At 32.0% G+C, this 72,089-nt stretch overlaps 3 protein-coding genes and 3 long non-coding RNA genes across 6 annotated transcripts; 4 read left to right on the top strand and 2 right to left on the bottom strand.

Moving 5' to 3' along the window:
- Positions 1-2,230: 2,230 nt before the first annotated feature.
- LOC132735546 (uncharacterized) lies at positions 2,231-5,605 on the top strand. The gene is made up of 4 exons (XR_009626467.1): positions 2,231-2,451; positions 2,957-3,076; positions 3,714-4,598; positions 4,866-5,605. It is a non-coding gene; the product is annotated as an uncharacterized LOC132735546 (long non-coding RNA).
- Positions 5,606-20,087: 14,482 nt separating this feature from the next.
- LOC132735545 (uncharacterized) lies at positions 20,088-22,391 on the top strand. Its single transcript, XR_009626466.1, has 3 exons — positions 20,088-20,269; positions 21,190-21,315; positions 21,903-22,391. It is a non-coding gene; the product is annotated as an uncharacterized LOC132735545 (long non-coding RNA).
- Positions 22,392-31,684: 9,293 nt separating this feature from the next.
- LOC132735536 (uncharacterized) lies at positions 31,685-41,119 on the bottom strand. The gene is made up of 3 exons (XR_009626465.1): positions 41,001-41,119; positions 32,581-32,697; positions 31,685-32,274 (listed from the first exon to the last, which is right to left on the bottom strand). It is a non-coding gene; the product is annotated as an uncharacterized LOC132735536 (long non-coding RNA).
- A 5,512-nt stretch (positions 41,120-46,631) lies between these two features.
- LOC132735540 (uncharacterized) lies at positions 46,632-51,155 on the top strand. The gene is made up of 5 exons (XM_060722496.1): positions 46,632-47,098; positions 47,303-47,345; positions 47,653-47,844; positions 48,924-49,071; positions 50,520-51,155. Exons 1-5 carry the CDS (start codon positions 46,748-46,750, stop codon positions 50,737-50,739), a joined length of 954 nt encoding a protein of 317 aa, XP_060578479.1. The 5' UTR covers positions 46,632-46,747; the 3' UTR covers positions 50,740-51,155.
- Positions 51,156-58,459: 7,304 nt separating this feature from the next.
- Positions 58,460-59,202, top strand: LOC132735543 (uncharacterized). The gene is made up of 2 exons (XM_060722499.1): positions 58,460-58,767; positions 59,026-59,202. Exons 1-2 carry the CDS (start codon positions 58,486-58,488, stop codon positions 59,071-59,073), a joined length of 330 nt encoding a protein of 109 aa, XP_060578482.1. The 5' UTR covers positions 58,460-58,485; the 3' UTR covers positions 59,074-59,202.
- A 5,475-nt stretch (positions 59,203-64,677) lies between these two features.
- On the bottom strand, positions 64,678-67,445 carry LOC132735547 (uncharacterized). The gene is made up of 3 exons (XM_060722501.1): positions 67,072-67,445; positions 66,406-66,504; positions 64,678-65,078 (listed from the first exon to the last, which is right to left on the bottom strand). Exons 1-3 carry the CDS (start codon positions 67,124-67,126, stop codon positions 64,906-64,908), a joined length of 327 nt encoding a protein of 108 aa, XP_060578484.1. The 5' UTR covers positions 67,127-67,445; the 3' UTR covers positions 64,678-64,905.
- Positions 67,446-72,089: the final 4,644 nt, after the last annotated feature.

Below are 72,089 nucleotides of genomic sequence, written 5' to 3'. Positions count from 1 at the left end.
GTTGCTTTGTACTGGTATCTTTCCCCCTGGGCAGGGAACCGCTACGTAGGATGTTCATTACAAGACTTAAAGTACTGTCATTGTACTGCTCATTAAACCAATCAATCTTTGCTATTGAATCAGCTACCTCAGCCTCTTCAGTGGCCATCTGATGGGCTGCTGTACCTGAAGTACAGTTGATGATAGGAGCAGAAATAATTACAGCTTGGTAGATAGCCTTTAGCTCATCCTGAAAAATATGTCGCCTGGATAGGCCATCAGCATCCATGTTATGCTTACCACTACGATATTCCATAGTAAAGTTGTAGTTGGTTAAGTCTGCAAGCCATTTGTGTTGTGTGGATTCTGGCATGGAGTAATCAGCATAACCTAATATTGGTGGGGATACTAACTTTTCATTGATAAACTCAAAGGCCTTTTGTTGTGCTCCACCCCAGACCCACTTAACTGGTGTTTTAGCCTTTTTCTTAGACCCTTTTGATCGTTTCTTGTCACCATGACCTTTTAAAAGTTCGTTCAAGGGTTTTACTATTTGGACATAGTTTGGGACATATTTACAATAGCATCCTGTAAATCCAAGGAACTGTCTAAGTGTTTTTATATTTATAGGGACAGGTCAATCTTGTACAGCTGAAAGCTTGTTTGGGTCTGTGGCAATACCATTGGCAGAAACAACATGCCCTCAAAATGTAATTGAAGGCTTAAAAAAATTCACACTTTGAAGGCATGACATGCAAATTATTATCACTGAGTCGTTGAAAGACAGACTCTAACCTGGAAATATGTTCCTCGAAAGTGGAAGAAAATATTAAAATGTCATCTAAAACATTCCTTGAGATGCATATCACCCATTCATTTTTCCATGCAACGCTGAAAGGTAGCGGGGGCATTTGTTAAACCAAATCCCATTTTATTCCACTCATAGAAACCTAAATCTCCTACAGAGAAACAGTCTTAGGCTTATCACACTGTTAAACCAATTTGCCAGTATGCAGAATGAAGGTCTATTTTAGAAAAAATACTTTAGACATCAATAGTGTCGTCAAAGCGTGGTAACATGTATGCATCTTTGCGTGTTCTGTTGTTTAACTTACGCCAGTCAACACAAAATCTAAGGGCACCAGTAGGTTTTTGCGCAAGGACAACATTTAAGGAAAACTGCGAGTTTGATTCCCTTATAATATTGGCATCGAACATTTCTCTGATGTGCTGCCTAACCACCTCATATAAAGCTGGAGGAATTCTGCGATACGGTTCTTTGAAAGGAGTTTCATCTTCCAATTAATTCTATATGATGTTCAATTAAATCAGTGGTTTGGATTTCTTTAGTAGATGTACAAAAATGCCCTTCCATTTACCAAGAACCTGATAAAATCTTAAAGTTTGTTCTGGTGTTAGATTGGAAGTATTCACTGAAATGCTCTTGATTGGAGGTTCTGAAGGAACATTAGGAGATATATCAGAAGAAATATCATCTATAACAGATTTCTGACTTGGGTTTGATAGCCAATAGTTAAGCAGTCATGTTACAAACCGATATTTTTGCAGAAACAGCATTATTTGTTTTGATGACACGTTGACAAACTGTATACCCTTTAAAGATCTCAGGACTTTCAGTAACGACAGAAGATATAGACTGATCAAGATTTCTAGCAATGCCATTAAGTGAGATACTCTGAAATGGGGGTATTTTTACACTTTTCTTACCACACACCTTCACATGGTAAGTATGAGAGTCAATACTATCCATAGCAATCCATATTTCTAAGTTATAGACTGTCTTTTAACAACTCAGTAGTCATAATTTCCGTGTCAAGCCTTCCAGGTGTAAATTTTTCAAGTCTTCAGTTACATATTTAGGGCATGTTGTTTCTGCCAATGGTATTGCCACATTCAACGTTGATTTGCGACAAAAGTTTCATGCTAGAATGTACATTCTTGCTACTATAGCGATAAAAATATACAGAAGGGCGGCACAAGACAAAATTAATCTTCCATACGTTAGAAGACATCTTTTGAGTAGCTCTTCTGAGGGATTTAGTCGTATAACATTTAAAATAAACCTCTACAATTTTATGCCCTCCTTCCAAAACTCAAGCATTCATAAACCCCCATGCTTTATAGCAGTGCTATGATTTAAATCGATAAAACATAGGGGTCGAAAAGATTAATGGTGATTTGTAGTCACGTACCAAATGTTACTCTGTGCCCTTTGCCGACAAAGGTCGTTGTAGCTTGCAAGAATGACCCACCACTCACGAAACAACTTTACAATGTAAAGAAAATAATAATTGTTACCTATTATCTGCCTATTATATGCCTTACATAGTGCGTAAAAAGTCCAAATATAATTGTTGAATAAAACAAGAAACAAGGTGTCTTGCTGGGAATATATTTAAAAGATGAAGTCACTTGTGTTTTGTTTAATAGCTACACTTTTTATCCAGAATTGTGAGTATTTGATAAATTATTTGATCATACAGTTTTAAAGTTTTAAATGCAGCTATTACTTTAAAACCTTTTAAGATTTTTTTTCATCAAAATTATCATAAGTGTGATAATGATATTGTATTTTAAAAAAAAACCATTTTGTTAAATGAAAGTGTTTCTTATATTATTTGTTTTTTGTTTGTTTGTATGTCTTAAATCGTTTTGAAACTTGTACACTTGAAACGTGTTAAGTTTGTTTCATCTAATATAGTAACATCAACAACAAGCTATAACGATTTAGCTGTGAAAAAAATTGCTCGCTATAGAAGGTCTTTTACACACGAAAAGTATGTCAATGTATCACAAAAATGTATATTCGATTTTCGATTTAATAATTCACTTTTTGTTGCAATTTTGCTCCTCAAGTTTATTTGCTTTTCTCATAATGTTAAAATGAAATCGAAGGAAGCAATATAAAAAGAAATGAATACAGAGAAAATAAAATAATTTTAAAATATTGTGACAGATGCAGGAGCGTCAACTTTAAGATGTTACAGCTGTGAATCATGCGGTGATCCTTTTAATAAAACTGCCGTATTGAATGTGACATGTTCTGGCTCTTGTCTTAAATCAAACTACGATGGATGTAAGTATGTTTATGGAACACTGTTTTTATAACGTTAAAAAGAATAAATATATATAAGTAATATACGTAATTAAAGTAGTAAGAAAGTAACTAGGTTATATTATATATTGACACACATATATTCGGTACCAATACGGAAAGCATAGGTAATATATTATATATTGACACACATATATTCGGTACCATCACGGAAAGCAATGTATTCCTTGTAGAAATTTCAAATTAGTATCCGTCTAATCACAAATGTGTTTAATTTTTTATTTGTGTTTGTATTTACAGCTATCTCATAATTGCGTTTTAATACTAAAAATGATGCTTCCGTCCTATTGTAAACATAGTGCCTAAGTTCATTTCAGTGTTGTTTAGTTTGCTCGACCTCTGTTATCTTTGTTTTAGATGGTTTTAGTGTGCAAAGCTAATAAAGTATGAGAGAACATTAGGAAAATCTATTTAAAATGTTTTTTCATTTGTTTCTTATACACAGATTTAATGTTAGTGAATCTGAGATATTCATTTAATATTCATTTTGTTTTCAGTGCCCCCTAAGGATAATAGTAGGAAATTATTAAGAACGTTGTGAAGCTGGGTTTTACTGATATTTATAGAATATAACAAATCTAAATTAATCTCTTTTCAGGGATTACAAGAGGCTGTTCAAATATTTCTCTAGTACCAGGATGTACCCGAAATAAAGAACTTCTGGTATGTGTATGTGACACGTATCTTTGTAACAAGACGCAAGGAAAACACACATGTTTGGTTGGACCATATATCATCTGCATCATCTATTTCCTTTTACAAACTCTCGATAAACATTTTAATTGACATAATTCATATTTGTCATTGTTTTCAGTTACCTTAATCTTTAGAGACACATTATTACGAAACGCTCGTTTGAACTTTACATTACAAGTTTCAGATGACTTTAATTGCATAGCAAACAGCTAAAGACAAAGACTACAGTTCCAGTTTCTAAATGAGATTATTGTAAATGACTATCTTTTGACAAATATGGATGATATCCATTTTATAGTTTAGTTGATGAGTAATACCCTAATCATAAATAATTATACAAAATGTACATATTGTTTTTGATTTTGTCTTTACATTGCTTTGCTCTGTTTGTCTTTATTAAAGCAAGTTAACGTATTATTTGTATTGTATTTCCATTCAAATGGCCAAATGTTTATTTGTTGTTACAAAAGTTAAAATGATATACATTGTAGTTTTATACATAGTATTCTTTATTAAAAGGAATAAAACTATATCTAAGAAACGTTTGTTAAAACTTTAAAAAAACAGTTTATTATGATTTGTCCATAATGTTATTATTCATTTTCGAAAGTTTTGTACAGTAATAGAGAACGATTCTTTGATAATACACACATGAATTTATACTGTATATAAACAGAATAAAATGTTTCGGAACAAAATACTTAAATAGGATTTAACAATTTAAGAATATTTTTGTGAATGTGCTATTGGCTCATATGGTATAATACCAACATTGTCTTTCATACAGGTAATTTGAATTTATTTAAAAAAAATCAAACAAATCTTCTGTATATTGCAGGCAGCAGAGATAAAGTTACATATATGCATATAAAACATAGATAAAAGGGCAATAGAAACAAAATATACATATTCTTAAAAGGAAAAAAATGTACACGGTTTTACATTATTATTGTGATTTTGTATGAAAAAAAGAATTGTCAATGATACACATCTAGACAAATTAACACATAACGGAACTGTATAAAGTAATACAGTTTTGTTTTTGTTATTGTAGATTGTCAGATTGAAAAATTATAGCTATGCACGCAAGAGTATGACGGCAAGAACAAAGACATTGATCATTTAGCTTGAATACACTTTCATACAAACATAAGGCGGTAGATAGGGGTATATTTAGTGGAGAACAAGAAGAAAGCAATTTTTCTTCTTATTGTATTTTGCTAAACAATGCAAAATGGTATAATGAAAAAATGATTTTCTGCTATAAAGCAAACTGCATAAATAATTACTTAAAGTAATTTCAACACATACGACGATCCAGAATGACATTGATTGGCTTAGAATAACGACTTAATTGCTTTAGCCTGTACAACCATTTAGTACATTCAGATAGAATTGCTAAGTTTAGCCATTACTACAATTTCATCTTTTAAACTTTATAAAGCACGTTAATGGATTGATGTGAATATTTATAAACAATGCTTTATTTGATTGTAAACATAAATACTTTTATCTGTTCAGTGTTATATATTGCATGTATTTTCTATCCTTCATATGACTTTTCATGTTCAAATTCTTATTCATTTGCGGATCAGAAGCATGCCATTTAAGCTATACTTAGAATCAAATAAAAAGACACTAGCAATGTACCACACCATGCGCCATGAAAAAGACCCTTGAGAATTCACAAGTTTGTTTCGTGAGAACGCTTATTATGATTTGTCTTCAAGAAGAATCGATCACTTTCAAAAGAGTTGCTGGCAAATTTCGTGTCTATTAATTATGAACACTCGAATGACAAAATATATTAAAGTCCTTCAAGAACGCTATAATATTAGATGTAGAGCAAATTTGAGATGAAAAGTTGGAAATTTGTATCACTATGTTGTTGCCATTGTTCTCTAGTGAGAGTGTAAAAGGCCAACATAGATATAAGAAGAGTATTTGTCGTAAGAGTAGCAAAATATCAACAAAGTAGAAGTTTGACTTTTAGACACTGATTTTGAAATCACTTGAACCGTACTAATTACTAAAAGGCAACAGAAGCAAACGACGTGTAAACATATTGGCCATTGAATTACTATTTGGAACTGAAAAAAAAATCTTGAACATTTAAAAAAAGTTTTAAGAAACAAAGATGAAGTCATTTCTGGTGCATGATGAATGTGTATAGAACAAAACTGTACAAAATTCAGGGGCGTACCTCGGCTTATTTTGAGTGTACGACGAGTGCAGATCTTTGGTCGCAGCGTCGCCATAGATATATATAAAATATAGCTATATGTGCTAAAATAAGAGATTTAGGGGACATCTAAGCTAATTGTACTTCTATTGTCTTTATCTATAGTTATGAAAATAACATCAAGTACATGCATTAAAAGTAAGAGAAATTTCACGAAGTCTAACATTGACAATGTTTTAAAAAGTTCAAAAGTTATTTACGACTAGAAAAACAAAACATAGCCAGGTGTCACTCTATTGTAATAGAAATGTTAAACAAGTTTTTTCTTTGTTATTCTTCTTTTGTTTCATCATAACTTAACATGAGATACAATCAAGTAGGAAAAATTTGCTTTAAAATGATCTGAATGACTTTAATACAAACACAACAGCTTTAATGTTTTAGAGTAACAAAATGTTATCGTATTAATCAGCTAAGATGTAGTATCGCACGATCATTTAGGTCTCTTAAAATATTTTTAAATGCGTATTATGTCAATGTTAAAGACAACAAATATTGTCTTTAACAGTTTTTATTCTCAACTCTACTCTTTCAGTTTCCATTCCAAATATTTAAGATATTTCATCAGGAAGTTAAATGCCTCACGCACATAAAAGGATGCTCGCCAACTCGTTATCTAAAGTTGTTGAAAATAAAAGAATTGGGACGTACATGACGTGTCTTATATGGCTATACATTGTTTTCGTTGTATATTTGTCTATGTTTTAAATATGTATAGATGAGACTATGTATAATAAAGAATATATATATGTCATTGTTTGCAGAAGTATGCAACTTATTTCTATACACAATAAAATAATACAGTAGAAACATCTTTCTGTAGTGATATATTTTGTAAATACATGTATTCATTTTTACGGTTAAATCGGTTTGTAACGATAGATGCTGGCAAAGATCTGATTCATAGGGCCCAAACTATTCTACACAATTTGAAATGAATATAAGATGAACGAATGTTACTAAATTAACAAATAATATACTGACTTATAGCTACAAGGTAAATTCCATACAGCTAACTCCGCAAACTCCAAGTTGCAGACAAGATCTTAATTTTGCATATAGATCTAGATGTAAAACATAAAATAAATGTTTAGTTTTCACTGATTTTGATTCTTCTGAAAAAATGATTGCAATTTATTGGACAATTTTTTTTCATTATTTTGATTTTGGCGATGTTTATTAGCATTATAACATTGATTCTTTAAAGCTTAATTCAATCTGAAAAAAAGAGAAAATTCCAAAGAAATTTTTTATATCATAGTTTTACATTGTGTACGTCACTCCAAGTTTCTGTTGACCAAGTTTCTGTTGAAAGGCCGAATATTTTGTTTTCTGAGTTTCAAAGTCTCATCTTTCGCATAGGGTGGTATAAACTGAAATTTTAAAGATAATTCAAACCATACCCCCTTATAAACACTGATTTCTCGGATGCGAGACTAACACAACAATAGAATAATTCTCTCTAACATGGCTTCCCGTTGATATACACAAGCAATTGTTTTATTTTAATTTGCTCATATGTGCTTTCTCCCTTTTCTTATAATTGATTTCTTGATTGTTAACGCATATTCGAATAAGGTAACACCCTAAATATACCTATAGAATCAATTAGCAGCTACGAATATGTTGATCGATCTACACCTAAATTATTGATTTCATTTTTGATATCTTACTTTTGCGAAACTCTTTTCTTTTTATACGACCGTGCGTATTGGCGTATCGGTAGGTATGCCCCTGAAATTACCATGATACCTTTATATCATTGTAATTGAACCTGAAGAAAAAAAAAGAATTGTTTCAAGAAGAATCAGCTGATCTTTTAAGTTTGCAAAATAATTATATAACTTAGTTAATTGTCTGGTCCTAAACTAATACATACGTTAATGCAAGACCATTTAGCTAGAAAGTCAACTGTTTGGTTAATAAGTTCACAGTGTCTTTGATAATTCGATCATTTGGTTAATAAATAGAAAATGTGACTAAAGAAACACGTTTGGCCAAAGATTCGGTAAGCAGATAATTCTTACAATTTTAAAACTCGTCAGCTATTTCTATAATGATCAATAAAGAAATCACCGATAGTTTGTGTAATTAACATGTAAACTACCCTTTTTAAACTTATACTGATATTCTACACATGAGCAAAAAAATCAAAATAGATTTATAAGACTTAGTCCTTTAAGTAAATAGTTAAGTACAGAATAGTCCAATTATAGTTATAGTTATCAGACTGACCTTTGAACAAGTTCTTGAAACTACTGAAAATATGAATGAACCCAAGTTAAGCAAGTAAGACACAAAGTATCGTTTAACATGCTTACCTTGAAGCTATAACATTTTGTTTCATAATAAGCTTACATGAATAATCAGTTTTATATCTTTTTCTTCCAATTAAGTTTTTGAAAAATTCTTTGGAAAACAATATGCTTTATATCATTTTGTTTGTATCTTATCTAGTAGACTGAATATAACCATGTCTGCAAAATGAACATTTTGTACTTTTAAAGGATTTTGTGTATAAATAAGGAATATATATTCCGAAAGTGATTTTTTAAATGAATCATAATTTTTAAGTAAAATTCAGGTTAGCTTATTGTTATAGATTTCAAATTTACCACAGAAGCCGGGACAAATTTCTTATCTCGGATCAGATAAATAGCATGGTTGACAATCTTTACATTTCTCTGATGACGATCCTAAAATTAGGAATTTCAAATAAAATAAAAATGTAAAATAAAAACTCTATTAATTAGAAAAAAGACGTTTCTTGCTTCCTTAACAAAACAAACTTCTGAAAATGCTCGTAAATGTAAACAAATGCAATTATATATTCTTGCATACCAGACATGATTTATAGCCTAGTATCCACCGAAAATATCTTCTGTCGAGCTGGATAGTACAGTCTTTATTGGTTTTTGGTGTATGATTCTCTTACATGTCCATATAACTCGCAAAATCGCAGAAGCTTATTCCCAATTCAAAGATGGGGAATGGCAATTGTTATAACGACCAAAGAATAATCATATGTGATCTTATTAGATAAGATACAATGCGGTGATATCGTATAAAACTCTTTGTGACTGTTAAGAAAATATAACCCATTCATCCAGTAAACACGTACATTTTACTTATCATTACAACCTACATTCATTACTTTGGAAGAAGGAAAACATGATATTATAAAAATTACTCAACATTATGCAAGTTTGAATATAATGTATTACGAAGACATTGGTCGTAATAGTTATAAACCAATTAATAAGTTACTTTCAAATAAACATACAAGAGTTAGTGTTGATATAGTGAATTTATATTTCTTACTGGAATACCTTACCTTTGAATAACTGCATTTCATTTTGTAGATTCAAATGTATATAAAACTTAAACTATTCATTATTTTTGACACACATATTAATCAAAATAGTTAATAAGTTTGATACAAATTTATTATCAATAATTGCCTATTTAAGTGCAAAGGATAATTATGGAAAGCATGGTCTAACAAAAAACTAAAATCACAAATCCTTATATAGTTTGAGACAATATCCATACACCCCTGTAAAATATTGCTTATATCCAACAATTAGCTCTTTTTTATGGAACGCCATAGCTGCCTTATATTCACTCTTATCAAGTCGTGGTGTCCTTTGGATAAATGGTGATGTCGTTTTATAGATGGTGCTATGGTTTTGATAAATGGTGATGTTATTTTCATATATGGTGATGTGGTTCAGATAGATGGTCATGTAATTTACATATATGGTGCAGTCATGTTATAAACGGTGCAGTGGTTTTGATATATAGTTGATGTCATTTTAATAAATGGTGCTGTGATTTCAATACTTGGTTAAGTCTATTTAAAATATTGTGCTGTAGCACTGATCGATGGTGTTGTCGTTTTTACATATGGTGATGTCGTTTTGATAAATGGCGAAGTCGAATTGATAGATGATGCTGTAGTTTTGTTAAACGGTGTTGTGAGTTTTAAAGATGTTGCTGTAATTTTGATACCTGGTGATGTCGTTTCAATAGACGGTGCTGTGAATTGGATAAATGGTTATCTCGTTTTGTAAGATGGGGCTGTGGTTGTTATAGATGGTGCTGTAATTTTGATAAATGGTTATGTCGTTTTGTTAGATGGTGCTGTGGTTTTTATAGATGGTGCTGTTATTTTGATAAATGGTTATGTCGTTTTGTTAGATGGTGCTGTGGTTTTTATAGATGGTGCTGTTATTTTGATAAATGGTTATGTCGTTTTGTTAGATGGTGCTGTGGTTGTTGTAGATAGTGCTGTAATTTTGATAAATGGTTATGTCGTTTTGTTAGATGGTGCTGTGCTATTTATAGATGGTGCTGTAATTTTGATAAATGGTTATATCGTTTTGTTAGATGGTGCTGTAATTTTATAAATGGTTATGTCGTTTTGTTAGATGGTGCTGTAATTTTGATAAATGGTTATGTCGTTTCAATAGACTTTACCTCATATAGACGTGATTTGACGGCTTGTCGACCCCCCCCCCCCCTATGAGGCCTCAGACAGTACAAAATGCCCTATTTAAGCCCTAGACACTGTTTTTCGTTTGAGAAATGTTGTTAAAAAGTGACCATATTTTCGGCGCCGCCCCCATCAAAATGGTACATCAAGGGGTTGTCAGAAAGGGGATGTGCCCCCTTCTGTTTGGGAGGAGGGTGTTGAAGGAGGCGGCAGTCCCCCTCATCACCAAGAAAATTTTGGACATGTGACAGGCTAAAATGGCCTCAGGTCGATCGTAAGGTAACGTGTTACCAACACTGAAAAGCCTCTTCTCAATCCATTGAGAAGTTGCAGCACTTTGAAATCAGTTTTGATGGAAAAAAAAATGCAAAATAGTGATTTTGGGCAATTTTGAGACGTTCCCCCTTTGCCAAATTTACAGGAAATTTAAGATTGAGCACGCTATTACATGTACAGAGGCTATTGTCAAGTCAACATTTGTGCCAATTTTCATCAGTATCGAAGCATTTTTCATAGTTCCATAGCAATTTGAACTTTTAACAGGAGGCTCTCCAATGAAAACGGCCATTTTTGACAATTTGCTCATCAAGGAAAGGGTTAAATGTTTTTCTCTGAAATTAATATATTAAAATTGAAGTTGAAATGTTTAACTGGTGGAAAACAAGGGAATCAAGTTTGAAAACCCTTGGAATGGGTAACTTGTGGACAATGTTTGAAAATGAAAAGATCACGCCTGATTTTGTCTGCAAATTATCTATGCAGGAAATGAAATACTTGGGGATAATTAACAGTCAAGATGTGATGAAGCTCAGATAAGAGTGTATAGAATTTGGCGAAAAAACGTCTCCATTTTTTAAAATAACCAATCAAAATGTTCCGGTAAACAAACAGGTCATCTATAAATAGTTCATCATCATCGTAATGAAAAATCACATTACCATACATCAAAATAGTATCACCATGTATAAAAAGAACATCACCACATAGCAAAATAGTATAACCATTTATAAAAAGAACATAATCATGCAGCAAAATAGTATAACCATTTATAAAAACAACATAACCATATAGCAAAATTACAGCACCATTTATAAAAACAACAGCTCCATATATAAAATGACACCACCAGGTACCAAAGTGACACCACCATATATCAAAACGAGCTCACCATTTATCATAACTGCAGCACCATGTATCAAAACAACAGCACCATATATATAATTACATCACCAATAATCAAAATGACAAAACCAGCTAACAAAACCACAGCACCATCTGTCAAAACGACATCACCATTTATCAAAACCACAGCACCATTTATGAAATCCACAGCACCATTTATTTAAACTACAGCACCATCTGTCAAAACGACATCACCATATATCAAAACCACAGCACCATTTATTAAATCCACAGCACCATTTATTTAAACTACAACACCATCTGTCAAAACGACATCACCATTTGTAAAAACCACAGCACCATTTACTTAAACTACAGGACCATCTATCACAACTACATCACCATTTACTAAAACCACATAACCATTTATCAGAACCACAGCACTATCTGTCAAAAGGACATGACCACTTTAGAAGTGTTTATATAAGGCAGCTATGGCGTTCCATAATTTTTGCTACTAACACGCTTCCAATCCATACATATAAACGAAAGACCGGTGAGTACATTTCAGCTTCATGAAGTCAACTTTGTGAATTCATGTTTTAAACATACGGAATTGGCAAATTCACGATTTTAACTTCATGCATTCGCGATATAAAGTTCACGAATTCGTGGTTTAAACTGTATGAATTCACGATTTCAGCTTCACGAATTCAATTTTAATTTCTTATATTATAGATTAAGTTGGAACTTGAAATAACAAGAAAATCTAAAGATAACTAAAAGATACACATTATTGAATCGAAAATCATATCATATTAATTGATGTTTTGAACTTCACGATTTCAACTTAACGAATTCAGCATAAAATTTTACTTTCTTAATAGATTTAGTGAGGAAGTAATAGTATAAATGTAACGTTTATTTGCACAGGTAGTTGTAGATTTTTGCCTGACAAAACAATGGAATGTTTCAATCCTATACATTTGTTTTTAATGCGTGTAATTTCATGATCTTTTCAATGTACATATTTACCTGAGACATTTGAATAGCATTTTAGGATAATTATCGAATACCGAAGTAAATCTTACAGGTACACATGGTTTACGTATGAATTAATATATTAACAAAACACCTAAGCAGCCTCAGTGACAGGGGTTTAAGATTTTCAGTTTCAATTTGGATGTTGTAGGTTCGAATCTTAATGAAATATTATTTTTTATATTTCCTTTTTATACACTATATAATTTGCGAACGTTGGCTATATTTTGTGCATGTAAATCACCTAGTGTACGACTTTACATATAAAAAGTAATGAAGTAATTTAACAAATGATTCTGCAATTAATGCCTCTATATAATATTTTGTATTCGGACTAGAAAAATATAATATCATTAAATCGTTATAAATAACGGATAATCTCCCGGTAGTTAATCAGTCTCAGGCCAATGTTGCCTAACAGTATGCCCTGTAATGATTTTATGTTCTCTTATAAGTCGTTACCGAAGTTAAATCCCGGTAACTTTTCCAATCTTCGTCTGAATCAACTGAACATTTGTTATAACAAAGTCAATGCCTTTAAACATTATGATATTAAGAGTTTCAGCATCTTTCAACAAACTGGAATTGGCCATCCAATTTAACTGAATAAAGTCTAAAGTTGCGCTACAAAGTTCGCTAAAACTTTCTGTCGGTTTCTATGGTATCCTGTTATATCGCCTGTTAATATTTAAGATTTGACTAATTGTCAAAACTATGTGTTTAAGCTCGACTGTTCGAAAAAAACGGAGTGCCAGGCGTCGGTGTCGGCGTCACACCTTGGTAAATATATGCGTGCAGGTTGAAATCTCCAAACTCTTGAGGAGAATGACTAAAACTTCACATACTTATTTGAGAGAATAATGGAAGGTTACCATCGAATGCCAACAAAACTAATGTGGAGTCCGATAGAACTATGGCCCTTTCTGAACTCAGAAAATTTTACATAATCCAGGCTCTTGTTTTACTATCAAGCACTGAAATAGTCGAGCGCACTGGCTCTTGTAAATAAATAAGTAGTGTGAGTTAACATTTTCGTTCCAAGAACTTTTGCTTTAGTCACTGGTACTGTAAATAAGCTACAGTTCTCGAAGAAAACATGCGACAGTTAAGGTCAATAATCTCGAATATTGTTACATTTTGATTATCACGAGAATTAGATTTAAGCATGCGACAAATTCATCGTTGAAGGGCACCAAAGATTTCATACGAGAATGTTAAATCTTGCTACTTTGTCGATAAAAATATACAGAAGGGCGGCACAATACTTTGAGGAAAAAATCTTCCAGACGTAAGAAGACATTTTTGATTAGCTCAGCTAAGGGATATTGTCGTATAGCATTTAAAATAAATCTTTACTGTTACAATTGTTAAGCACTCGTTCCAAAACTTCTGCATTCATAAACCCACATACTTTGTAGCCACAATTTAAACTCGATAAACAAAGGGGTCAGAAAGATTTAACGTCATATTAACTGATACTTTATATTCACGTAACAATTGTAACAATAAATATAAAGATCTGAGCCCTTTGCCTGCTAAGGTCTTTGTAGCTTGCATGAATGAGCGAGCTACCACTCGTGAATCAGCTTTACACTACAAAGTAAATGATAAGTGTTGCATATTATCGGCCTATCATCTACCTATTATATACTTATATAATGCTTTTAAGAGTCCAAAGATAATTGTTGATAAAACAAGAAACAAAGCGTCGTGCTGGAAATATATATTAAAAGATGAAGCCACTCGTGTTTGTTTAAATTGTTAAACTATTTAATTATTCAAAATTGTGAGTATTGATATTAAAGTATTTAATAAATAAAATCAGATTGATTTAAATGCAGCTATTGCTTAATTACGTTTATATAGAAATGACGGTTTTTACTATACCAAGTGTTAGAATGACATTATATTTAATAAACATGTAATTTATTGAAAGTGATATGTATATTATAGTTATTGCTTGTTTGTACTCATGACTTAATATCGTTTTGAAACTTGTGCACTTTACACGTTTCAAAGCTTTATACGTATCCTATTTAGTAACAATTTAAAGGTAAACAATCTGTAAAGATTTAGCTGTGAAAATTGCTCGCAAAATATCTTGCGTTCTTGGCATGGAAGTAAGAAGACAGGTAAAACATACCGAATTTGTGAAAATATATCACAAATCTTTCTCCGATTTTCAAAAAAATTCATTATATTACATTGTATTTCATTTTTTTTGTTGTTTTTGTGTCTCAGTTTGTTTGCTTTTCTTATGATGCTAAAATAAAATCGAAGCAAAATAATAATAAAAAGAACAAATGGAGAGAAAAGAAATTAATTTCAAAATATCGTGGCAGTTACAGAAGCGTCAACTTTAAGATGTTACAGCTGTGAGTCATGCGGCGACCCTTTTCTAGGATCTAACAAATTAAATGTGACTTGTTCTGGCCCTTGCGTTAATCAAACATAGATGGATGAAAGTTTGTATATGGAATACTTAAATAATGGTTTTTATATTGATACAAATTAATGAAAATGTAAGTAATTAAATTAATAAACAAGTAAATAGCTTATAATGATTATACTGATATAACATATATTAGGTTTCATCACTGAATACAATACATTTTTTGTAGAAATTTCAACTGAAAATAAGTCTTACCGCGAATGTGTTTTTGTTTCATTCGTGTTTTGTTTTTAATTTGATATTTATCTGGAAATTCTATTTCGCAAGTAAGCGTATTGTTTCCTATAGGAAACATAATGCCCAAAGGAACTGGTTTGCTGAGAAGCAAATCTAAAATGTTATTGTGGTCATTTGTTTTATTGGCTCGGCCTTAGTAATTATTGTTTTAGATAGTTTTAGTATTGAAAGTGAATATATTGTAAGGAGATTATTAAAATAATGGTAAAATGTGCTTCTATTTGGTTGGGTTTTAACAATATCTATTTCTTCATCAATATTTACAGACAATAATACAATATATAAATTGCATTCAGGATTGAGAAGAAAGCTTAGAGATTATATGAAACTCTCGACTGTCTTTAATTTCATACCAAACAGCTATAGACAAACAGTACATGTACCAGTTTCTTAATAAGAATTATTGTTAATGATTATCTTGGGATTAATATGGATAATTTCCCTTGTATAGTTTACATTTTTCGAACAACACTTTTATATATTGCAAGCATCAGAGATAAGTTTCATCTATACATATACATACATGTACCTGCATATAAAACATACCGGTAGGCAAATAAAAGGACAATAGAAACAAAATATACCCTTTCTTAATAGAATAAATAAGTATACAATATTTTACAAATAATTGTGGTGGTATGTATGAAACAAGAATTCCCATGACACACCACTACAGCAATTAACTTATTTAATTTTGGGAACTGATCAATGTCAAGATTTTGAGATTGGGTAATTATAGTAATGCAATTAAGAGTATGACAAGAATAAAGACATTGATCATTTAGATTGAATACACATGCATGTCAAAATACTAACACTAAGCGGTAGGTGGGGGCATATTTTGTGGAGAACAAAGAGAAAAAATGCAATATTACGTCGTAGTTAATCATGCGTATTGTGCACATCATTGCAAAATTATATTATAAAATAAGAAACAAACATAACTTTTTATTTACGAATCACTCGAATAAAACGTTTTATTGGAAGGAAATAAAGTTTATGAAATTAGAACGTTATGAACAAACAGAATGCTGTCATGGAGAATAAGATAATCATGTAAAACATAATTCTATTACTTAATTGAAATGTCTTGTTTCAAGAAATGCGACTCAATAAAACACGTTTGACTCAAGATTCGTAATTATTACACTTTGATAAAACTTCTGCCATTTCTATAATGATCAATAAAGAAATCACCGCTAGTTTGTAATTATACTGCCCGTTGAAAACTTAAGCTGAAATTCTACACATGAGCAAATAATTCAAACCAGTCTTATAACTCTTATAAGTAAATAGTAAATAAAAGTACAGAATAGTCCAACTACGAGTATAGGTGTCTGCTTCTCAGAAGATTTGTTACACAAATGTGAATCACACGCACACACTGTTAGATTGCCTTGTCGCTCACATCTTGGTATCAATTTGACCTCTGAACAAGCTCTTGAAACTACTAGATATATAAATGAACATAAAAAAAAATCAATTGTCACAGCAAGCAAGCAACCGGAAATATCGGCTAGCATGCTTAACGAGAAGTTAATGAATTTTGTTTATTGATCAGCTATAATTATTTACTAGTTTTCAATATTTTTCTTCGAGTTAAGTTTTTGAAATATTCTTTAGAAAACAATAATTTTTAACTTATTATGTTTGTATCTTGGCTGAATATAACCACGACAGGAATTTTCTAATGAAAATTATTTTGTATTATTTTTGGAAGATCTTGTAACATTTATTTCGAAATAAAATTAAGGTTAACTTACTGTTATCGATTTCAGATTTAACACAGGAACCCGCACAGGTGTCTTGCTTTTCAGTTCTCGGATCAGATCGAAAGCATGGTTGACAATCGTAACATCTATATGATGATGATCCTGAAACTAGGAATTTTATATGAAATAGAAATGTAAAACAAAAATCCTCAAACATTTAATTAATTAGAAAAAGCGTTTCTTATTTCCCTAAATCAACAAACGTCTGAAAATGCTGTTAAATGTAAATAAATCTAATAAAATAAATCTAAATTTAGTTTTCGCCGAAAACAAATTCTTCGAGCTAGATATTACTGTCTGTAACGTCGTTTGGTGTATTATTCTCTTATATGACCGTACAAAACCAAATCCAACATTTAGTTTTTCTGAAGAACTTAATATAGCACATTTCCATTTATTTGTATCAAATTTCACCACTATTCAATAAAGAGTGTATACTCTACTGACAGCATGAACCAACTTTTCAACTTATGGTGAACAATGTTTCGTGTCGTGGTGGCTTCTCCTTCCGATTGACATGCGCAAAACAATTACACATATGCTGACTGGAAGTAATCATTGTGTGAATATAGCTAATTTGCAAAATATTCTTTTCGCCTACTAAATGAGAATTCATTTTCATAATTATGACAAAGATTGTTTATTTTCTTTTTATAAATAAATCGATAATACCGTTATTTGGCCTCAAAGGTCGAAGGCGAAGACTCGATAAGACTTTAGTGATCATAGTAGTGTGTCTTCGTGCCTTCGACATCGATTTCACGAAGTTACGAGACAGCAAAAATTAGCCACCATACAAACAAAGTAAGATTTCATACTGAAATTAAAGAAACTCCACTGAGGTCAAAAAGACTTACATCATGAATTTCTATTAAATATTTAGCGGGGAACTTAAAATAGACAGAAGAACGAAAGATAACGAAACAATATATTGATTTTTAAATTGACAATCGTACATTTTGAAGTTCTTAGTCTGATTTTAGTTACAAGCGTATAATTGCTTTTCGTTTTACATCATTTGACAATTTGAAATTATTCTAGAGAAACGTTTTTCAGCGAAAAACAAAATATTTGCAAGCTACACGGAGGTAGTACTGTAAATTAAATAATCGATTTAGAATAATCCATGTGAAATATATAAAAATATGAAGCAAAATACTCACAATGATGAAGAAATATAATTAAAACCAAACAAAATACAATAGGTTTCATTATAACATAAATAATAAGTTTTCACAAACTCCTTAATCGAATGAACATATAACAAAATCTTAAAGATAAGAATTCAATTTATATTTAATATAAATAAGCGGGTGACAGAAGAAAAGTGTAGCAATAAGATAATTATGTTTACAAAAGATAAATATTTTGGTAAGAGCCCGTCTACACCTATCCAAGTCTTGAATGCAAGTATCATATTCTCTTGTATTGGATAGTGTAGACACCTTACTTGAATGAGTTTTAAAGAGAAATTATGTGACATCCAAGAAGATAATTTCTTGCAAGAAAGTTAGAACACGTTCTATTTTTCTACAAGTTTTTGGCTGTCAAGACACTGATAACACCGGTTTGACACAAAACATGTGCCCCGAAGGTTTGATAGTGCTGTAATTTTTATTATTTTCTGACTTTTTGTTACTGATTCAGTGTACATGCCCTTTGAATTTCAGTAAATGATAACAATGTCTTGGTCAAAGGAACAAATCAATACGCTGATACACAGAAGAGCAAAAAAAAAATTAAATAAAAATAAATACATTGTAAAAAAACTAAAAAAGAGCTCTTTTTCAAGTAGAGTCAAAATGGATTTAAAATGATCTTGTTCATTTAGTGAATAACTTTCATCAAATAAAGAATTTGCATCAAAATAAATTTTTGTCACATTTTTTCAATTTTAAAAAAGAATGAACGCATTTCATTTACTCCATTCTGTTTTAGCTAATTGCATCATTTTCCCGCTCTTTTCACATATTTTTCAGAAACATGATAGTCTTGCAAAGACAAAGGTATAAATCCTGGGCTATCTTAATGAGACATTTCAGTAAAAATTGTGCCTGAAAAAATGTTGAAAGGGCCATTTATTTAGCTTATCTAAATGTGACATGTAAGAAACTTGAATAGGTGTAGACACGGCCTAAGAGGTATTTTATCTCAAATTTCATGATAGTGTGACACGCAAGTGTTTTAAGATTAAAGAGCAAGGGAGGCAAATGATGATGGATGTTTCTTAAGAAATGACTAGGTTATAGTGCTTTTTATATTTTTAAAATTCAAGTTTATATTAACAGACACAAACAATTTTATAAAGAGAAAATCAATAGAGATCAAGGTAAACAAATTTAAATGAGAGAAAATAGCAGTCATGTCAAAAGAGTTTTATGCATGCATGACAGACAACGGAAAGTGCCATTATCTTTCATCCTCAAGTTTAATGTGTTGAACGAATTAAATGACATCATTATATTTTATGCAAATATTTTTCTTATTAATTTGGAAGAAATATGACATACTTATTAAGATATTATCATTTATCAGACATGGGATTTTTGGCCGATATTCAGTCGATAAGAGGTGTGTTAAATACAGATATTTCATTGGTTGCCTCACGATTTCATGGGCGACTAAAACCAACCAAAACGCTCGTTATATGCGAAGTCCAGTACTTCATATACAATTGCTGCAACCAGTTTTATTCAGTTGTGAAAAGTTCAATATTAAAAATTGAACGATTTTCAAAAAAAAATCTTGTTACAGATAAATTTTATATTCGCCGTTGAAGAATGTAATTTTTTTCAACGCGATTTCATTGGTCGATATTTATGCACATTTTTCTGTTAATCGACGCAAATCGATTAATGTTACCCACGGCATGATTATATAATAATCAACTGTTGGTGTCCGCTTTCACAGTGCTTCAAATATTCCAATAATTAATTTTGACTTAAGCTAACCACTGGCAGATTTTATGTAAAACTACGTTATATACATTCATATATACATGAATTTTAAACAAGCGACAGAGCATAGTACTGGGAATATATTTAAAAGATGAAACCACTTATGTGTTGTTTAGTTGTTACATTATTTATTCATAATTGTAAGTATTAATATTGAAGTATTTACTACATAAAATTATATGCTTTTAAATGCAGCTATACCATTATCGCAAAAACATACAAAACAAACTTTTTTATTGTATTGGCGTTTTGATTTTTCATAATATCTTAAGTGTATTGAATAAACATGTAATCTATTCAAAGCGCTGTGTATCGAATTTATTTTGTTTGTTTGAAGGACTGAAAGTCATTTTGAATATGTCTAAAGACTTTATATCCCATTTACTGACATTTAAAAGGTATAAGTGTTTTTAATTATGTTTGTCCAATAGGATTTCAGTATTTCCATTTACTTTAGTAACTCTGCATTAAAAGTTCCAAACTTTTAATCAGTTAATAAATACCGACTGTTTTGCACAGACGAAGACGTTGTTAGGAGGCGTGACTTTACACACGTATAGAAATATAGAGAGATATTTTAAGGGCGGACACAAATCTCCCTCCAAAAATACTTAACAAATACATTGTGAATCGTTTTATTATTAATTACAGAATAAACGTAACATATATGACACACAGCTAGGAAACCAACATATGAAATGAAAACTCCTATACAAATAAGTCTATAATTAGATAAGTTTAGTATACAGAGAAAATATAAATGCTTGTTGAACAACAACAACAACAATAATCTGTGAAGATAGAGCTCTGAAAAATTTCGCACTAAATGGCTTGCGTTGTTGGCATGAAAGTAGAAGGCAAGTGGCACACGCCAAATTTGTGAAAATGTATCACAAAACTTTCTGTGAGGTTTTCGATTCGATTATTCAGTTTGTCTTTAGTTTGTTGCTGTTCTAGTTTATTTGCTGTTTATTTAATGTTTAAATGAAATCGAAGCTTAACATATTAAAAGAAACGAATTGAAAGAAACGAAAATAATATTATTACCATATTGTGACAGATGCAGGAGCGTCAACTATAAGATGTTACAGCTGTGAGTCATGCGATGATCCTTTTAATAAAACTGCAGTTAATGTATCGAATGTGACTTGTTCTGGTTCTTGCTATAAGTCAAACAAAGAAGGTTGTAAGTATTTTTATATAGTACTTTAATAATGATTTGTATATTGTTAAAATGAATAAATATATAAGTTATTAAACTAGCCAACGTGCAAATAGCTTAGAATATACAGACATAAAATACAAAGTCATGTTTATTGGGTATCATCACTGAATACAATATATTTCCAATTAAAATTTCAACTCAATACATATCTTACCACGAATGTGTTTTATTTTTATACATTTATAGTTATGTGTTCATATTTATCTAATAATTGTGTTTCGCATTTAAACGTATTTCTACATCAGGAAGCTTAGTGCCCAAAGCAACAGGTTTGCTGGGTAGCAGATCTAAAATTGTGTTAAGTTCATTAAAATGTTGTTTTGTTGGCTCTACCTCAGTAATTATTCCTAAAGATGGTTTAGTGTTAAAGTGAATATCGTTGACATTAAGAAAAGCATGATGCTTTCGGTTGTTTCTTATACACATATCTTATTTAATCTGATATATTCAGTGCTCTCAAAAGATCATATTAAGGAAATTTTTCGAACGTTGTGAAGTTGGCTGACACTGACACATTTCAAAATAAATGTACTTTTCTAACTTTACAGGGATTTCAAGAGGTTGTTCAACTATTACTCTAGTATCAGTATGTCCACATGATGAACAACTTGAAGTATGTGCATGCAACACGTGTCTATGTAACACGTCTCAAGGAAAACACACATTTTTTGTTGGACTTTATATTGCGAGCATTATCTGTTTCCTTTCACAAACTTTCGATAGATATCATAATTGACGTTTTTCATATTGATTATCGTTTGCTTTTAACAGGTCTTTAGATATACATTATGACGAAAGGTTATTTTAAACATTCGCCATTACCAGCGAAAAGTACTTCCAAATGTTTTTAATTGTTCACCATACAGTTATAGACAAACACGTGTACAAAATTCTAAATGAGATTATTGTTCATGACTATCTTGGGATAAAAATGGCTGATTTCCCTTGTGCAGTTTAGCTTGCTAGTAAAACTTATATTCTAAATAATAAACAAAACAAAAACATAATATTAATTTTGAATGTGCACGTGTCTATGTCTTGCTCCCTTTCTCTATTATTTGTATTGTATGATAAAATGTTCATTTGAGTTACACGAGTTGAAATAGAGTCTGATGAAATTTTGTATAGAATTTAAAAACAGTTTATATGACTTTTTCATAGCTTTATAGCCGATTATCGAAATTGTACAAGTGAAAATTTGATAAAAGAACGATTGTTTGACTCTACACAACTAAATTAATACCGTATGTAAACATAATAAAATCTTTAGGGGCAAAATATTAAAATAAGATTTTAACCGTCTAACAATGATTTTGTGCATGTGCCAAAATATTTCTTTTCATACAGGTTTTTGAATTTATTCTTTTTTTTTCAAAATTCAAACAAACCTTGTGTATAGTACAGGCAGAAGAGATAAGGTTCCATCTACACATGCACATACTTTCATATAAAACATAGATAAAAAACAGTAAAAATATATCAACTCTGAAAAGAATTTTCAATGATAAACCTCTACCTCTGATCAAAGTATGACACTTTTGTTATTGGAGATTGTGAGATTGAATAATTATGCATGCAGGAGTATTTCATCGAGAATAAAGATATTGATCATTGAGATTGAATTAACGTCCGTATCAAAATACTAACATTAGGCGGAAGGTGAGAGATCAAGGAGAAAGCATTTTTCCTCTTAGTGTATTTTGCTAAAATATGATAATCAAGATCAACAATGATAGGCGGCGTTCGATGATCGTAAACCTTGCAAAGTGATATAATAAAAAAAGATTAATTATAGGTATAGAATTACATAAATAGAAGTTTTATTAAAGAATACCTTGAATCAATGACTTTATTGCAAAGACACATATTTTCGGCATGATATTTGATTGAACAATTAAAAAATGCCATCTTTTAAAGGCGGTAAATTATTTTCTACATTATTAAGTTTTTATTTAAGAATAGACGTATCATTTTATTGCAAAAGATACATCTTGTAAAATGTTTTTGTTTATAAATATTATTAAATGTTTAATTTCGATATTTTGTTTGTTATTTTTCCGGCGTTTCAACGTATAGACCATATGTCACCGAAACATGGAAGTTGTTTATTGTTATCTTTGAGCTTTAAAAACGCAAATGCAACACTAAGACACTACGAGTTTAAACCAGCATACCTACTGGAACTAAGAGATGCATTGTCTCCAAATGTTGCAAACCTATTAAATAGTCATATCATTTTCGATAATGAGAGACATAAATGGTTGTTTGAACCCTTCAGACAGGCACCCTATAGTCACGAAAGGGTTTAATGTGTCATAATGATATTTCTACCATAAAACAAATTGCATTATATAATACATGTATTTGAATTTTATAGATAGATATTATTTAATGTTTCATTTCGATTGTCTGTTTGGTTGTTTTTTACGGCGTTTTAACGTATAGGTTATATGACACCAAAACAAGGAAGTGGGTTTAAAGGAGAGCGAATAGAAATCAATATTACGCCATAGTGAATGTATATCTTTATACTTCAAATGATTGTTGGTGGAAACATGTCTGTTATGTCATACTTCCGTATAAATATAAAAATACACGCAATGAACCAATTCATGCACTAGAATTGATAAGTTTGATCATAAAAATTTTTCTTTTGAAGAAACGATCGCGTTCAAATCAGTTGATAACAACATTCCTAGGCAAACATTTGAAATACGCAGTTTTCATTTCCATATCTATTAATTATTACATGTAGCACTTGACAGGTAAACTATTTCGAAACCCTTAAAGAAAACAATAATATTAAATGTACAGCTTTGAGCAAACAGTCTAAAATTGATATTATTATGGTGTAGCAATTGTTTTCGAGTGAAACTTTAAAAAGCAATAAAAAATGATCATTAAAGATAATAATTGAACGGACATCGTGTCTCAGAAAATCTTTTCCCTTTTTATAAAGGTAAAGCGTAAGTTAAAAAAAAAATAATTTTCAAACTTATTAGATGCTTTTCACCTACAGAAAGTAGCACTGAATGTCAGAGTATTTGTCATAAGAGAAGCAGAATTTAACCACAGTGGTATTTTGACTTTTATACAAACTACTTAATCACTTTAACTTTCTAATACTAATTACTAAAAGACAACCGAGACGAACGATGGTTGACTTGATTTGCCATTGAATTACTTTTCGAAACTTAAAATTCTGAAAAATTGTTTGAGAAAAAAAAGTAAAAAATTATATAGTGCATAATGGGCCTGTTCAGAACAAAACTGTACACATTTGCCATGGTAATTTTATATCATGGAATCCTTAGATGTCAAGTTGAATAAGTTGATCATTTGATAAATAGTTCTATAACTTAAATGTCTGATTTCAAAACAAGTTCTTATCATATAATAAGTAAACGCATTCCTGCAAGTTCATCAGCAGACAATTTAGCCATGAAGTCAAGTGTTTGGTTTATAAATTCACAATTCATTGATAATTCGATCATTTGATTTATAAGTAGAAAAAGCGACTGAAGGCACACGTTTGGCTCAAGTTTCAGTAAGTAGGTAATTCATACTCTCTCTTTTATAATACGTCTGCTGCATTTTATAATGATCAAAAAAGAAATCACCGCTAGTTAGTAATTTACATGTAAACTACCCGTTGGAAATTTAAGAATCGCACGCATTCACTGTTAAACCGTCTTGTCTTTCACATTTTGGTATCAGGCTGACCTTTAAACAAGTTCTTGAAACTACTGAAAATATGAATGAACACATAGTTAAAATCCAATGTCAGCAAGGAAGCAAACAAGAAAATATCGTCCTTCATGCAAAAGTTACTAAATTTTGCTTCCTTATTAGCCATCATTACTTACTAGTTTTTTTTCTTCGAGTTAGTTTTTGAAATATTCTTTGAAAAACAATGATTTTTATCTTATGTTTGTATCTTGACTGAATAGAACCATGTCTGTAATATCACTGAACATTGTTTTGTAATACTTTCGAAAGATCAGTAGATTTTTATTTCAAAATAAAATTAATGTTATCGATTTCAGATTTAACACATGTATCTTGTTTTTCATATCTCGGATCTAAGTAATAGCATGGTTGACAACTCACAAAATAAAACAACAAAAAAAAAAACGACAACAAAAAACACTAAACACTTAGATCAACACCTCACAGCAATTAACAATATTTTTGCCTCCTTAAGGTTTCTGCTATACAAAGTTAGTAATTTAAATAAAAGAAAAGAACATGAATAATCCATGTGAAACATATATATAAAAAACATAATCCAAAATACTCACAACTATAAAGAAAAATAATTTAACTAAACCAAACAAAATAAAATGGGTTTCATTATGACATACGTTTTCACAAATTTCCTTAATCGAATGGAATATAAATTTTAAGTAACAAAATCTAAAAGATAAGAATACATTTTATATTAATATAAATGAGCGGATGACAGTATAAAAGTGCAGCAACCCGTCATTCCTCACCTAATAGTATGATAAGTAAGCCTGAAGCGAGTTGGTACCAGTGCGTTAGTTCCCGTTCAATTCATTTAGATGCAACTGTGGCAAAAAAATCTGTACGTTAATTTATTCGATAAACTCTATTTGAACTTGTGAAAAATCATGACATTAAAGAAGGAAATGTTCGACAGTAAAATATACATTGCAATTTATCTAATTTTAAAAAATAAGAATATGTAATGGAAGTATGTCCAATTCTACATCATTTTCGGATACCCACGGCCTAACTATTAACATTTAACAGCCGTGGGATATTTGGCCAATATCCAGTCGATAAGAGGAGTGTCAAATACTGATATTTCATAAGTTGCCACACTCATTGGTCGATATTTTACGCACCTTTTTGCTATTTATCTACGCAAATCGAATCATGTTACCCACGACATGATTATATAATAATCAACTGTTTGTATCAGCTTTCATAGTGCTTTAAATATTCATACGATTTATTTTTTTACAAAAACTAACTACTGACAGATTTTGTGTAAAACTATGTTATACGTATGAATTTTAAACAAGAAACTTGTTATTGTACTGGGAAAATACTCAAAGATGAAACCACTTGTGTGTTGTTTAGTTGTTACACTATTTATCCAAAATTGTAAGTATTCATATTAAAATATTTAATATATTAAATCATATGCTTTAAGAGGCAGCTATTTTTTTTATAAAAAAATAAAAATAATAAAAAAATAAACAACATAAAAAAACATAAAAAATGAGTTGTGTATTGTGATTGTGTTATTTGTTTGAACGATTTAAGTCATTCTGAATCTGAGTAAAGACTTTATATCCCATTTAGTAACATTGAAAAGGTATTATCCCATTTAGTAACATTGAAAAGGTATAAGTGCTTGTAATTATTTTTGTACACATTAACCTTAGTAATTAAAAGCTCCACACTTTTAATCAGTTAGTAAATACCGACTGTTTTACAAAATCATTTTTGCAGGCGAATGCCTTGTTGAGAGGCGTGAGTTTCGTATTTTAGATTACACACGTATAGAAACATAGAGATATTTTAATGCTGATCAGAAATTTCCCTCCACCCTAAGAAAATAAACAACAACCGCAACAGCAAAAACAACAACAACAATCTGTGAAGAAAGAGCTCTGAAAAATTTCTCACTAAATGGCTTGAAAGTAGAAGGCATGTTGCACACGCGAAATTAGTGAAAATGTATCGCAAAATTGTACGTGAGATTTTCGATTCAACAGTTCTTTGCTGTTCCAGTTTACTCCTGTTTATTTAATGTTGAAATGAAATCGAAAATAATCATATAAAAAGAAACGAATTGAAAGAAACAAAAATATTATTACCTTATTTTGGCAGATGCAGGAGCGTCAACTTTTAGATGTTACAGCTGTGAGTCATGCGGTGATCCTTTTGATAAGTCTAACATATTGAATGTGACTTGTTCTGGCTCTTGTGTTAAATCAAACAAAGATGGCTGTAAGTATGTTTATTGAATACTTAAATAATGATTTGTATAAAAATTTGTTAAAAATGAATAAATATATATGTTCGTGAAGTTGGCAGCCTAGCAGCCCAGCAGCCTAAAGCTGGCAGCTTAACAGCCTAGCAGGCTGGCAGCTTAACAGCCTGGCAGCCTAGCAGCCTAAAGAAAACTAAGAATAGTACAAACATGAAAACCGTCGGAAATACACTAGTAGCACTTCTTAAGATCATCCCACGCCTTTTTCAATATCGTGATCTTTATTTTTTAAGATGTTGAACTTTATCGTAACATATTTTTTTCATTCTGACGCTTTGAAATTTGTGAAGTTAGCAGCCTAGCAGGATAGTACAAACATGAAAATAGTCGGAAATGAATCGGTAGGAAATACTTAGAACATTCCACGTCTTATTTTAGTATCGCGTACTTTAGTTTTTTAAATAATTAACTTTTTCTTTATTTTTACACTTCGAAATTTGTGACGTTAGCAGCCTAACAGCCTATCAGCCTGGCAGCCTAGCAGCCTAGCAGCCTAAAGAAAACAAAGGATAATACAAACATGAAAACCGTCGGAAATGAGTAGGTACCACATATTTAGACTATTCCACGTCTCTTTTCAGTATCGCGAACTTTATTTTTTTAAATATTGAACTTTGTTGGGTTTTTTTTTTTTTTTTTTTTGTGACACTTCGAAATTTGTGAAGTAGCAGCCTAGCAGCTTAGCAGCCTAGCAGCCTCAAGAAACAAAGGATAATACAACATGAAAACCGTCGGAAATGAGTCGGGCTGCTAGGCTGCTAACTTCATAAATTTCGAAGTGTCACAAAAAAAAAAAAAAAAAAAAAAAAAACAACAAAGTTCAATATTTAAAACAATAAAGTTCGCGATACTGAAAAAAAGACCTGGAATAGTCTAAGTATGTGCTTCCGACTCATTTCCAACGGTTTTCATGTTTGTATTATCCTTAGTTTTCTTTAGGCTGCCAGGCTGCTAGGCTGCAAACTTCAGGCTGCTAGGCTGCCAACTTCACGAACATTAAAATATAGGTTATTTAACTAGTCAAAGTCCAAATAGCTCAGAATATGTAGACATAACATTCATGTATTTTGGGTATCATCATTGAGTACAATACATTACCAATTGAAATTTCAACTCAGTATATATCTTATCGCAAAGGTGTTTTACTTTCTGCATTATTTATGGTTTGTGTTTACATTTATTCATTTATGGTGTTCGCATTTAAACATAATCTACCAAAGGAAACTTAATGACCCAAGGAGATCTAAAATTTGTAAAGTTTATTGGAATATTCTTTTGTTGGCTCGACCTAATTAATTATTGTTAAAGACGGTTTTAGTGTCGAAAGTGAATTTCGTTGACATTAGGAAAAACACGAAAAATGTGCTTTCGGTTGTTACTTATACACAGATTTTCTTTAAGTGAATCTGATATTTTCATTTAATACTTTTTAGTGCTCTCAAAAGATCATATTTAGAAATTATTTCGAATGTTGTGAAATTAGCTGACATCGACACATTTCAATATTAATACATTTATATCTTCACAGGTATTTCAAGAGGCTGTTCAAATATTACTCTAGTATCAGATTGTACACATGATGAACAACTTGAAGTATGTGCATGTGACACGTATCTATGTAACAAGACGCAAGGAAAACACAAATATTTGGTTGGACTTTATATCGCCAGCATCATCTTTTTTCTTTTACACACTCTCGATAGATATCATAATTGACGCGTTTCATATTGAGGATCGTTTGCTGATAACAAGTCTTTAGATATACATTATGACGAAACGCTATTTTGAACATTCGCCATTACCTGTGAAAAGTACCAGTTTTAAAATGAGATTATTGTTCATGACTATCTTGGGATTAATATGGATGATTCCCCTGGTGCAGTATAGCTTGTTAGTATGTGTCTATGCTTAGCTTTGCTCCCTTTCTCTTTATTATACGTATTCTTTGTATTATAATTTATTTCAAATGGCAAAATGTCCATTTGTGTTATACGAGTTACAATGCTAAGGTTTGATACTTATATTTCTTAAAGGGTTTATAGCTATCTCTAATTAATATTACGACTTTTCCATAACTTTAAAGTCGATTATCGAAATTGTAAAAATGATAATTTGATAAAATAGAAAAGGATTTTGTGATTTTAACCGTCTAACAATGATTTTGTGCATGTGCCAAAATATTTCTTTCATATAGATAATTTTAATTTATTCTTTTTGTCAAAATTCAAAACAAACCTTTTTATACTGCAGGCAGCAGGGATAAAGTTTCATTTACACATGTAAATACATGCATAGAAAACACAGATAAGATGACAACATAAACAAAATATACCAACTCTTAAATGAATATATAATAAGTACAACGTTTTGTAAGAAGTTTCAATGATACACCTCTACACATTAATCATTTAATTTGTGACACTTTTGTTATGAGAAAATGTGAGATTGAATAATTATAGCTACTGTATGCATGCAGGAGTATTACGGCGAGAACAAAGACATTGATCATTTAGATTAAATAAACGTCCATATAAAATGCTAACACTAGGCGGGAGGTGGGTATTTTTAATGAAGAGCAAATAGAAATCAAAATTACGTCATATTGTATGTATATCTTTATACTTCACGTGACTTTGTCTGTTCAAATGCTTATGAAGGTGAATTTGGAAACATGTCTTTTATGATATACTTAGGTTTAAATAGAAAGTCACACGCAATATACGATATCATGCACCAGAATTCATAAGTTTGTATCGTGCACACGCTTATTTAAATTTGTCTTTTGAAGGATTAATCACTTTCAAATAAGTTGCTAGTAACATTCTAAGACAACATTTAAAAAACCCAGTTTTCGTTTCCGTATCTATTAATTATTAGCACTTGACAGGCTAACCATTTCGAAACCCTTAAAGAAAACAATAATATTAAATGTACAGCAAATTTGAGAAAAAGGTCTGAAATATGTACTATTATGTTGTAGTAATTGTTCTCGAGTGAAACTTGAAAAAGCAATAAAGACAATTTATACTTTGACAATTAAAAGATATCTAAGGGACATAATGCCTCAGAAAATATTGTTTCCATTTTTATAAAGGTAAAACATAAGTTTAATAAATGATTTTGAAACTTAAATAAGATGCTTATGACCTGGAGAATGGAGCGCTGAATGTCAGAGTATTTGTCATAGTAGCAAATTATAAACAAAGTGGTATTTTGACTTAAATACAAAATTCTCAATCACTTTAACGTACTAATTACCAAAAGACAACAGAGCCAAAACGATGGTTAAGGTTATTTGCCATTGAATTATTTTTCGAAACTTTAAATTCCTAAACAGACTATCAAAAATGTGTTTGAGAAAAAAAGTTAAAAACATTTCTGGTGCATGATGGACCTGTAAAGAATCAAAGGGCTGCAAGCTCTGTGGTATTTTCTGATCTTTGCAATCTAAATCATACTGACTATCTGTATGTATTTTCCTATATAAGTTTATTTTTATATACTATAATTCATCTTACGCAGCGACTGCGTTAAGATTTTTTTCTATAACAGTTTGAGATTGATACATATGGAATTTTGCATGTCTAGAGTTGCATCAAAAATCATTTTTATGACAGCCACACTTTATCCTTGCATATCGTGGCTACTTCCTTAAAAAAGACACTTAAAAAAAAGTTGCCTCGACTAGGATTTGAACCTTAGGCCTCTCACACACTAAACGAGCGCGATACAAGCGCAATACCCCTGCACCACGGTGAAGTAATACGTAATATGTAGCCTGAATAAAAACAAATACATTGTAATTCTAAATTGAGAATTTCCATTTCGTGTTTGTAATCCTTATCAATTTCGAGGTATTTTGTTCACGATAAACCTGTTTAACACTGATAAAAATAATTTAGCGAAAATCTTCTCGCCAAAACAGTCCAACATGTATATATTCCACTACTCGGCAGTCAGATTTATTTGTGTACTACGCCCTGGAGTATTCAGTAATCGGCATAGCTAAAAATAGCATTTTCATTGATTAAAATGATATTCATCCGCGAAATTTGTGATTGTAACCTCATATTTCTATTGACTAATCTGAACTTTCAATGAACTGTAATTCGTTAAATGCCTACATTAAAAATTATTCTGTCTTTTAAATTGCTGGTTATTAAGCAGTTTTGAGTGAGAACTACTTTGCGTTGTTAGGTCTGTTAGGAAATTTTGTGTTAGACCGTGGATGTTAGCTATGTATTTACTGATCTTGCGATCAGAAAATACAACAAAACTGTACAAATTCGTAATGATACTTTTAAATCATAGTAAGGGAAATTGGAATCTTAATAAATAGAATGCTGTCAAGAAGAATAAGTTGACCATTTGAAAAAAAATCTATACCTTATTTTTAATGTCTGATTTCAAAACAAGTGCTTAATTTAATATATATCCTGCAAGTTCATCAGCAGTCAATTAAGCTAGGAAGTTAAGTGTTTGGTTGATAAATTCACAGTTTCTTTGCTAATTCGATAATTTGATTGATAAGTAGAAAATGCTACTGAAGAAACACATTTTCTTTAGATTCGGTAAGTAGGTAATTCTTACACTTTTGAAATACGTCTGCCATTCTAAAATGATCAATAAAGAAAGCACGGCTTGTTTGTAGTTTACATGTAAACTACCCGTTGAAAACCTAAAATGATATTCTACACACGAGCACAAAATTCAAACAAGATTTATTACTCTTATCAATAAAAAGTTAATACAAGTATAGAATAGTCCAACTATAGGTATTTGTTTCTCAGAAGATCTGTTACAGTAGTCTGAATCGCACGCACACACTGTTAGACCGTCTTGACTTTCACATTTTGGTATCAGGCTGACCTTTGAACAAGTTCTTGAAACTACTGAAAATATGAATAAATACATAATTGAAATCAGTTTTCAGCAAGCAAGCACCCTAGCAACATGTATGTATATCAAAAAGTTACTACATAGTGTTTCGTAATAAACTTCCATTACTAACTAGTTTTTTAATCTTTTTCTTCGAGTTAAGTTTTTGAAATATTCATTCGAAAACATTTTTTTTATCTTATTTTGTTTGTATCTTGACTGAATAGAACTATGTCTGTAATTTCACTGAACATTGTTTTTGTATTTCTTTCGAAAGATCAGGTAATATTTATTTCAAAATAAAATTAATGTAAACTTACTGTTATCAATTTCAGATTTAACACAGGAGCCCGCACATGTATCTTGTTTTTCATTTCTCGGATCAGAGTTAGAGCATGGTTGACAATCGTAACATCTATATGATGATGATCCTGAAACTAGGAATTTTATATGAAATAGAAATAAAAAAAATCCTATTGTATTGTTATGAAAGAAATGTTCCTAACTCCCATAATTAAAATAACAACCGTCTAAAAATGCTCTTAAATGTAAAGACATGCAATAAAATTAAAGATCATTTAAGACATTTTTTATGGTTTTATATAAAAAATATGATGCTCAAATTAAGATTTATCAATATTGTAAGTTCCAAAATGCAATATTTATAAAGATATTATCAAATTTAATATTTCATGTAAATAAAGAGAGGTAATTAGAAATTTGTTTTCTATAAATTTCAAGTCAAATTTTCCAATAAGAAATGAATGCATATAATTTAATGATTACATATAATGTGTACAAATATTTGCAGTACATATTTTACATAGTCCTCGATGTTTAAAAATTTGTGTATTAGCATAATTATATACATATATAATTTCACGTAAGAGTGGTATACAACCTCAATTACAAAACATACAGAATACTTAATCTTAATTTGATTTAAACATTTTTACATACAAGACAAGATTTATAACTACAAAAACACCAAGATTAAAAATATTGGTATTCGATTAAATACAATACGGAAGAACAAGACGGGAATAAATAGCTTACGGAGGAACTCGGTATAGCCTAGTTTCCGCCGGAAACAATTTCTTTCGAGCTAGATATTACAGCCTGTTAATATGCAAAGACAGCAGAAGCTCAATCTCAATACAGAGAAGACGAGACATGGTAATATGAAAGAATCATGTGATTCTATTCTAATAATTATTATGTTTTGTTTAAGTTTAACCGACCAACACAGCACAGGTCATTTGGCGATTTTCCAGCTTTACATGGGGGAAGACCTCAGGTGCCCTTTGTGCATAACCTGTGAAGAAACATTAACGTTCTCTAGCTGGATGGATAGCTTTCTCACATGAAAAAAATCGAAGAGACTGGCGCGGCTTGACACCGAAGCGATGAGAGCCAAGTGGTTTTAAGTCAACAGTTCAGTTCAGTTTATTCAGCAAATCGGCATAATAACATGCCTTTGGCCTATTTAACATTTGCAAAGTGAAGAATATGGCCAAGACAACATAAACATATAAAACAGTACTTAATACAGTGCTAGTACATAATAAATATACATATAACCTACACAAATTGTCACAAATATACAGTATAGTGAAGTGTATTTATATAATGCTAATTAAGAAGCAGCTTCTACATCGACAAATCTTTTCCTTATTTGAAATGCTTTATACAAATATTTGGCAGTTTTATATAACTTATTCTTACTCTTACAGGACATAATGTTTGAAAATTTTTGCCTACTAGGCCATGAACAATTACCTAAATATTTTGTTCTTATTTCAGAATATATAGGGCACGTTAACAAAAAGTGATATTCCGATTCAACTAAATTTGTATTACAAGCTTTACAGATTCGTTCATTTCTATGCATACCTTGATATCTACCAACCTCAATTTCTAAACTATGAGAACTTAATTTAAAGCCTGTCATGCATTTTCTAAATTTATCTATATTAATACATTCCAAATATTTTTCAAAACCAAAACATTGTTTATACATTCTATAATATTCCAATTTGGACATGTCTTCTATACATTTATGCCATTTTTGTGCATATTGATCTCGTAACCTCTGCTTTAAAATAGGTGCAAAGTTGTTATTGACCCAGGAAGTTAAATAAATATAACTACATCCTAAATCATCTACTAATGTTTTAATCTTAGATGCCCATGAATTATTGTTATTTGTGTTACATTGTTCAATATATAATTTATACATTTGTGAATTTTGGTTATTCATTATTTTAGCCAGTATTGTAATGGTCTTTCTTTACTAATAACAGAGAGAGGGTACCTTCCTAGCTCGCCAAAAACCGCAGCATTTGGAGTTTGTTGTTTCACACCTAAAACAATTTTACAAAATTTGATATGAAGTTTATCTACCTCCTTAAAATCATAAATTCCCCATACATCAGAGCAATACAAAATTATTGGTACAACCATAGAATCAAAAAGAGCTAGTTTAATTTTAATATCTAAGTTCACTCTATAAAACAATTGTAATAGTGAATTATAAGCCTTGAGAGCTTGATCTGATAAATTTTTAACAGAATTTGTTTTTTCAAATTACCTGTATAAGTAAAAACACCAAGATAAGTAAAACAAGATATGTTTGTAAAACATGTATGCCCCCTATCAGCAGCCAATTAGTCATGTGATAAGGTTATTATGCATGACTTCTGACCCAGGTGATCAAACAATTAATAAGGGTTATCAAGTATCTACTGGTCATGACCTTGACCTTTGACCCCTTGACCCAAAACTCAATAGGGGTCATCTGCTGGTCAGGACCAATCATCATACAAAGTTTGAAGTTCCTAGGCCTAAGCGTTTTTTTAGTTAATTGATCAGAAACCGTTTTTACCTACAAGGTCAATGTGACCTTGACCTTTGACCCCTTGACCCCAAAAATCAATAGGTCATCTGCTGGTCATGACCAATCACCATACCAAGTTTGAAGTTCCCTAGGCCTTAGGGTTCTTTCATTATTGATCGGAAACCGTTTTAACATACAGGGTCAATGTGACCTTGACCTTTGACCCCAAAATCAATAGGGATCATCTGCTTGTCATGACCAATCACCATGCCAAGTTTGAAGTTCCTAGGCCGAAGCGTTCTTTAGTTTTTGATCAGAAACCGTTTTTACGTACAAGGTCAATGTGACCTTGACCTTTGACCCCTTGATCCCAAAATCAATAGGGGTAATCTGCTGGTCATGACAAATCACCATACCAAGTTTGAAGTTACTAGGCCTAAGCGTTCTTAAGTTATTGATCAGAAACCGTTTTTACTTACAAGGTCAATGTGACCTTGACCTTTGACCCCTTGACCAAAAACTCAAAAGGGTCATCTGCTGGTCACGACCAATCATCATACAAAGTTTGAAGTTCCTAGGCTTAAGCGTTTTTAGTTAATTGATCGGAAACCGTTTTTTACTTCCAAGGTCAATGTGACCTTGACCTTTGACCCCTTGACCCCAAAATCAATAGGTCATCTGCTGGTCATGACCAATCACCATACCAAGTTTGAAGTTCCTAGGCCTAAGGGTTCTTAAGTTATTGATCGGAAAGCATTTTACCTACAAGGTCAATGTGACCTTGCCCTTCCTTTGACCCCTTAACCCAAAATCAATAGGGGTTATCTGCTGGTCATGACCAATCACCATACCAAGTTTGAAGTTCCTAGGCCTAAGGGTTCTTTAGTTATTGATCGGAAACTGTTTTTACCTAAGAGGTCAATGTGACCTTGACCTTTGACCCCAAAAATCAATAGGGGTCATCTACTGATCATGACCAATCACCATATCAAGTTTGAAGTCCCTACGCCTAAGGGTTCTTTTGTTATTGATCGGAAACCGTTTTTACCCAAGAGGTCAATGTGACCTTGACCTTTGACCCCTTGACCCCAAAATCAATAGGGGTCATCTACTGATCATGACAAATCACCATGCCAAGTTTGAAGTTCCAAGGCCTTAAGGTTCTTTAGTTATTGATCGGAAACCGTTTTGCTTACAAGGTCAATGTGACCTTGACCTTTGACCCCTTGACCTCAAAATCAATAGGGGTCATCTTCTGTTCATGACCAATCACCATACCAAGTTTGAAGTTCCTAGGCCTTAAGGTTCTTAAGTTATTGATCGGAAACCGTTTTTGCTTACAAGGTAAATGTGACCTTGACCTTTGACCCCTTGACCCCAAAATCAATAGGGGTCATCTACTGATCATGACCAATCACCATACCAAGTTTGAAGTTCCTAGGCCTTAAGGTTCTTTAGTTATTGATCGGAAACCGTTTTTGCTTACAAGGTCAATGTGACCTTGACCTTTGACCCCTTAACCCCAAAATCAATAGGGGTCATCTACTGGTCATGACCAATCACCATACCAAGTTTGAAGTTCCTAGGCCTAAGGGTTCTTTAGTTATCACTCGGAAACCATTTGGTCTACGGACCGACGGACCGACGGACCGACGGACCGACAAGTGCAAAGCAATATACCCCCTTTTCTTCGAAATGGGGGCATAATTATCAACAACTTCTACAATTTCATCATTTATTGTCCAAACATAATTACACGGTTGTTTTCTTTTCTCAAAAATACAAATTTTTGTCTTTTTAACATTAATCTTAAGACCCCATTTAGTAGAATAATTATGAACCATGTTTAGTTGTGCTTGAAGACTATCAGGACTAGTGGTAAAAAGAGCTATATCATCAGCAAAAAGTAACATGTACATACTCAACATATCTAAATCCTTTTCAGTTAACAGGTTAAAATCAAGACTTTCATTTATATCATTTATGAACAAAATAAAAAGTAATGGGGAGAGTGGTTCCCCTTGCTTTAAGCCCACAGTGACGTCAAAAAATTCTGATAGTTTCATGTTTCGGGACCAATCTAACACATGATTTAACATTCGTATATATTGACCTAATAATATTAATCATTTAACAAACTTATACCCGTTTTTAAAAGTTTAAACCCATAATGCATCCCGAATCACAGTATCAAAAGCTTTTTCATAATCGATAAAAGCACAATATAATTTAGACTTATTAGATAAAATCTTTTGAATAATCGAATGTAAAATGAATATACAATCAGTTGTCGAATGCTTATCTCTAAAACCAAATTGTGATCCATTAAATACATCACATTGTTCACACCATTTATTCAACCTATTTCTTAACAGCAATGAAAAGATTTTACCAATTACGTTTACAAGTGTTATTCCCCTATAATTTGACGGATTACTAGTATCCCCCTTTTTATGTATTGGTATTATAATACCTTTACACCACGACTACGGGTATAAGCCGGAGTCAAATATAATTTTTTAAATATAGCACAATAAAGTTGTTAGAGTCAATGAAAAAATCCGCAACATTATTATTTATATCAAAACTTTTATACCTATTCGGTGAAGAAATAATTTTTGATATTTCTTCAGCTGTAAAAGGGCTGTCTAACAATTCAATATTTATTTCGTTACTTTGATCAGAATTTATATTTTCAGGCATAAACTCACAATGAGCTGTATTTGAAATATTTTTAAAATGTTCTAAAAAGTCCAAAGAACTCACATCATTAGAATTTACTTTATTATATTTATTGAACTTTTTTATATGTTTCCAAAACTTATGTGGACTGCTTTTACTCATATTACAGAGTTTAGACCTTTCTTTTAGATTAAAAGATCGCTTAGCATTCCTTTTCACTTTTGAATATTCTTTCCTACTGTTAAGAAAGTTAGTTTTATTGTTATCATCTTTATTTAAACCAAATGTTCTTTTCTTGTCAAGAAAAGATGATTTTGGCCGCCTGCAATCTTCATTAAACCAAGGAGCTTTTTTTATTATTCGTTTAGGTTTGTTAGCTGTAATAGTTCTACCATGTATCTTATATGAAATGTCATACACAGCTTGTGAAAATTGATTAACACAGGTTTCAATATCAATATCATCAGAACTTAATTTACTTCTTAAATCATCAAATACATATTTATGGTTATCCAACAACATTGATAACTCTTCTTTGTCTGTATTATCCCATATAATTTTATCATATGATAAGTTATCGTTTTTATAGAAAAAAATCATTTTCAACTTTTAGTGAAAACGTTATAGGACAATGATCTGAGAATTCAGTAAGACTATTGATTTCAATCTGAGTAATTAGTGGAAAATTACTAATATTTGTTATAATATAATCAACAACACTTGCAGCATTTTGATTTCTAATAGTATTGTAACAAGTGAAATCTCCATTCTCAAGTCGGCCGTTTACAATAATAACATCATTTTCCTTACATAAAGATAACAACTTTTTACCGAAAGGATTAACACGATTATCACGAGATTTACGTTCAGGTATGTCTAGACAAGAATAACTACTACACGGTAAGCCTGACAAAATCATCATGTTGACCTGTCCTTGCATTTAGGTCACCTGTAACGAACACGTCACCTAGAGAGCTATATTTACGTATATCAATATTTAATTGTTCGAAGAAATCGAATTCAAATAGACACGAAGAAACATTTTTGTAAACTGTCGACTCTTCAGGAGGAATGTAACACGTACAAAAATATAAATCATTTAAAGAGCCGAAACAATCAGCATTTAATTTAAACCAAATAATACCTTTATGATTTAATTTAACAAGTTCTAATTTGTTCACATATTCATGTTTATAATATACAATGATGCCACCACTAAAGCGTTTTGCTCTTTTGTTAGTTTTTGAACGAGGACATACAAAAGATTCATAACCTTCTAAATTAATATTATAGCAATTTTTGAGTTCCATGTTTCTGTCAAAAGAAGTAAGTCATAAGAGTTTACAAAGTTCAAAAAATCTCGGTCATCTAGCTTATTCTTTATCCCTTGAATATTCCATAATAGTACTTTAAGCTGCTTCTCGGTAGATTCCTAGTCGGTGGTAGCGAAAAAACGTCTTCCATCAATATAGAGCTTGTCATATACTAGAACCGCAGATTTACTTTGATTTTTTGCTTTTATAAGTTCTGGAATAAGTTTTTTTCTACGTTCTTGGATTTTTTTAGGATACTGATCAGATACCTTTATTCCTGTTGTTTCACTGCTTAAGAAAACTTTATGTTTCACATTCAATTTATCTGGAGTGTGATTGAAGTTTACCACTATCGGGCGGGTTTTGTTGCTCTCATATTTTCCGATACGACGCGCTCTGTTGATCTTAATTGATGTCGCAGCCCCTTCAATATTTGGTCATTCTCACAAAATTCGAGCACTTTTTTTGAACAATTCTCACATTTTCTCTCCTCAAATGTATCGCATTCCTTAAAGTTATAAAAAGTAGGTTATCCCTCATGGATCTCGTCTGTAAATCTAACAGCTCCTCCGAAATACGCTGATAATCCGTGGTGACATTTTGTAGCTTTTGGGAATCAGAGTTTATCTTTTTATCTATTGAAGCCTGTTTAGATTTAATTTCATCGCAAGTTTGGCTGTCAAAATGCCTGCTAGTTTCAATGCTTTGGACCTGTATATTCAAATCAAACGACTTCTGCTCAAGAGATGAGACACGCGTGTCCATTGAGTTCAGTTTATGTGACAGTGCAGATATTTGTGTTTCAATAGAGTCAAGCTTTTGTAACCTCTGGTCCATAGCTTCTAACTTTTCCCATATCATTTGACTATAGTTAGGTTGACATGGCGATAACTGTTGTATAGACTGAGACTGTTGATTGTTATATTGAGGGGGAGGTGTGGGAAAATAATTTCCAGCGTAGGGTGGAATCTGCGATAGAAAGCTTCCAGACATACCTGGGGATGGCACTGCCGATGATGTTTGATCAGTCATTGTAGAACGTTTACCTGGCTGGTCGATATCGTAATTTGGCGAAGATTCAGACTTGGTCCTCTTTTTCGTACCTTTTTTGGCGACCATTCAAACAAAGGAATTCAAAGGAACATCGAAAGAAAAATATTGCTTTCCTTAAAAATATCCCATCCAGTGTATATTCAGAATGGTATTAGTTTGTTTTTAGTTTCCCATCACAACGGACACATAATCCAATAATCTTATATTAAATATTATGGTATAACGAGTGTTTTTTTTCGAAAATTCGAGAGATTAAATCCGGAGCTTAAAAAACACGTCCGCCATAGTCAACGACGCTAAAAACTCGGCAACGGACGTCCCTTATTCATTGGTTTTGACACATACATTAAAACAAAACAGTTGATAACTTTTGATAAAATTTTAATTTTAACCATTTGCCTATTGATGAGCAATGATTATTATGAAAAGTTATATTCTAACACACAACTAAAACAATACAATACAGAAATTAGCCACCATACAAACTCAGATTTCACCTTGAAATTTAAGGAACTCCAGTGAGGTCAAAAAGACTTACAACATGTATTTCGTAGTCAGATTTAGTAGGGAATTTAAATTAGTAAGAAACACAAAAAGATAACCAAAACAATATCAAACTTTAATTGAATATCGTATCTTTCGCAGTTCTTAGTCTGATTTGAGTTACAATGACAATTGAAATAATTTTTCTAGAAAAACGGAGAGAAAGAAAAAAAAATCAACACCATCAATCAAAATTATTGCCACCTAAAGGCTGCTGGTTCAGTCTGGGAGAGAATACTGTAAATCAAATAACCGAACATTAATTATCTCAAAGAAAAACAATTATTAAAAGAATATAAGATAAAATACTCACAATTATGAAGAAATGTAAGTAAAGCCAACCAAAATATAATGGGTTTCATTTTAACATAAGTTTTCACAAACTCCTATAAGAAACATCTTAAATACATAGACTCACTGATAAGAATTCATGTCAAACTTTTATATAAATGAGCGGCTGACAGGAGAAAGGTGTAGCAACGAGATAGTTATGTAAACAAAAAATATATATTTGAATTAGAGGTATTTTTATCACAAGTTTTCTGATAAGAGTCTGGCACGCAAGTTTTTTTTTAAGATTGAAGAGCAAGGGAGGCAATAGTTGGTAGATCTTTCTAACGAAATGACTAGGTTATAGTTCTTTTTATCTTTTTTATCATACACAAACAATTTAAAAAAGAGGAAATCAATAGCTATAGAGAGTAAAGTAAACGCATATTTTATAACAGCATCCATGTAAATACTGTAAATTCTTTCGCAAATGTTTTGTCTTAATTCTGCTCGTGACATTGTATAGAAGTGAAAAATCAATAAAATATGATTAATCTAAACATATTTAACCGATTTTATATTGTCTAAAAAAAATCATAAGATGTAGTTGATATACCCTTTTAACTGATATCAATCCATAATTTTACTTATTACTCTCTTAACAAGGGGCATTTACTTTTAACTATTAAATGTACAATAATACTCGTGCTTATGCTTTGATATGTTATTTGACATGTTTCCCGCCTTATATTTTAGCTAGCGAGTGGGAAAAAATGCTGGAGTCTGAAAAATATGTAAGTACTTCGTAACACATGGTACAATTAACCTAGATCCTGTGAAACTGAAAGTACAAATATGTCAAGGACATCTTCTAGTCTTGTTATCGTATTAACATTTTTTTAGCTTTGTGGTATAAACAGTTACACTTTTTTTTTTTATTAGCAGCTATGTATATTGTAAAATATGCAAAATTAAAAAGTGCTATGTCAGCTGATCTAAAGCAAACATAAAGAATATTTTAAAGTATTATTTATTTTTAATGTTTGAAATTATTTTCTTATCTAAATATATGCAGTATTTCTAATGAATGGTAACACATAAACGTTGGTAAATCAGTCCAGTAAAAATCGACAGTTTTATAAAAAAAAATAATTGCACTCAATAAATTGGTTATTAGTGTTCAGTAGTAAGCATTTACTTCATTAAAGTGGTCGAACCATTCTTTACCATTTAATATTGTAAATGCTTTTTATAAACTCTAACTTGTACATAAAATTGTATTCTAAATCCCTTGATTGATATAAACAAGAAAAGTTTGAATGTTTTTAATTCAACGAATTGAAAATCATAATAAGATTAATTAATCTCGTTAATTGTACGAAACAAGATATCTTGCTACTGAGAACATAGACTCTTACATTTTTACAACAGTGACTGGACTTCATGCTACCTTTTGTATATAGATTTACCCTGTTATCAAGGTTACTACTTTCAGCACGTGTGCCCGTGCATGATGAAATGCAGAAAACTTAGGGGTGCATATTTGTTTATCTAAAATTTGCGTTTTTGCAACTTTTGACTTAATATATGGAACCCGCAAATGTGCCTGTTTTTTGTGTTATTTTTTTTCAAGCTTATCTCCCGGTACAAATAATAATAATAATAATAATAATAATAATAATATAATAATAATAATAATAATAATAATAATAATAATAATAATAATAATAATAATAATAATAATAATAATAATACTATTAATAATATAAAATGATATGATGTTGATAATAATAATAATAATAATAATAATAATAATAATAAATGAATAAAATAAATAGATAAATGAATAGAATTCTTCTTTACTGTTATAGATTAACGTTGCACTACTGGGCACAGCTACAAAGTCAACCTATTGCGCTTACTTTCGAAGCTGTTACTGTAATAGTTTGTACCCCCGGATAAGTTAGGGAAAAATATTTTTAATTCCGGAGCAAAGCTATTCAAAATCAATAGCATATTTTTCGCCGGGACTGCTGTAAAGCATTTTGAATTCAGAATAATGTTTGCAAATTTTGATATAATTGACCTTGAGAACTAATAAAAACATGTTCAATAGGCTTGTATACATATATTCACGGAATAAGGTCAATCACACAGTTAATCAATTTCAAGAAACCATTACAGTACAATATTTGATTAAAGAGTGATTTAAGGCAAATATTTTTTATTACATCGATTTACATTCAATATACTTCCTGCTTTACCTGATCATGACCCTGGTTTACCTCTACATAATAGTATGTAGATAACAAAATTAAACGCATTATAAACCAGCTAAATAGGTTATGTGCTTTTCTAAAAATGAATATATGTCTAAAGAAAATAATACAAGCGTAACGAAATATGATAGTAACAATTTTATGTATCATATTAATTTTTTGCGCGCGCTTATTCCGGAGTTAATAATCAAGGTAAGTGTGTCATGTTTTGTTTTGGTTTGTCATTGTTTATACTATTTCCATCACAAAGTAGACTGCATCATTATCATACTAAACTGAGCGCTTATTGCAAGTCAAGAAGTTTAAGTTTTTTCCTATTTTTATTGACATTTGAAAAAAAAAGCTTTCACATACTTTTTAATAATAAATGCTGGATTTTCGGAAAATGCATTTGTGACCTTGCTTTAATTAATTTCAATTTTTTTTATATCCAAATTTTACTTTGTGCGCATTTTAAACTCATTTTTGATATTATACTTATAGGTATAAATGGGAAATTTGAAATATTTTATTATCACGTGCGCATGCGCACGTGTCAGTATTTCATTTGCAAGTGCTAGCAGACTGCATGCGAACGTAGTAGATGGTATATGCACACGTTTTGATTGGTGAACGTGTTGTCAACTACATTAATTGTCATCACGTGTATACGTTATACCTTTACAGAAAGCATGTGTAATCTACTACGTGCCCATATAATACGTACACGTCCTGAATAATCCCAGTAAGGCTACGGTACATATTGCAATGCAAGAAAACTAACATAATGGGTCTGCGACCAGCATGGATCCAGACCAGCCTGCGCATCCGCGCAGTCTGACCAAGATCCATGCTGTTCGCTAATAGTTTCTCTACTTGTTATAGGGTTTGTAAGCGAACAACATGGATCCTGATCAGACTGCGCGGATGCGCAGGCTGGTCTGGATCCATGCTGGTCGCAAACGCATTATGTTGGTTTTGTCATGACGCGGCTCAAATTTCAATGCAAGAAAACTAACTAATCAATCTGATGATTGCTATTATATTAGAATTCTGTCATGCTAATGTGGGGGATATATAATCGTAAAATTTAATGAATATCATAACTGAGAGTAAACGGAAAGAATGTACGTCATTTATGCTAAATATGCCACTCGTTATCTTGCAAGCAAATTAAATGGTTACGCTTTTTAGTACTGAAAATTTGTCTTAAAATTAAATTAAGATACAGTTTTGCCCTGCAAATATTAAGACAACACGTAACATACATAATCGTATAAAAAACAACTGGACGGTAATCAATATTACAGGGCACAGCTGACAGCAATATAGATCTAAAGCTTATATATAAATTCTACATTTAGCTTGCTAACCTTGACGCAAGAAATAAACTATTTTAATCGACATTCGCAACAGCTTTTCATTTCAATCTCTTAATGCAAATGTTGTTATTTATACAGTTTGCTTTTTTTGGCGAAAAAATATGAATTTATGACAAATCTAAAATATTTATAAATGCATGTTACTGTTAAATGTGTTTGCCGGATAAATTGAATAGACTAAATTGAATATTATACCTAAATTGATGTCTATGTTGAAGCTTGGTAAATCGGAGGCTTCTATCAATCGATTATCATATTGAAGTATTTAATTTGAGCCGTGTCATGACAAAACCAACATAGTGTCATTGCGACCAGCATAGATCCGGACTAGCCTGCGCATCCGCACAGTCTGATCAGGATCCATGCTGTTCGCTTTCAAACCCTATTGCGAGTAGAGAAACTGATAGCGAACAACATGGATCCTGATCAGACTGTGCGGATGCGAAAGCTTGTCTGGATCCATGCTGGTCGCAAACACACTATGTTGGTTTTGTCATGACGCGGCTCATTAAATTATATCATTTTGTTGTATCATAGTTTGGAGACCTATCTGTTGAAAATGTGTCAGGGTTAAATCGTATACATATACATGCACAATGCGTTAACTGGAGTGCGGGTATTAGTTACCTGCACTCCAGAGCTAGCCCATTGATTGGCTCATTTTTGCTGGGGTTTACATACTGTGACGGCAGAAAAAAAGGAAAGCGATAGAAATGTCATATTCAGATGTTCGTTCATTGGTTCATTTTTGCCGGGGTTTCATATTGTGACAACAGGGAACGTGCTTTTATGTTTGACTATGATACAAAAGAGAAAGAACACCAAAACACTCGGCAATCTGATTAATACTCGGGGGCTACGCCCCCTCGTACAAATCAGATAGCCTCGTGTTTCGGTGCTCTTTCTATTGCTTAACCAATGAGATAAACTACAAAGGGTATTAAATCGTTTATTTCCGAAAATCAAACTAAATGCATTCATTTACACTGTTAGTACACAATTTGTAGAAATCATTCCGTTGGCTTGTGCGTGTGTTTTTTATGGCTCGAATTTATCTGATCTAATATTATATTATATTTTAATGAACACAAACTATAGTGTGCAGTTTGTATCAAGATTACACACGAATATTCGTGTCATTTAAATATATAATGCTGTGGACTAAAAACAATATGTATAATATCTCTTGTATGATATTTCATATTTATTTATATGAGTGTGTCCAAAATATTCAGTTACTATCTTTTTATCTATCATTAATATAACTGGGGAAACAGAAAAATATCCGCATACTTATTTACATAATTTTCCTAAAAATGTTCAATTTCTTTTTTCTTCACTCATATAAATTACTGCGGAAACAGAAAAATGTACCGGGCAATAGTAATTTATAGTTTCACTTTCAAAAAATCTAGGTCAAGCGATGCTAATTTTTTCTATACTTACATTCTTGCAGGGTTTACTTATCATACGTTGTAGTGAGCGGGAGAGAGAAGTTTGCCAGAATCTGTCTATTAGAAGGAAATTACAGTTGTTCGTTTTTTTAGTTTATGAAAGTTCTATATATCTTACAAAAAAATAAACACATTAAAATCTTATATGCTCCGTATAATTATTAGTGCTAGATTTGCACATCATCATCAACAACAACAACAACAACAAAAACAACACAGTGATTTAGACTTGCTATTAGAAAGTTTCAAAGGAGGACATGCTAAATTTTTTATACAAAAAGAGGGGGATTCGAACACAAAAAATTTTTTCCCGGAGTACCGAACAGAGGGGAGGGTGTCCATTTTTTCGGGTTTGGCGCCCGTCCTTCCGCCACCCGCCAAAAAATCCAAAAGCATCCCCTTTTTGCAAGGGGGCAGGATATCGGGATGCCGCCGTAGGCGAAAATTTCATGGGGTTTACAGGGGCAGAAAAAACGTGTTGTTAAAAGTCAAAATTGAAATTTTTAAAAATGGGGGGAAAATCTTTTTCCCAAAGGCACATTTCGGAAATTTTTAGTCAGGGGTCTTTTTGCAAATGCACACGAACGTGCACCGTTGCTAGGAGATGACTTGATACGAGAAGAATGTAGAAGACTCTTCAGGTCTGAGTGCGATGAAATTATAAAACTCAAGAAAAACTACAAGAATTTAAGAAAAATGTTCATAATTCTAGCGTTTCTATGCATCGTGTTGATCATTTGTGTCATTTCTGTTCTGCCAGTTATTTTGGTTTCGTTTAAAATGGGAAACAGTCCAGATACGAATGATAAATCCTCCGGTACATTATCGACCATGGCGATGGAAGAGGCCTTTAAAAACTTTATGTTCAGGGAACTTCGTTCACAAATAGCTAAAGGAATAATACGAAAACACATTTTCTGTGATAAGTGTCAGGCAAAAGGAAGAAATTCATACGATAGGAAAGGTTTTGGTGACCCAGACGAATTGGAATGTTGTCAGGAGAATGTATTTGATGACTTCACAACGTTCAAAGACACATTTACAGAGGTAGTTCATGTTAAGTTTATTAACATATTAATTATCTTTTCAGATTTCTAGATTTATGTACAGAATAATTTGATTTTATGACTGATATCTGTTCTAAATTAATTGCAATGCTTCAAATATGTTTTGAAAGTAAACAAAATGATTTCAATATTAATTATATTCTAAGTCTGTGTGAAACTAAACTATTTTTTATTTGTTTCACAGAAATTGCAATCATACTTCAAGGATATTCAAGACCTTGGCAACAGTAAGTCATAAGATTATCACGTTCGAAAAACTATACAACGATATTAAGTCGGAAAATCAAACAAAAAGACGTGTGCGATTTCTTTTATTTATATCATACATTTTCAAAGTATGAACTAGTAATAAATAGCGCATCCATATGGTGGCTGATTTGTGAATCGTCGTATTTTAGCTCAGCGGAGGGCAAGGCGAATAACACATGTCGTATTTTTGTGTTTTCCGCCTGTCGCCAAGCAGAGCGAAATACGACATGGCACAAATCAGCCACCATACATCCAGCAGCTAATGATCAATTATGCTTATTCTAGGGATTTTTAAGTTGGAAGATGAAGTTATTCGACTTCAACATAACGGCAATAAGTCAGAGGGAAACATTACTTCAACATCGCCGCCAGATATTTTTGGGAGAACAATTTTGCAAAACCGTGTTGCCCTGAATAACAACCTATTGAATCAATTGCTAAGCCAGAAACGTTCTTCTATGCAACTAAAAGGGACAGGTATTTTGTTTTTATACTACTACTTTAGGCATTTTATTTTCAATTAGAATAAAAGATATATGTGTTTTATTGATAAAATCTTAAATTAATGGTGATATGATAACTTTCAAGCTTTTTTGTACAAGAAGACCCCAGACGTGCCTCTGGACATTATTTCAGGCACAAACGAGAACCCTATTACAAAAAAACCCCGACTCAGGTTCCCGCTTAGGCCGGAAGGGGCACCTGTTCAGAAAACCTGGAGAGTCACAAAATGACTCAAACAATGTTGGTGTTACTAAAACTTCGTACAAAAAGTTAGCATAGAAAGAGCGTACCCTGTTGCAAAGCTAATTTATCTAGTATTAAAACATGGCAAAAATGATACTTTACGACATTTGATCAAATTAAAAGTCAATGCTACTGACATAACACTGAAAAATGCAAATAAAGTAATTAATGGATCCGTGAATTGACAGATTGAAAAGACATAATGGCATATACTATAGACTACATACACATCTTTTTTTTAATTCAATCAGAATTTAAATTTAGTAATCGTTATGACCTGCAGTTTATTTCTATATTATACATGTATATATATTAATCGGATTTGGAAAAATTCCACTGGATTTCGAAAAATTAAAACTGCCCGATTTTTTTTCCGAAAACTAACATGTTCGGCATTTAATCCCCCCCCCCCCCCCCCCCCCCAAAAAAAAAATGCAGCAATTTCATTTTATCGCTTTATGTAGATATATTTTAGGTAATATGCCCATCTTAATATTTCTCAAAATTGATCCTATGGTCAAGCTGGTGTTAAATAGCCAATAAAAACTGCTGAGACTTACATTGTTTATTATCTCTTAAATAAAAAATATAGGTTAATATTTTCATCTAGACCTATCGTTTCATAAAATGAGCCGCGTCATGACAAAACCAACGTAATAGGTTTGCGACCAGCATGGATCCAGACCAGCCTGCGCATCCGCGCAGTCTGATCAGGATTCATGCTGTTCGCTTACAAACCCTATAACAAGTAGAGAAACTGATAGCGAATAGCATGGATTCTGAATAAAATATTGTTCTTATCATTGTAGCAAAATCCAATGCTATTGAATGGCAAGAAGATATAACAAATGGTGACATCTTTTCCACAAACAACAACGGGTTGCACGTTCAAAGTGGAGGAACATATTATTTGTACACAAATATACAGTTCAAGAAAAATAATTGCACGGATGGCGAGTGAGTATCAATTAAAACTGAGCAGTGTACTTTGATGACTATAAATTAATTGTACATAGCTTATAATCATTACCAAAGGTATATTTATCTATAAACCCCAGTCAACTCGAAAATCGATAGAGGGGCAATAAACTTAATTTACTGTTGGTATTACTATAAAATAAATAAATAAATTAATTTATTAATGACTGGATTAATTAATTGATTAATTCAATCATTCATTAACCTTTTACAGCATGAGCATATTGTGAAAAAATGGCCGTTTTCATTGAAAAGCCACCTGTTTACCCATTACTTCATGAGCATTTTGTGAAAAATGGCTGTTTTCATTGAAAAGTCTCCCGTTACAAGTTCAAATTGCTATAAAACTATAAAAAAAAACTGCTTCAATACTAATCAAACTTGGCACAAATGTTGACTGCTCCATTGACTTTGTACCAACGTGCTCAGTCTTAAATTTGCTGTTACCATGGCATCGAGGGGACAACACAATTGCTAAAAAATCACTATTTTGCGTTATTTTTTTCAATCACAATTGATTTTTAAGTGCTGCAACTTCTCAGTTGATTGAGTTAGAGGCAAAGGCTTTTCAACGTTGGTTACACATTACCTTATGATTGATCTGGGGTCATTTTTAGCCTCTCACAAATCCAAAGTTTTCTTGGCTATAAGGGAGTTGCCGCCCCCTTCAAACCACCCAAACAGAAGGGGGCACATCCCCCTGATGTATCCTTTAGATAACGGGGCGCGCCGAAAAAGTGGTCGCATTTCTCAAAACAAAAACAAGTGCTGGTGGCCTAAATAAGGCATTTTTTCACCATTTGAGACAACAAAAAGGGTGGGGTGAAAAAGGCGATACAAGGCGTGTTATATCGTGTAATGGGTTAATAGTTGAAACTGCTATGAAACTATGAAGAATGCTTTAATACTTATGAAACTTGGCACAAATCTTGACTGGGCCAAGCCTCTATAACAGCATGCTCTATCGTAAATTTCCTGTTACCATGACAACGCCAAAAATCACTATTTTGCATTGTTTTTTTATCAAACTGATTTCAAAGTGCTGCAACTTTTCAATGGATTGAGATAGAGTAAAAGGCTTTTCAGCGTTGGTTACACGTTACCTTAAGATCGACCTGAGGCCATTTTTAGCCTGTCACATGTCCAAAATGTTCTTGGCCCCTTGATGTACCTTTTTGATAGGGGGTTGGGCTGAAAAAGTGCTCACTTAAAAAAAAAAAAATTCTCAAACGAAAAAGTGTTTGGGGCCTAAATAGGGCATTTTTTTCACTGTTTGAAGCCTCAAGGTGGGGTGGGGGGGGGGGGGTAAAGCCGCCAAAACACGTCTATATGAGGTGAAAGGTTAATGAAATGGTAATACTTTGAAATAACTTGATAATCTGTATATCTTGTAACTATTCTTACGTCGAGATATTTTTATTTTTCAGGGTTTTTGAATATAGGATATTTAAAAACAGAGACGGATACAAGAGAATCATAGCTCATGTCAAACAGACCTGCATTGGTTTCCCGAACTCCTTTGCGATATCCTTGAATTTTCAGAAGGTCGTAGATGTACGTCAAGGGGAATCATTTTCTATGACCGTATCATCACATTCTTTGTCCTTAGACCCATGGACTCATGTTTTTGGTCTTATTGAAATTTGAGTTGGGGGGGGGGGGGGGAGTGTTATTGCTCAACGGCCAAAATTCATAGTCATTCATTTATGAAGTCATTCATTTATATATTCTTCATTTATAAATGCATTCATCTTTATAAATATTCATAAACTGATTAATTATTTTGTAAAATAATATGCAAAATATGTAAAATATTGTTATAAAAATGGCAGACTATTTTAACTAGAAAAGTAAAAGATCTCATTTACTATATATATGTGTGTGTATCTTTTTGTTAATTATGTATTTATTCCTTGATGCAAGTTCATCAAAAAGAGTATTTTTATAATCTTTATAGAAGATGTTAAAGTTCGTGAATATCTCGTCTGTGGTCTAGATCTATATTTTTATAATTGAATTAAAGAAAATTCTTAATAAATGTTTAAAAATTGCAACATTGATTATGCAATTTGTGATGCAACATATTGCATTAAAAACTCTAAATAGATGTTTAAAAAATTGCAACATTGTATGGAATGGTCGATATTTTTTTCTAACATTTGTTCAGGGCGTATTTTTATTACATATTGCTCATTAAACTTTGTATATTTCTATGTTTTGTGCTTAAGGATATTTTCGTATTAACTAGTGTTGCTCAAAAAACGGACGTATAATATATATATGCTAAAGATTGATTAAAGGTTTAAATATCATTATGTAACAAGCAGATAAATGTTTCATAAGAAGGGCAGGGCAGTCAACAAGGAACATTTCGATGGACTTAAATGGCGTGGTGCTAAAAGCATAAAAAAATGCAAAGAGACACTACTGTACATAATTATGGGGCCCCGATATAGGTTGTTGAGGCAAGTTGATAACACAATTTGTTAATGGAATCTCTGCAAAAAATGTTTAATTTAAAGGTCCTTTATGCCCCAGATATGCCTTATTACTTTTCTCAAAATTTGTTATAGTTTGTACAATTGGTCACTCACCTGAATCGTATTTTCCTTCTGTTACTTTCTGTGAATTATTATAACAGTGATTTATTACTTTGTATGGAAGTCAAAGTACTACGTTGTTTCCATTTTGCTACTTTTATTTCACATTTGGTACAACATTTTTCAGGTTATAAGCCTCTAACATGCTCAAAAACCACAATGTAAATGTTATTTGCTCATGAGGAAGAGAATTTTAATAGTTTCAGAGGCAATCTGCGCCTTTAAATGCAAATGTGCAAATATGATAAACGAAAGTATTAAAGATAATAATATTATAACACTGCATTGTAACGAGCAGATGTGAATAGAAATATCTTGTTTTATTATAGGGCAGATAATAAAATGTATGTACATACACAATATATTATATAGTTTTGTTTGTATATGATATATGATATGATATGTAAATGGCATGTTCTACAAATTAAAATATTAAATTGTTACCGCTTATATACTGAGTGTTTGTTTCTTTGAAATTCGTTTGTCAAGGGTAGCCTAATTGGAATAACTTGAACACAATATAGAATTTCTTCACAGTTCGAAACATAAGTAAACACATATAAATCCCAAAATTAAAAAAAGTACAACTTTCCTCGGAAAAAAGCATATTTAAAGATTCAAGTAGGATTGAACAGTAAACACAATTGTTCATTTCATTTAACAATTTTTTTTTTGGAAATTTCAATTCGTGTACAAGATAAATAAAAGTATAGTAATATAGCTTTGATTTTTTTATAATTTAGGCAGATGTTTATATCATTGATAAGTATTTTCCGAAAATGAAAATTATGTCAGCGTGTACTTTCAAGTCCTATTTTTGTAACAAGCACACTTAATGCAAGAAACAAAATATCTTGTATTTCTCTAGTAAGACCTGAAATGGAACACAGGCAGTAAACAAAAAAGTTTTCTAAAATAAATATAGCTCTATCTTTTGAAATCCACAAAGACGTCTATTTGCCAGAAGTTGGAAAATGTTATCACGATTTTCATGTTATAATAAGAGTTCAGGCTTATGATAAATTTCCAAAAGTAAACGAAGATAACATTAAAATAAAACCTGCAACAAGAGACCGCTCCACTATGCCGACGGGTTTATCCTGTTATTTAACCCCTTTTAAAGACCGTATTTCAACGCTGATCTACTGTTACTCTTTTAAAAGACTTTAACTATATTGTACTATGCTGTACGCATAAAAATGTGAACAACTCATTCACATTAACTTCAAAACATTATTTCTGTTACAGTCAAATGTCAATCTGAATGGATATTATATAAATAACCATAATCATGTCACAGTGTGTAGTAAAATATACGCGCGTTCACGAATTTACTACGATTGGCGCCTATATTAAAACCATTGAAAATACCTGATGTAGGCCTGAATAACTTACACACCTGCCGTTTCCCGCTCATTATCATGCAAAGAAAATGTCTCCAGCTCAAAAACATGACTGACATCTTCACCCGTTACCATTTTCAAATATGTGTGAATGCTAAGTGTTATTTCTATTAAAATTTTCAAAATCAAGTTACTAAATTTTAGAAGTGACAAGCACTGATGTTCAGACAGGCCTATTCCATTTTTTCTATTATTTATAGTTTAATTCTTTATATTTTCATTTCTGTTTGTTTGTGCTTGCTTGTTTCTTTTAGGGATGGGGTTCCAAAGACTCGCCGCTACGTAGAAGTCATATGTTGTATTTGCACGTTCTGTAATCTATCTGAGAAGATTCGTCACGTGTGGTGAAGTATACGGGGGTTTAGAATATGGATATGAAGTATGCGAGGATTTCGTACAATGGTAACGTTTCGGCCCCTTCCGTCAGTCTTCGGATAAGGACCTCAAACACAAAAATAAGAATACACAGAACGGATGCGGTATTTCGGTCTAACCTACGCTAAGAAACTAAACATGTAAACAAATAGTAATTTATGCTGCGAGTAGTTGACAAGTATATTTCTAATACAAGGGGGTCATACAATGCGCGCGCATCCTCAAAATTCTGATACCGCGAACACTTTTTCCACCGGTATTTGAACTAAAAACGAGTCATGTAAAGCAATCAGAATATATTTGAATTTAATTTCTTTTGCAAAAAAGATGTCCTTACTTCTAGTTTTAATATTCCAAATGCCTGGACATAAGTCTTCCCTTTCTCGTCAGTATTTAGCGTTGAATGCGATTTTGATTCTGGATAGTGCGTACACCCGGCGTTGAAATGTTACAGAAATTGAGAAATTTTCGATTAAACTAAAAGTTTCACACAACTGGAAGTTAGTTTATTGTAAAATCTATTTCACAAATATATTTTCATTCTTTGGTATTTTTCCTTTGAACGAATAATGTCTTAAAACGAATTACTTACAGGAAAAAGACATTATGATACTGCATACTCTCTAAAAAAATCCAGATACTGCGTACACAAATATATGTTTTTGATTCTGCATTACGCACATGTATTTCAGAAGAAAATTTCCACGGTAAAATTATAAAATGTAAAAACATCAGTATATTGAGAAGTCCTGCACTCATTTTGCAAAGTGATAACGCATATTTGTTATATATATAGATGTCGCTGAAATTTATCATAAGGGCCAGAATACTTGCACGTTTGCGGGTCCGGTGTTTGTACACTCATCAGCGGGAATTTGACTTGACCAAAGTTGGAGGTTGGTAGAAGGACGCGACGACAAATCAGTTACATTTTTACTTGTGTAATGAAACGGATCTTACTCACAATGAGTCCACCAATCAGTCCATCTACCATCCTGGTTTTATTATGAGTGGCCTTGACATAATGTGTGCATAATTTGCTAAGAGCATTTGAACACTCAAGCAGAGCATCTTTTACCCTATATTTCAGAATGCTCTGCTAGATTGCTCTGCCAGCCGAGCATCCTAGCAGAGCATTTTTACACTAATTTCAGGAATGTTCCGCTAGATTGCATAGCCAGCTGAGCATTCCAGCAGAACATTTATTACACTATATTTCAAGTTGCCGTGCAAGATTGCTTTGCCGGCTCTGTATTTCTGCAGAGCATTAATGACTGTATATTTAAACATGCTCTGCTAGATTGCTATGCCAGCTGAGCATTCCAGCTGAGCATTTTTACATTTTTTTAAGGAATGCCCCACTAGATTGCACTGCAAGTTCGGCATTGCGGCAGAAAATTTATTACACTATATTTAAGAATGTCCCGCTAGATTGCTCTGCCAGCTCGGCATTTCAGCAGGTCAATTTTATACTATATTTAAAAATGCCCAACTAGCTTTCTTAGCCAGTTAAGCATTCAAGCAGAGTATTTTTACACTATATTTAGGAATGCACTAAAAGATTGTCAAGCCAGCTGAGCCTTCTAACAAAGCATTTGTTACAGCATATTTTGGAATGCCCCGCTAGACTTCTCTTCGAGCTAAGCATTCCAGCAGAATATGTTTACTATATACTTAGCTAAATTGCTTAGCCTGCTTAACATTCTGGCAGAACATTATTTTCCCTATACGAATTGGCATGCCATTTTGCTTAGCTCACTGTTCACTGGTTACTTCGCACATACATCTGTTGTGCGGACGACAATAAACACGGAGAGCGGACCGTGAACTATACATTATATTTGGAAAATTTCTCAAAACACGTTTAGCTGTAAGCAAGGCAAATACAAATTATTTCAAGACATTATTTTTATTAATATAGTATTTGAAAGCACAACATATAATTAGATTAAGACGAATCGTAGCCAATGTCTCTCTAAAGCCTTGCCATTTTCCTTTTCACAAATCTATTATACAGTTATAAAACGACTTTTCCGGACTAGTTCAGCTAGCGGTCGGCGACGTCTGCGAGGGATTCTCTGTTGACGTCGTTGTCACAGAAGAGGAAGGCTCAGCAGCTGTATTGTCACACATGTCTCGTTTGGGAGCGGCTGCTGTATGTGGGTGCTGCTGTTTCGGCCGTGCTTGATCGTGATCGGCTGGTTTTTGGTTGCGGTCCATTAGCAGGCTTTGTCCCCGCTGATCTGCTTGTCCAGCTGCTGGTCTGTTAACAAGCCTGCGTTCTGCGGCTTTAAAGTCCGTAAAAAGCTCACTGAAACAATATGCATATAAATATAACAGTGTTTATAATTTACTAGGATTTTGTAACTGGTTGCTTTTTGAAAAATATGCTTGTACTGCACGAAATATGATAAACAAGACCAACAAGGAAAGGTGGCGTTCAATGAACGCAACCCCCATATGACCCAGCAACAAGGCCCAGGCGGATACCAAACAAAAACAGGACAGGGCACATGACAGAGCACAGACAGGTCAATTACCAAAATGATAAATAATTTGTAACTGACAAGGAACCCAAAGAAAAGAAAAAAACAAAACAAACGAAACCATAATTAAATTTATTGTTTCTCAATGGTATAAAATCTAATCTTATTTTGTGTAAAAATGCCTTAAAATCGTCGTGTACTTAAATAATTATGACTTGTTTTGTTAATGATATATTGTAACGTTTATTTCGTTTTGCAAAAAAATTCTTTCAAAAGTAGAAAACAATCTTTTTACAGAAATTACACTAATAACATTGCCTTTTATAAATGTTTTCGATCTCACGAAGTTTACCGATCATTTATCGAAGATTAATATAGTATGTGCATTGACCGTGTAATCAGTATGCAATTGACAGGTTAATAAAATCAAATAATATTGTCACATTTTACAGTAGTTGTATGATAAGCAAACATTATTATTTTGAGACAAACCCACGAAACAGTAGGTGCTTCACGCTTCACTTTCACAGCCCGTTCGTCCGCACACATTTATTACATAAATATGCATAATTATTTCACAGTGGTGTAGAAGTAAATGTACGCGCATCCGCAAATTTACTACGATTCGCGCCTATTTATATTTTACCTTGTTAAAATACCTGATACAGAACTGAATAACTTACATGTTCACCTGCCATATTCTGCCCAAAACTACGGAAAGAAAATGTTTCGATCTTAATTTTCTTGTAGCGAAATTTATATAAATTAACGGTTTTATTGTGTGTGTCGGCAGTGTTGGAAGGGGGGGGGGCATGGGGGGGTGTCCCAAAAACTCAACGCTACTCACCTCAGTATAGATCATATAGCGACATTCTAACCTGACTGGTGGAGAGGACGAAATACTCAGGTGCCGCCAATCCTTGAATTATTTCAGGCACGAGCAGGCACCCGAGTAGAACCCCCACGTTCTGTAAGCTATTTGGATAGTTTCTTCCCATGAAAAAATCCAAAGTCTACATGCCCCTTCTGGCAACCCCCTGATGTATCTTTTGGATGGGGGGCGGCGCAGAAAAAGTGTTCACTTTTTTTAGCAACATTTCTTAAACGAAAACATGTGTTTGGGGCCCAAATAGGACATTTTTTCACTATTTGAGGCCTAAAAGAGGGGGGGGGGGTGGCTCGAAAGAGCGTTGTTTCGTGTATATATGAGGTAAAGGGTTAATAGACTTTCACTCACAGGCACTAGTATTTTCTTTTTGATTGTCATGCAGTGATTTGATTTTAAACTTCTTGACTCTCCTCAAAAGAAATACATTCTATTCTGGTATAGAGTAAACAACGCAAAGTGAAATAAATATTTGTATGACAATGTTAAATAAAGAATCGTGAACTTAAATCTATTCATAATTTTGGCAGCAAACTATTTTTATTGTTATATTATCATTAGTGTTTATATAAACAACATCTGTTATTTGTAGTAATTTATAGTGACATGGGGGAGCTGAATAGAAGTAACGTGATATACTAGTCGATATTCTAATTTCGTTTTAGTTTGATTTTTGTAAGTGGTATTCATATAATATTTTATGAAAAATGGGAACTTATTATTTTTTTTCTTTAATAATTTTACTAGTGACATTAAAATTAACCATTGTATCAAATTATAAAATTACTGGACATGTTGTTGATTCTTCTTATCACTTAGCTGAGTCATAAAAATAGATTAATTTTTGATTGTATACAGAGTTGTTTAAATGAATCGATACAATATTAAACTAGGTTATCAGAAGAAGATAGTGAATTAGCTGTTCGCAGATTTAGACATTTTATAAGTCCGTCATGAAGTACATCCTGGTGATGATTACGAAAATAAAATAGAAAAGATAAATAAAAACATTTACAATTCTATACTGTTTTGGTCAGATAACTTCTGTGTTACATAGAGATCGAAGAATTAAAAAATAAAATAGTAAACACAAACAAAACATGTGACGGGCGTATAGATAGCTAAGCAAATTAAATAATACTATGATATATTATGTTTAAATATAAAAAACAGCACATTGTTCTCGTTTTAACTTTGATAAAACGCATATACTTACCTACTATCATAATATTTAGGTCAAGGCAAGGTATACAGTATAATATTTAAAATGAATAGCTGATAGTATTGTTTTTACTATCAACATAGTATGGAGATGAGAAAGTGTGTTGAAATCAACTATATTGACTTAACTTCTATTCTTGACTGTTCACTTCTGTCGCAAGACATTATTATTGTTATTTTATTTTCATATTTCTTACTAATAAAACTATTGTATTATCATGATCATTATTATAAACAATAAACAATAAAATGCGCGGATACACATTTGTTTCAAACATGCTGCGTAATTCAAATTTATAAACAATGTATAAAAAACTTAAATAATTTTACAAAATACCTTAATATTTGCTTATCAAGTATAAACATTTGAAACCTTGCAGGTTCACGCCCGGTGGGTTCCTTGCCCCTTGACAGATGTGGAAATGAATAAACGAGTGCAGGAGTCCCGGCGATTTCTCCGACGCTTCAGATCGAACCCGGACTATGTGATCACGACTGATGAGACCTGGTTATACTTTAGAGATCCAGAAACCGAGGCACAGTCTGCTGTTTGGAGGCAAGCAGGGTCGCCACCTCCAGTGAAAGCCCGTGTAGGACGATCTGCCGGAAAACAGATGTACATGATGTTCGCCGACTGCAGGGGTATGCTTCTATGCCATGCAGTGCCAGTCGGGACTACCATCAATGCAGACTATTATTCGAAGGTAAAATATAATGTTTACTATATTTATACATTTATTAAACAATAATGACAATAATAGTTACATGTATCCGTATCCGTATTGTAACCGTTTTATTTATAAGATTTATTTTGAAATAATACTATCAATTAATTTAATCCTTTAAAACTATTTCTCCCATGATTTCATTAATTAAATCGAGCAACGATATAATTTTATTTAACGTGCCGATGCACAAAATAATACAGAACATGCATCTGAATAAAATACACAATTTAACAGGTGCTGAATCGAGATTTTATCCGGGCGCTGAGTACTGCATCACGATAATGCATCGTCGCATACGGCAGCCTCCACACAGCTCACAATAGGTGTCATAAGATTTGAACTCCTGCCTCATCACCCATATTCCCCGGACCTTGCTCCGTTTGATTTTTCAGTGTTCCCAGATTTGAAACGCCAGCTGAAGGGCCAGCGCTTTGAGAATTTGGAGGAGTTACAGTCAGCGACAAACACCCTAATACGTCAGTATCCAGCAGAGTATTACAGGAATATATTCTTCTCTCAGTGGCCTAAGAGGCATGAACGTTGCATTGCATGTTCTGGCTTGTACTTTGAAAAAGAGTGAATGTCATGTGCCAGTTGACGCTTTTCCTTCAATACTTACGACGCTGCGACGTCGCTGACGTCAAGAGTTTTTTCACGACGTGGGCCGGTACCGCGATAGTGACACATTTTCATGGTTTGTTATTCCGAATTATGTAAACATATTGTAAATCAAAATTGCATGTTGTTTGTTGATAAAACGTACTTTCATGTGATATAAGTTTTATGTACGTTTGTCAAACAATAAATGAGATATTGAGCCAGTCTACGTAATTCTTGATCACCCCTCGTATCATTAGCATTAGCAGTAGTCGTAGTAGTAGAAGCAGTAGTAGTAGCAATAGCAGTAGCAGTAGGTAAATTACAGTTAGCCGGGTCAACAACAAGAACAAAACTTTAGTTCCTCACTCGGGGATCTGTATTCGTATTCGGACTTTTCTTTGAATCCAAATTGCGATAAGGAATTCGGAGAAGATGTTGCTTTTTGAAGGATAGAAATAATAGATATAACATTTCGATACAATATTAATCTGGTTTTCTCTTTGTCTATCCGTCAACCCGCCTGTTTGTCTGTGTCTATTCGATTAGATTACTATTTGTCTCTCTGCTTGTCTACATGGTGGTATAAATCCGTCTCTCTCTGTCAGCCATTACGAAAAGTTATAACATTTTAGGTTGTTAATTCTGATATATTCTTAGTTTTATGACAACATATGTCTATTTTGGTTTTATTGTCTGTCCGTCTGCTAAGTCATGAATTAGATTTTTGTTACAAATCCTTTAAACGTACTGAAATAACGATCTTTAACGACCCGATAATTTCTGCTTTTTGATAACATGAGTTAAATCACAATCATAAGTTTTTTTTATCAAAACATTCTAACCTAAAACAATCATAGTATATGCTTTGTATGAAATAATTAAATAAGCTAGAAGTTGAAACCACGTCCGTGATCATACAGGGAACCATTTGACAATGGTTAAGCACCACGCGAGGAATTGCCTCCCTTTTTTGCATATATTTCTATCGTCAGTGACAAGTTCTGTTGTTATTTTTTTTATTATCATCATTTTGATCACGAGGGCTCTATTCGACGATATGCATGCTTATCGCCATATAGTGCTTCACAATACATTGTGTGCAATTCATCGAATAAAGCTCCTCTTTGGTACACTTCTCGAAAGGATCCTTTAGGGTGCGACAATGTCAGACATTTTTGTTACAACAAAGGTACATGTCTTGTTAACTTTACTCCTTTTATAGGGAGGAATACGCTCGTTAAATTGATTAAATTTTAAATACTTCTTTGTGTGAAATGTGTAAAAAATGTATTTTAGGCCTACGTTGGGAAACCGCGTTGATTACATTTACTTCTTTATATTAATGGCCGAATTAAATACCCCATCAAACGCATGCACGCACACACACACACGCACGCACGCACGCACGCACGCACACACACACACACACACACACACACACACACAGAAACCTTATGTTTGACCTACATCTGTAATACGTAGAATCGCTAATCGTACTAAAAATGGCATTATAAAAAGAATTAACATAATAACAAACATAAGTAATAACATCATACTTCATGTAATTGATTAATTTCCATGTCCTTTTGATTTATTATACATGCGCATAGAAGTAATTTGAGTAATAGGATCATAATTAACATAGTTGTTAATATCAGAAAACATGTTATCGTTAAAGCACAATAAATTGATAAAACAATGGTCTCATTGACCTCTCGTGCATGTATCATAGTTTGGGGACCTTTCTGTTGAAAATGTGTCGGGGTTAAATCGTATACATATACATGCACAGAGCGTAAACTGGAGTGCAGATATTAGTTACCCGCACTCCAGAGCATGCCCATTGATTGGTCTTTTTTTGCTGGGGTTAACTTATTATGACGGCAGAGAAAGGGAAAGCGATAAAAATATCATATTCAGATGGTCGTTCATTGGTTACTTTTTTCTGGGGTTTCATATTGTGACAACAGGGAACGTGTTTTTATGTTTGACTATGATACAAAAGAGAAAGAACGCTAAAACATTCGGCAATCTGATTAATACTCGGGGGCTATGCCCCATCGTACAAATAAGATAGCCTCGTGTTTCGATGCTCTTTCTATTACAAAATTACGAAATTTCACTTAGTGTTATTCAGTGTATTACTGAATTAAAAAATTATAAGTCACATTTTGGCAAATAATAATCTTTAGGATGACCGGGGTACGTACTCTCATTTAGCCTAGAATACATACATACAATTAATAAAACACGAAAATAAAGACGGGCAATGGACAGCAAAGGAACGCGTCTATAAATCACGTTGCCACAGACATCATGACATATTATTATTATCACCAAGTATTAACTGTTCATTCACTTCATCTTTTTTCGATCACTTTGACGCAATAGATTTACTGCTAACTGATTCTATGAATAGACTGTTCGAACAAAGGGTCTTTATCAATAATAAGAAGCATATATACAGAAGCACACATTTTCAAAGTTTCCACACGAAAACCTTGTACAAATGAGCGAACCTAAACAAACAAGTATAAACAATGTTATTGGATATTTAATTGCTAAATTACATTTGGTATCAAAGTATAAATATTAAAAACAACAGAATGAGGTGCAGATTAATAAACTTTAAAAGTCCAGAATTACTGAATATTCATTTACTTTCGGGGCTTTACATCATCAAATGAACTATCTATTTTTTTTGGTTATCTATAGTATAATATACAAAAATGTAATCTGTATGTTAGAAAACTTTGTTACGCCACACTTTAGGGTCAAACGAACTTGAGATTAAACTCGCGCACTTGGTTCCAAAGTTCTGAAAGTGTTAACTGTGTTCTGCTTAAATACCGAGTACTGACTTATTTACGATCGGCAACTTTGACATATTTAAGGTGAAATGCAAGATTGACGGTCGATATTTACTATAGAAACAAATAATATCTTTTAGTACCGTTTAAGTTCTGATATAGCAATTATCAAAAGAAATCGATCTATGCAAACAGTATTTCGAGATATGCATACCGAATTTCGAGCTCGACAAACAGGATGTTGAGCTGTCTATGCATTCCGTTTACATTCCAAATGTCGTGCTAAAGATATGGACGGTAACTTGCACTTTCCATTTTCGTCCATGAACAGGCTAAATCAAATCAAGCCTGCACAATTGTCAGTTTTGTGCGGCCCTTATGGATTTTTTTTATTTCTCTCTATTTTATGCATATCGAATGCCGAGATATAAATACAAAATAGCAAGATGTTCATTTCCGATGTCACACTGCATCTCGAATATCGAGCGATGGATACCGAATGCCAAGCAAACAGAATGTGCATTCTCTCCCTTCAGCAAGTACGAATTCGTAATTAACCACTACGTATGCTCTGTAACACCTCACTTTGAGGTCAAACACACTTTGGTACATATGCATTTTTTGACATCAGACAAACGACCGCACTTTGGGGTCAATCAATAAGAACGATCAAAAATCAAGTCTTGTAGTTGATGCCAATTGTGAACAGAATTAGGCGAAATGTATTAAGTTGGCTAACAATAGCAGATTATTGATTATTTTAATTTGTTATATCTAATGGTTGCAATTTATTATCATTATTATGTTTTATATTCAATTGTTTGTCTCATAGGATATTTGCCTTAAAGTAATAAGATATATTGATATGTATGATGTGTATTGTGTGTAATAATACATAAGATAACATATCCATGTACTATGTGTACTATTGTGTGCCGATAATTGTACAGATTGCATGTATCTAATTAAAATCCAGTTCCTTATACGATATGATATGTTCAGGACCCATAAAAAATCTGGATTTGCACTATTTTCATTTATATTGAACGGAGGTAACCTTTCTGAATTAATTATAGTTTTTTCTATGTTGAATGTTGTAGAAAAGACTTGCATTGAAAGGAATTCAGGTTGTGTCAATCTGCCACTCCTGGAAAAACGAAACATTTAAGAAGGTTTCCAAAATGGATGCCATATTATAAGAATTCACCATGCTGAGCAAGATCATAAGTATATAATTATTTAAATGAAGTGCGTGTCCACTTATTGCGGGAATTATTTTCAATCACGTATATTTCGTAATTTTCGGAAAAATCTCGTCTCATTTCAAAATGGCAGCGGTTTTGGTGGTTTCTCAAACAGAAACGTTTTTTTCCAAAAACTAGAGTATTCCCCAAAATAACATGTAAGATTATTTTAATTCACAGTGCTGTAAATTAACGTTTACATCAAATTTTAGTCCTTTCAGTTTATTTTTCAGTCTCAGGACGTCGTCCAAAATGGCCACAAATTAAAAGAAAGTCGTTGCGGAAAATAATATTGTATATTTAAGAAAAGTTTAAGTTTCCTTTAAGTAGCAGTTACTTTCATAAAATAACATGACTTGTACCTGACAAATGTCAAATTCATGAGGATTTACGAGAAGAAATCCAAAATTTTACTGTAAGGCATTAACTGATGTGAAAAAGGCTTGACGTAACCGTCACGTAACTTTGTTCAATTTTTGATAAATTTATTTCTAACTTACTTGTTACATGTCATTTAGATAAAAATTTAAATGCACTGAAGTGACGATATTTGCATTTTATTACACCCCTTCATATTTAACATGGGGTCCAATATGGCACCATAGGTTATCTAGTAAATGACTGAGAGAACAGGATATTTTTCGAATTTGAAGGAATACATTCGTAAGTACTATAGTACTTTGTTATAGCCGCAATTGTTAGATTTTCAAGTGGTAAAATTGATAAAACACTTACCACTTAAGAATCAACACACTCATATTTTAAAACTGCTACATCAGCATTTAAATGCACTTTGAAATGTTGATGTATATAAGTATCGACCGTCAGTTTGAAGTCAAATATTTCAGTGTCGCAGATCAAAAATAAGTCAGCACTCAGTATTAAAGCAGAACTAAGTTGACACCATCAGAACTCTGGAACCAAAAGGGCGTTGATATGTAGCATATCAACGCACTTTTCAACGTCAATTCCTTGATTTGGACCCCAAAGTCCATTTTACCCCAAACTGCGCTGTGAAGTTTACCGCACTTTGGTGTCGGACCCCAAAGTGCGTTTGACCCAAAGTGCAACGTTACAGTGCTCAAATGTCGGGCTTTAATATCTCCTTTTCACTAGCATTCATTTTTTATTAAATTCTATGACCCTAAATTCGGTTGTTTGACTGAAATCATATGTACCTTTGTAAGATATTTGAACCCCCAATTGCATGTTGGACCAGACTGAACCTCAAAGAACGTAACGAACTTCGAATGCGATTGGCCCCTTAATGCGGTGTTACAAAGCTTCACCGCATCTAAAACATTTTGGACAGTACAAACAAATAACGAGAACACGACTCGATTCGAAATAGTAAGCAATTGAGAATGATGCAAAGAAAAATCAAGTAAATCTGGCAACTAATCGACTTTTATTTTGGGATACAATTGAAACAAATAGTTTTTTAACCCGCAAGTCTCGGATCAGTCTAAAATAATTGCTACAAGGAGAAATATGATACAAGATATAAACGGCTCAAATATCCGTGTTTTAGAAGATCTGTTGCAGTAGTCGGAATCGCACGCACACACTGTTAGGTCGTCTTGTCGTTCACATTTTGGTATCAGACTAACACTTGAACAACCCATTGAAACTGCTGAAAATATAAATGATTCTGCAGATATTACATATAGTAATTGTCGAGATAAGCAGGAAACAGCATGGAATATACAACCAGAAATGGTCGCCCTTCCTTTTTGATTTTTGTTTTCATATCTTACTCTTTGACTCAATAATTTCAAAATGAAACAAAACTATCTATGCTAACGAATAAACTTAATATGAAGTTGAACCAATTCAAGAACGCGCTTCTTATTGTTGTTTTATAACTGTCGAAGATTCAACAAGTGTCCCTGATAATGATATAATAATAATAATAATAATAATAATAATAATAATAATAATATTATTATTATTATTATTATCTTTATTTAAAGAAGGTAACAAATGAATATATAACATCGTAGAAAACAAATAACATATCTTAACTTTATATGTGACCTTAAAGAGAGACACAGACATTTCATTTCTTAGTTTTGAATTTTTTCATTCCTAATTCTGTAAATTCCCTCGCAATGAATATATTAGACAGTCAAAGGAACAAAACTTTTCTCCATATAAAGAATAAAATTGTGGTTTCCTAACCTGACCCGCGTGGGTCAGGTTAGAGCGCTAGTATTTCACAATAATTGTCACAGTGAACGCTGGAAACGTTAAAGAACATGTCAAATGAATGAATTTGGCTTGTTTCAATTATACAATATCCTTAGTATATGTTAATGTAACTTCAAGGATTTGTTCAAGTCACCTGACTTGTTTTAAAACTATTCGGTGATTCTATTGGTGTCTAAATTTTGTTAAACATATATAGATATATTTATGTTTCAAATCCAAAATATAATAGAATTTAAAGAAAAATTCATGCTGAAACTTTTAAAAATGTCATTTAGCGCGAGTTGAGTACAAAAGATCATTTTGATATTTTTGTCATTATTTTGCCTCAATATCCCTTTAACAATATATAGAAACACAAACACAAAACATCATTAAACAATAACAACTATTCCGTTAAGATTTTATCCTATAACTTGACAGACGCTCCTTTTAGATATTAAATATCATTTATACAATTTCCTTTAACAAATATACATGCATGACAAGTATTATAACAAAATGACATAATGATAGAGTTATGAAGATATTTATTTGAAATGCAAGATATGTTTTAAACCTATTTTAAAAAAATGTCAGAGATTTAGAAAAACGTATATTAGATGAAAAAGAATAAGTACATGTATGAGTTGTGATAGTGTAAAACCTCTCTTAACAAGGACGGCTATTCCGTCTTGAGTTTATCAACTTTCGTGAAATATATGATAAATTCAATTATTTTATATAAAGAAAAATGAAAATGAGTGACTTACTTTCACCCTTTATAGATTTAACACACGAGCCTTCACAGAAGACGTCTGGGTTTGTTTGATGCACCGTTAAAGTTTGATTACATTGTATTGATGCTACCCCTAAAACAATAAGTATGATATGAAATTACAATTCAATATATTTTTAAGCTGACATTTTGAAAAAAAAGAGTCTGATAATCATGTCCTATATAAAGCATTAAACATACTAGAAGATAATAATGTAATTCATTTAGAAAATATTTTCATAATGATGGTAAAACAATAAATGTTTGTGACAGAACGATTCTAAATCAAATACAAAAAAAAACTTATTATAATAAAATTATATTTTGACTTTTACTTAGAAAAGCAACTTTAATAAAATAAAAGAGGTTTGTAAATCTCCATGTTCTGTTTTATTAACAACTGTATGATTATGACTCACAAGTGGATAAAATAGTGAGACTGCATTTAGTTACTAATATCAGCATAAAAAAATGTGAAACACCATTCAATAACGTTTTGGTTCAGCGAGACAATATACGAACACCATGTAAAATATAAAAAATAAACAATTAGAATCTTATCTTGAAGTCACTTAAATTAAGAAAGAATGTTAAAACATCATCGAGGCAAAATAACCAAGAATTAAATATCATATGAAATAAGTTCCGTTTAAGTACTTACCATTAAAAACACATGAAATAAAAGCCAAACCAAACAATAAATGTAAATATTTCATTTTAGCAGACTTCCTGAATTAAATGACAAAAGAATCTAAAATAACCAAGTTTTTAAAAAGAATCACTTGAAAGATAAAGAATGTATTTTTATATAAATGTAATGATATTGGAAAACTGTACACACAACAACTGGATAGGGAAAAAGTATTTGGACTTCAAGCATTTCGATTAGATCAAATTTATTAATTTTCATTGAGTTTGCTGATAAGAGCCCATGAAAAGTGTGTTGTGTATAAAAAGAATTAAGTATTGGAAATCTAAACTCTAAAATGACAAAATATTACTGATAACAAAGGAGAGCAAGGGAAGTTAATATGTATAAAGTATAAATTGTTGTATCTGCAATAAAATCATTATGTTGTGACTCTTGGTGGTAGTGTTAGGTTATCCTGCGGATCACGGCTGTAAGCCACTCAGACTCCATCAGAGCACAGTTCAGCCGCAGCATCGATCCTGGACAGGCTGTCAAGCAGTTTACTCGTACAAGTGCCTATACTATGCAATGAACTGATAACTACTAGCGCGAGAGATACAGGGCGAATGACCGTAGAGAAGGATTTAAGATATGACGAGGCTCGCCCGATTCACAGTACAACGAGCTGTTAGATATGAATAAAAATTAAATGCCATTGTCTGCTTGAGTACTAGTATATTAATCCGGCAATGTTGCACCCCGGCTTAACTATCTTTTGAGTAAACCACGATGACAGTATAATCATTATTGATTCAAAAGTACCAGAAACACACAATATAACGCTTAAAAATTATTTGAACGTGCCTCTATGCCATTGTGTTTACCACAACTCAGTATACTGTTTTCGACTGTTCAAGATAATTTCATTACTCGATAATAACTTTGATTTACCGTTGTTAAATCTTAAACAAATGAAAACGGTAGGAGTATCAGTCAAAATGACTTATCTTAAATATAATTAAATCATTTTTTAAGTGACATTATGTCCATCCAAGGGCATATAGTGCATGAACACGTGAAAGTCAAAATGAGTTTAAATTTTGCCTTAATTCCTTCAATTGTATTATTTACTTCGCTCGACGAGAAATTACATAAGGACCAAGGGAATTTCTGTAAATATCCATCGGAATTTATCTGTAACTTTTAATTTATAAAAAGAGTGTAGCCTTGCCTTGTATAAACATGTATATATAATATAAGGCATACCTAAACATTTGCCATATTAACTATTAGTGAATCATCATTTCATTTATCAATCTTTGGAAATACAAGTCAATTTAAACTTGAAACCAAATGTCGCTTTACGGTTATATAAGGTAGCAATGACAAAACAAGCAAAAATGAAAAGCGGCATGTTAGCAACGTGCAAGCGTTTATCGATTTGAAAACTGGATTTGTCACGTTGATGAAATATCATGTTTTAATTATCTAAATCATTATTGTCTATAGTTGATTACAGTCTCAATCTCAGCGCCAAAACTCCTCCATGACAAGCAATCGCGACACTGCATCACCAATGACGTTAAGCTCCCTTCGCAGCTCACGTTAGACAGTGAGCGATAGTGAAACATTCGGCCGATGCGCACGAGAGTACTATTAAATCAACGAACCGTTTGCATACTGTATTTAGCGCAATGATTGTATTGCTATATTGTGTCATATAACACTTAACCTGTAAATCTACTTTCAATTAAATAAATAGTAGCACACAATAAGATTTGCTGGAACATGACCATCTAAGTTATAATTGGTGTTGTACTTCTAAGCCTTTATATTCTGCAGACCATTTTCAACATAGTTATTTGTGCAAACTTATGTTTAATACATTTTTTAAATAAATCAAACGCGCCTTAATTTGAATAGAACAAAACATGAAATACATTATTATGATAGGGTATTGAATATTCGTTTGATATCAAATATGTTGATTTTACATATTAATGTATATCATAAAAAAGGATAAACTAAACTATTTAATACAATACAAATTGAAATTCTATAAAGCAATTTCAAATCGTATTTAAAGGACTAAATAGAGTAAATTCAGTGAAAGATAGTGGTTTTTAAGTGTACAAGAATGCACTAAGCAAACTTGTTATATAATAACAAAGTATCGTATTTTGTTACTCTTTTTACTATTAGAGTGTAAAGTCATTAATCATTTGTTTTGCTTAGTCACTTTTAACAGTGAAAAAAGTTGCACCTTTGCAAAAAGTTCATTGCACGCCTGCATTAGAGCGAATCTTGTTATTCTATAAATGTAAAAAGATCTTTCACGTTAGTATTTGTTGCACTTCACTCCGCCTCCACTACTTGTAACCGCCCTCTTTTACATTTGTATCTTTCATTGGGTGAGAAAGGAGCAACTTTAACATTAATATTTTAGGTTAGTTGATTGAAAAGTTGTTATAATAGTTAATCGACATTAATTTAGACACATTATGCCTCAGAAATAAATAATTTTTTCCATCTTCAGTAAGGGCAAGGATGTGTTTTAAAATGTATAAATCATAATGATTTTAGGGAATTTTTTATACTTATCACCTGAAGAATGTGAAATAAATTGTCATAAAAGTACCAAAATGTAAACAAAGTAGTATTTTGGCTTCCATACAAAATATTTAAATCACTACAATAATTTGACAATAATTTACAACAGCAACAGATGCAAAAGATGTTTCAGGTATGGGGGAAATTTTGGAAACTATAACGGGTCACCAAAAATAAAAAGCTTTTGAGAATAAGAGTGTAAAACATTTCTTGGGCGTAATGGGCATTTTTTTAATGATTCTTCTATTTTCAGTCGTTTATGATAATGAATAATGATTTTTTGCTTCTTTCTGATACAAACGATATATCCCGTATTTAAGTCAGTTGTCGTATATATGATTATAATTTTTTTCTCGCCACGCACTTTTTTTTTGGGGGGGGGCTTCGTCGCACTAACACATTAATGGTCATGCGGCGACACATATCAGTTTACAAAGTGTTATAATGTATGTATGGTAAGTTTACATTAACATCTCCTTATGCGTAGTTATAGTACTACATGCTTCTTTTAAGTTATAGTAAACAGAGCGAGTATGAAATAGCATAGCCTAAAATATGAAAACTGACAGGTGGTGGTAAAACTAACTTAACTGCAATCAGGTCAAGGCTGTTACATACATAGTATTTTTTATATTTTTTTTAGTTTGCATTTTTCTTTTGCTTTTGATTTATAACGAGTTTACCTTTAAAGTGTCATTAAGCACATTTTATTTCAATGTCAAGCTGAGATAAAATAATTTGATATTTCAAAAGAATATTTAAATGGCTCCTGAACAAAAAATGATAATGGATAAAATATACATACTGCGACACTCTTTAAAAATATTGAACGTTCCGATATTTTCCGAAGGCCATTTACAGACATGTATGAGTGTGACAAAGGTTATTGATTACTCAGGTGAATTTTATTATAGAAATTGAAAATAAATATGACAAAAAGTAATTTCAAAAAAGTTATTTTAATTGAAAAACAACTGGACATATATTTTTCTGGTCCTACGGCATCAGTGATTCCAGCACTTGTTGAAAACTGAGTACCGCTGAAGCCGATGCCAGGGGCGTGAGGAATGTTGCTCTTTTTCATTATCCCTCATGTACAGATTCAATCAAACCTAGCCTGCAATTTTCATGTTATTTTGTTGTGATTAATGCCCACGAGGGATCACATCTTTTCCAGATTTTTTTTTACCATTTACTCTTGGATGGGCATAATATCACTTTTAAACTTATAAAGTGGAAAATATACTCATATATTAAACCAAATTTTGATAAATGCAATTGTATATAATTATATTTAACTTTGAAGTATAATTAAATGATTTTGAGTAATGATACAACAATATTAATATTTACTTTACAATTAAGAAATTAAGATTTTTTTAGTTAGGTTCTACATCTAGTAATTAGTGCTCGCCAATTTTTTTAAGCCAATCACCGACGAGTATTTTTCAAATTTCCAGGTTTCAAATCTTAATAGAACAGATTTTATATAAACTGAACGTTTTATATTATAAAACGCAAGTGGGCGGAGCACTAAGCCGGTTAGAGTGCATATATTGGATGTTCTTCGTAAATAAGAAAGCTACAGTCGCTTCGCAAGCTCCGCTCCTTTTTAGCTTTCTTATTTACGAAGAACACCCAATATGCACTCTAACCTATACTTGACACTCAAACTATAAAAGAACTACTAAGTAACAGTCGTTCAAACGCTACTGAATACACTAGATCTCATTTAGATACCATTCGTCAAAGTCGCTTTCACATGCCGTGGTAGATAACAAATGTATTTAATTTTATTTTAAGAAAATCGAAATATCCTAGTTAATGTCGTACGTAAATGGCCTAATTAATTTTATATTATCGCAAATATACTGATACTTTCATGGAAGATAATATACACTTTCCCGGAATAGCTTAATAGATTATATAAGTATATTTCAGAGTAAGCACGTTTACGTTCAGGTAATCCGTATAATATACTTCTTCTTCCTCTTTAGGCATGAATTACCTAACTTGCGATATATACTACTATTTGTCAGACAAGCGACACGAACGGAATCATAGTATGTTTATCAAGGTATTATATATTCTTTGTACGGAGTCACTAAGAAAGGTATTATTATTTTGATTTGTTATACTTTCATCGTTAAAAAAGGTTTACTAAACCGAATACATCATATAGTAAATAATTGATAAAACAATTAATAGAAAAAGCATACTAAAAATATCCCCTTACATTTGCTTTTATTTCTAAATGAAACATTCTAACACAAGATATTTTGAACACGACGCGTTTGTGTTAATGTCTTAATGAGTACATCTTATTTGAAAACGTTTTGATTATTTATTTATTTATTTATTCATTATTTATTTATTTATTTGTTTGTTTATTTATCATTTATTAAAAATAAAAAAATATTAAAATCATCTGTTTAAAT

Source organism: Ruditapes philippinarum, unplaced genomic scaffold (assembly GCF_026571515.1).
Source record: "Ruditapes philippinarum isolate M1 unplaced genomic scaffold, ASM2657151v2 ctg2352_1_1_1_1, whole genome shotgun sequence".
In the NCBI taxonomy this organism is placed as follows: Eukaryota; Metazoa; Mollusca; class Bivalvia; order Venerida; family Veneridae; genus Ruditapes; species Ruditapes philippinarum.
This window is presented reverse-complemented; position numbering and strand designations above follow the sequence as displayed.

Excerpts from the sequence above, each read along its gene's own strand:
- LOC132735540 (XM_060722496.1), top strand. The coding sequence starts at position 46,748 with ATGTTCATAATTCTAGCGTTTCTATGCATCGTGTTGATCATTTGTGTC. Across the intron at positions 47,099-47,302 it reads TCAAAGACACATTTACAGAG|AAATTGCAATCATACTTCAA; the intron begins GTAGTTCATGTT and ends TTTGTTTCACAG. Across the intron at positions 47,346-47,652 it reads TATTCAAGACCTTGGCAACA|GGATTTTTAAGTTGGAAGAT; the intron begins GTAAGTCATAAG and ends TGCTTATTCTAG.
- LOC132735543 (XM_060722499.1), top strand. The coding sequence starts at position 58,486 with ATGAATAAACGAGTGCAGGAGTCCCGGCGATTTCTCCGACGCTTCAGA. Across the intron at positions 58,768-59,025 it reads ATGCAGACTATTATTCGAAG|GTGCTGAATCGAGATTTTAT; the intron begins GTAAAATATAAT and ends ACAATTTAACAG.
- LOC132735547 (XM_060722501.1), bottom strand. The coding sequence starts at position 67,126 with ATGAAATATTTACATTTATTGTTTGGTTTGGCTTTTATTTCATGTGTT. Across the intron at positions 66,505-67,071 it reads TATTTCATGTGTTTTTAATG|GGGTAGCATCAATACAATGT; the intron begins GTAAGTACTTAA and ends TTATTGTTTTAG. Across the intron at positions 65,079-66,405 it reads TAAATCTATAAAGGGTGAAA|CAGTTTCAATGGGTTGTTCA; the intron begins GTAAGTCACTCA and ends TTATATTTTCAG.